Genomic DNA, 71,277 nt, shown 5'->3' with positions numbered 1-71,277 from the left:
AGTGCTGGGATTACAGGCGTGAGCCACCAAGCCCAGCCAGTTGCCTTTCTTGGTGCTTTTGTCTAATTTTTGAGAGTTTTAAAAATTTACTTTACTCCTATTATAACTCACTTGCAGGGGGAGTTTCAATATCTTGTGGATGGGAAAGTAAGAGAGAGAGGGCAGCAATGTATTTGAGAAACATGTTTGAGAAATGCATAGTTCCCTATGGTAGTCCTGAGAGATATACAAACTAGTTAAAGTTGCCCGTGGCTTCAGAGTAGAGTAGGGAAGTGAATTGGACCCCTACTACGAATCTCTGCATATTCTTTTTTTTTTTTAATTTATGGATGCTACATTTATTTTTTTCTCTTTGAAAGTTCTTTTTTTAAATTATACTTTAAGTTCTGCAGTACATGTGCAGAACGTGCAGGTTTGTTACATAGGTATACACGTGCCATGGTGGTTTGCTGCACCCATCACCCTGTCATCTACATTAGGTATTTCTCCTAATGCTATCCCTCCCTTAGCTCCCCAGCCCCCAACAGGCCCTGGTGTGTGATGTTCCCCTCCCTGTGTCCATGTGTTCTAATTGTTCAACTCCTACTTTGCGGCACTGTTCACAATAGCAAAGACTTGGAACCAACCCAAATGCCTATCAGTAATAGACTGGATAAAGAAAATGTGGCACATATACACCATGGAATGCTATGCAGCCATAAAAAAAAATGATGAGTTCATGTCCTTTGCAGGGACATCTATGAAGCTGAAAACCATCATTCTCAGCAAACTAACACAAGAACAGAAAACTAAACACTATAGAATCTCTGCATATTCCTTAGGCTTCGCCTCTTTCTCCAGCTACTGCTACAGCATCCAGTTCCATGCAGTTTCACCTTTAACCAAATTTGGGAGGTGAATGTTGATTGTACCTTACTTTGAACCTCGTGCTTCCAGTTTGGGGGCTTCTCTGAGGCAGTATCATGGTCTACCATAGGACCCCAGCTGGCACTAATGCACATGGCTCCTGGATTCACAGAGGAGTTAACACCCTGGGGGCAACCTTGATCAATAGGGGATGGGTGCTGCCAGATAATGTTGCCTCCCTCTTTTCCCCTAGGTGGATGGTGCTGTGATGCATTATGATTCCTTAGCATGTTCTGTGGGCATGAATTGCCTATAGCAGTGGCCAATGCATTTGTGGTGAGCTGAATAATGACACCTCAAAGGTGGCCATGTCCTACTCTCAGAAATCTGTACATGTGTTATCTTACATGGCAACAGGGCCTTTTCAGATGTGATTAATTTAAGGATTTTGAGATAAGTAGAGTATCTGAGATATGCAGCTGGCCCAGCGTTATCACAAGGGCCCACGTAAGAAGGAAGCAGTAGAGTTAGAGACAGTAGAAGGTGTGATGATGGAAGCAAGGTGCTGGAGGGATGTGAGAAAGATGTCACAGGCCAGGGAACACTGGCAGCCTTGAAAATCTGAAAAAAGCAAGGGAATGGATTCTACTTTCAGAGCTTCTAGAAAAAACCAGCCCTAGAAACACCTTGATTTTAGCCCATATGATACATTTTAGTTCTCTGACCTTCAGAAGCATGAGATAATAAATTTGTGTTGTTGTAAGCCACTAAATTTGTGGTAATATGATGCAGCAGTAAAAGGAAATGAATAGAGCATCCATGTTCCATTCCCAGTCCTCACTCCCCTTCCTTGGGATCACATTCACAAAGTAAGTGCTCATGCAACAGGCTTTGTCTTAGAGTTTGCTTTTGGGGGAACCCAGGCTAAAACAGGAATTGAGCTGCTACTGGCAATTTCTATGATGTAGTTTGGATATTTGTCCCCCACACCTCCAAGTCTCATGTGGAATAGTAATCTCCAGCCTGAAGTTAGGGCCTGATGGGAGGTGATTGGGTCATGGGGGTAGATTCCTCATGGCTTCCCTCATGGTGTTGTCTTCAGGATAATGAGTGGTTCTCACGAGATCTGGTCATTTAAAAGTGTGTGGTACCTCCCCCGCTTCTCTTTCTGTCTCTCTCTCCCTCCCTCCCCCTTCCCTCTCTCTTTATATCTTCCTCTCTGTCTCTCTTTCTCACTCCTGATCTGGCTATATGATGTGCTTGCTCCTACTTCACCTTCCACCATGACCGTAAGCTTCCTGAGGCCTCTCCAGAAGCTGATGTCAGAGCCTGCAGAACTGTGAGCCAATTAAACCTCTATTCTTTATAAATTACCCAGTCTCAGGTATTTCTTTATAGCAATGCAAGAATGGCCTAATATATTCTAAGTTGTGTTTTTCATGAGGAACAGATCTAGGACATGGAAGTTGATTCATCTTAGGTTCCATCCAAGATGACCATTGTCAGGAAAAGGAGATGTCAGCTGAAAGATGCTTGTGTCGCCAGTGACCCGGGATGGAGGGACAAGCCATCAGTGGCAGGCCAGAGTACTCTCCCTGTCAAAGAATTGAAGGTGAGGTCCCCAGTGATGGGGGAGGCCACGTGCATGTGTGTTGGAGGTAGATCAGTCAGGGCCGAACTACGAAAACAGAGACAACTTCAAGTGTCTACAGTACCGGAAGTTTACTGTAGAGAGTTGTTTATACTGGTGACATAGGAGCTGAGAACCAAACAAAGGATGGAGAGGTAATCCAGAGATTGGCAAGAGCAGGAAGCCACTGCATCCTTATGTTGGAGGGAGAAAGCAAGGGATGGTGTTACGGGAGCCTGTGGGCTGGGGCCACTGGAAAAAAATCTGGAATCAGAGTGGGACTTTTCAGTAGGAGGTCATCTGAAGTAGTGGGGACATTTAAGTTTTATCTCCCCATTTTGAAGAGTTTTGCAAATAAATTTTTGAAAGAAGAACACAATTAGTTGAATCCTTTTAATCCTGTAGGTACATAGAAACTTTGTGACTGGTCCCATTGGAGTGCCCTTCAATTGACTAGAGGTAATGAGAAAGAACCCACCCTCCTTTCTTTATATCTGCTAGTGGGTTGGGGCCAATGGTCACATGATTTTTTAATTAATTCCACTGTAGGGACAGAAATATGGGAATTCTTGGCATTTGGCATTTATCATTTTGGGGTTTCAGCACCAATTAAGACTGAAATGTTCACTCTGTTTTAACATTCTTTGATACTTATACTTGGGATGATTACACGAATAGAAAAAAAGGGGTGTAAGAGTATTAGGTTATGAAGATATAAGGAAAGTTCTACCTAGGCATGTTTACCTTTTGTGATTGTTGAAATTCATATTTCTTACACATGCACACATGTCTGGAATTCTGAAGAATCCTTGTGTAAGGCACATCTACTCTACAAACTAACATAATCCTAGATAAGAATTGGAGCAAGTGAGTCTGAAACCAGAGTTTTGACCCTTTGTGAAAACCGGTGTGCAGCAAAGAAGTAGATTTTCAAAAATCCCTGTTAGTTTTCGAAGCGAGACTGTCATAAGAGCATGGTTGAAAGTGTCATGGTCAGACAGAGACCCATTACAGAAAGAGATGGACATGGAAAGACTGCGACTTCAAAATATCAAGGCGCTGAAAGCATTGAATCTCTTCTTAAAGATGGAATGCCATATCATCTGGGATGAGAAGAATGGAGATCTGGGACATGATGGGAGTGCTTTTGCTTTGAAGGGGTGGATTGGACCCCATAATTAGGCAAGGAAAAGCTTAAAGCTAGGAGTCGGGACATTAAAGTGGGCTTGGGAGATCTGTGGAGATCCACATAGGGACCAGAAACTAAGAAACCTTCGACTTTTTCTGCCTAAGGCAAAAATCGCAGGTGACCACACCTTAGAGACCCAGTGACTCTGGGGAGGAAGAGAGAATGGCAGAAGTTTGGGTTGGTGTTTCACCTAAGACTTCTCTCTGCCTTTAGGTAAAGAGTTGTCCACTGCCTGAAGCCATTTCAACATTTGGGGCTGAACAATCTAGGTAGGGTAGTAGTAAGTGAGGTCAGTAATGTTGGGTAAAAGAAGAGCATCCTGAAAAAACAAATAGTGATTCTCTACTAGGAAAATATGTGTACTCCACTAGGATTTAGGTCCAAGCTACATGCTCTTGGGAGCCTAGTATTCTGAAGAAACAAATTCCAGATGTTAAGTTTGTTCCTACGTTCTGGGAAGGGAAGTTGTATGGGGTGCACTAAGATGTTAGCAAATGTCATTTATAGGGATGCAAAGCTTTATGAGGGGATAAGTAAAGCAGGGCAACACACACACACACACACACACACACACACACCAGGAAAGAAAACAGATGAAGAGCCTCAGCAGACTAGACTGGGGTGGTCAGCGTTGCAGGGTGGTGCTGGAGGAGTATGCATGGATCATGACATGCGAGGTCAGTGGGCCACGTGATGAGAAGAACAGACTTGGAGGGACCACATAGAGAAGAGCAGTGGAGCCCTGAGACTCTGTCTGGCTTCTGCCATGTGAATACGATTGAGGGTGTGATAGTCCAGTCGATGTCTGCCCATCCCCACCTACATGACCTGTGCCAGCAGCTTGTGCAGAGGAGCAATGGCAGCTGTTTTCCTAGTGGATGTCTGGTGAGGAGCTTCATCAATAGCTGATGTAATGGGCTATAGGAATTCCTGTTCAACTCTGTCTGAAATCCCCAGTATAAATCTCCCGCTTTTAAGGATCCAGACACTTACCAGTCCAACTCTTCAACCTCATCTACAGAATACAAACAAAAATGGACATTTAAGTCCTTGATACCCAGTGGGATGGGGAGCGTAGGAGAGCAAATCCCCATATCGTTACTTGGGTGACTAAAGGGAAACAACTTGAGATTCTTCCCCAGAGATGGGACATGTGAAAGCATGGACATGTGTACCACTGTTAGATGAGCAACAAAATGACATTTTCTGATGTCATTTCCCCACCCTATAACTCACATTGCCATTTTAGTGAAACCCAATTAATATTCTTTTTAACTTTGCTTTTCCCCAAATATGAGTGTCACCAAAATTTTTATCATTTGCATTTATCTTTGACACTGTAGTCCACATTACCTTCATGATCTCAGTATCAGCAAATGTTATCTAGAGTTCATAGGTGTTACTGAAACTCTACACTTTCCCCTCCTATAGCCAGGCTTGAGGTAGGATTGGTAAGTTCTCTCTAAAAGACCAGGTAGACTGCTTCTTGACAGGGCTTGTCCTGATTGGAATGATTCAGTACAGGCAGAAAGTCAAAGGTTTTGTAATTATTAGCAATTTGTAAATATTTAACATAATACCACATCAGACATAGATTTACTTTGCTGTTTTAAAAGTGCTTCCGACTCCAAGTCTAGAAATACATTCAGCCCAACTCTGGAAAATTTACACTGAAGACATTAGAGCAGATAGCTTGGCAGTTGCTGAATGTAAATCCTGTCTTGGCAGGGAAGGGAGAAAACCCAGGCTTTCCAGTATGATACAATATAGAAAGGCAAGTGGAGATCTTTTCTGAATGATTCCACAGGGGACTCACTTTCTCTGTGCATGTTCGAGTGTCCTGTGGTAACCTCTTAGGCTGCTGATGAAAACATTAGGGAAATGCTGAGCTTGGAAAATGCCAGAGGTTCTCTATATCCATTTGTTTTGCTATTTAAGTAAAATAAACAATTTGGATGCTATTAGAGGTAACTGGCTTGCCAATTTCAATTTGTCAAAATTAATCTCTTTTGAGTTATATGAACACACACAAATATAAACCTGTCAGAAATATTTTTAACTAATTTAAAAATTAATTAACCAATTTTAACTAATATTTTAAGCTTAAAGTCCCCCAAGAGTTAATGTAAACCTTCAAATTAGGTCTTAAAGAGAGTGTAAAGAAAAATATCAGTGAAGTCTCAAACCAGAAGATATAATTTTTTTAATCTCCAAACTCTCCTGGATTTATAAGCATTTGAAAAACAGGATGACCTTTTGGGAGTTACCACCTGAGACACTACTATTCTCATATTTCATCTCGCTTGTGTTTTAGACATGGTAGAGCAGATTTGGTAAAGTATAAAAGGAACTAAATGTTTTAAATTTTTGCATGAAAATTTTTTGAGGGAGTAGGGCGGTATTTGTACTTTTAAGACTGCTTTCAGATTTCTGTCAAATGTGGCTTCAAGACTATACAGAGAAATGAACAAGACTGGAAAAATGAGAAGTGAGACCCTATTAACTTAGTGATAAACTACCCTCTATCACCATGTTAGGGCACATTGGCTGCTAGCAACAGAGACCAACTCTTTCCACCTTAAGCATATGAGGACTTTGTTGGAGGCATTCTGGATAGTGAACAGATTCCAAAGAATTGCTGAATCACTGTGCTGCTGGAAGGAGAGCTCCAGGGAACTGTCAGGAATTCACTGACAATCATGTCTTCTTTGGACTCTGCCCCTGGAAACACTCAGCCCTAATGGCATCTGTCTGTTTTTCATCCTGCTATGGATAGATGCAGTCTGCCAGGAAAGAAAGTCCGATTGGTCTAGCCTGGGTCACATGCCCTCCCTTCAGACCCCCTTGAGACAGACAGGAGTAGAGGGATGGGAAGAGGTATGGTCCTCCGAAGGAAAAGCTGGGGTTGTTACCGAGAGAAGAGGGGAAGGGAGTACTGTGGCAAAGTAGAACCATCAAATGGAATTTTCTTTCCTGCTGCCCCTTGAGCCATATCACACCAAGTCAACATGAATGCAGTAGAAAGACCGTATTAAGATTAACAATCTACTTCTTCGCCATGTTTTTAGCGTTCTTTTTCTGATGTTTTTGTATGGATTCTTAGTGAAAAATTCTGGAAGAAAAGGCACTGAGCTGATAAAAAGGGATAGGTTAGGAAAGTTCAATGGTCAAAGCAGACTGCCAAACACATTCCTCATTGTTAGTAGAATTTTTTTTAAAAAGTCCAATTTACATTCAGACAGAGCTGAACAGGCATTCCTATAGCCCATTACATCAGCTATTGATGAAGCTCCTCACCAGACATCCACTAGGAAAACAGCTGCCATTTCTCCTCTATTCTATTTTCTCCCATAATTATAATAATAATGTGCTCTATAATTCATGCAGATTCTTGGTAAATCTTAATAAGAGTAACTGGAAACCAGTTTGCAATCAGTGTTCTAAATATACTCACCTTGACACTGGGAATTACCATGCATTTAAATGTAATGACATAAACTGTTCCTATCTGATTATAGTAACATAATGAGATGGTTTCCATATCAGATATGCATTTAATTAAAAGAATGTGTCAATGATGAGCATATAGGAAATGATTTATATAATTAATGATAAACATTGACTTTATAAATAACTTTATTTTTAATATTCCTATCCCTTCTCCCCTCTATCCAGAGTTCTGAGGTTCTCCTATGTGAAGAAAATCTTGCCCAACATTTGTATTTATTTTTTTTATTTGAAGTGGAGTCTCACTCTGTCACCAGGCTGTAGTACAGTGGTGCAATCTCGGCTCACTGCAACCTCCACCTCCCGGGTTCAAGCAATTCTCCTGCCTCATCCTCCCAAGTAGCTGGGACTACAGGAGCACACCACCACACCTAGCTAATTTTTGTATTTTTGGTAGAGACAAGGTTTCACCATGTTAGCCAGGATGGTCTGGATCTCTTGACCTCATGTTCTGCCCACCTTGGCTTCCCAAAATGCTGGGATTACAGGTGTGAGCCACCGTGCCCGGCCGCATTTGTATTTCTTTTAGGAAAAGTTTCCACAATTTGCCTGATATGTAGGCAGATGATCATTTACTTTGACGCCAATGAAGCTTTGATTTCAGTATCCCTCACTTCTATGGGCCTCTTCCAAGTCCCTGTAGCTAACTTTATATTTTTGTGGAATTTTTCTTAAAGATAATACCTCAAGTTGTGTTAGCTTTAGGCCCTACAAACCTGGATCTGTCCTGTTGTAGATTTTGTAGATGTAACTAACCCACATAGGCTATCCTCCCTGCCACACCCTGATTGTTCAGCCTGCATCAACCCAGATTTGGAACATTGTACATTCATTGGTTTTGTTAAGAAATCCAATAAACAGCTAGGATTTTGCAAGGTCATTTTTTCCTTTTTAAAATATTTTCTGAATATATGGTGGAGAATGGGTTAGGAATCATGTAGACATGGGAGACCTACATTATGAAACATAGAAAAATATCATATTAGACACTTATGTCCACTGGACTTCTTTCTTAGCCTCACTTCTACCAAGATTCTCACCCTTCTCCTTTTGGTCTCTTGCTCTCCTTTCTCTGGATCCTCCTTCTGACTTTTCCCTGAGGTCTCCAAGCTCCTTTGCCTTCTGTTATGCAGTGTGTATAACTCCTACCCCTGGTTTGCTTGCTTGTCTACAATAGGACCTGGGGACATTTAACTGGCCTCTGATCCTTAGAAAATGCTTTAATAAAAATTTTTTATTGAGTTTGTTCTCCAATCATTGAGGTGCCTTAAATATCACTAACATGACTCGTCAAAGTATTTTGTTTTCTAAAAACGTGCAATGCTTCAATTCACAATTGCAAGGATATGGAATCAACCTAAGTGCCTATCAACCAACAAGTGGATAAAGAAAATGTGATTATATGTGTGTGTGTGTGTGTATATATATATATATATATATATATAATGGAATACTACTCAGCCATAAAAAGGAATGAAATAATGTCTTTTGTAGCAACTTGAATGGAGCTGGAGGTCATTATTCTAAGTGAAATAACTCAGGAATAGGAAAGCAAATATCATATGTTCTTACTTATAAGTGGGAGCTAAGCTATGAGGATACAAAGGCATAAGAATGATATAATGGACTTTGGGGACTCAGGGTGGCAGGAAAGGCTGGGAGGGGGATGAGGGATAAAGGACTACATATTGGGGCCAGGTGTGGTGGCTGACACCTGTAATCCCAGCACTCTGGGAGGCCGAGGCAGGTGGATCATGAGGTCAGGAGTTCGAGACCAGCCTGACCAACACTGCGAAACCCCGTTTCTACTAAAAATATAAAATTAACTGGTCATGGTGGTGCATGCCTGTAGTCCCAGCTACTCGGGAGGCTGAGGCAGGAGAATTGTTTGAACCCAGGAGGCAGAGGTTGCAGTAAACCGAGACCATGCCACTGTGCTCCAACCTGGGAGACAGAGCAAGACTCTGTCTCAAAAAAAAAAAAAAAAAAAAAGACTATATATTGGGTATAATGTATACTGCTTGGGTGATGGGTGCCCTAAAATCTCAGAAATCACCATTAAAGAAACTAGCCATGTAACCAAATACCACCTGTACCCCCAAAACTATTGAGATAAAAATAAACATTAACAAAAAATAAAAATAAAGTATGCAATTCTTGCACCAAGGATAATTTTAGAAATTGAAATATTCTCAACCTCCACATTTTTACAAGCATGTTTTCACGTTTGACCTGTACGTAATTTAAAAACATTTGGGATTGCATAATTTTCCGCCAGTTACTGTCATGTGTCATCTTCTAGACTAGGAGTAGTAGCACATAGTAGAGGTTCAACACATGAATGTTGAATGCTTATTGATGAAATTACTATTTATATAAGAGATAGCATATTGGTATCCATGTTTAATATGACTTGATATGAGAAGCTGCAGGAAACACACACACTGACTGGGCCTTTCCCCAGAGCGTTCACAGAGTCTCTATAGATTGGAAGAACAAAGAAAGGGAAAGACAAGAAAACAAAAGTAATGTGTCTGTTTACAATTTAAATGATTCATAATGAGGACATTTTGAACTAATGTCAACTATTGACATTCGTGTGCCTCCATAATATAAACAATGCTTTACAGGCATTGGATTTTCACAAAAAGATACATTCTTTTTTTTTTTCAGGTTCATTTTCTTTATTATAAAAAAAAATCCTCAGAAATCAATAATGGAAACTTCTAGACCATGATAGATAATGTGCAAAAATCATTACCAGGAAAATCATAACAGATACATTCTTTTTGTGAAAAATAATTTCACTTTTCAGACACCATTTAAAAAAATATTACACCCAAGAAAATACAGCGATGAATATGTAAAATGACAAAGAATGGATTTTATGATATAGAAAAGAGCTAACAAGGCTTTTTGCTCCTTTCAAATTATCTGAATCCTACTGAATATTATACAGGGAAAAGCAATTTTCAAAATAGCAACTGAAGAAATAAAGTATTTTTAGGGCTCTGAAATGGCTTCTACTTCCTAGGACTCCTTGCTTGTACCAAATTGTAATTTATATTTCCCTTTGATTAGTGCCAATTCTTTTCTCAAAAGGGAGACATATTTTCTGATTCAACCCAAGTGTCCCCTTGATGCCATCTGTTATTGTTGTCTCATCCTTAGAGTTGACTTGTTCCAATTTTTTGATTCAGATAGTAAGAATGCAGTAGTCAGGGGAAAAATTTCTGGCTGAAGTGCCAGCATATCCTATCAGGTATTTCTTAGGTTTTGTCACAGTGCCACTTGACTAGGATGAAGAGGATAACAGCCATGGAGGTGTTATCATCATGCTGCTGGAAGGCTGACAGTCCCTCACTGAGTAGGTTGAAGGGATGTGTAAATGAACCAACTCGGTATTTTAGTGGAGCTCTTACTATCAACCATTTGCTCAAATAAACTTAAAAGACAATAGTTATATCAACTCTTACAGCTCAATAGCTTTATTTCTAAGAGAAAACATTCACATCAGAATTTTCCATGGTAAGTCATAACTTGGGAACACTTGGTTCAGCATATCTTATAAGGCACAAAATTTAATAGAATAAAATAGAGATTAAATTTTAACATTTTAAAACGTGTTTTTATTTTACTTGTTCCTATGACACTATGTCCTGTAACCCCATCTCCTGTTCCCTCTCAATCGGTTTAATTGTCATACATTTTCTTAGCACCAGACATAAACTGAAAAATCTAAACCTAAAATATTTTTATGGACAGATTGACAGAAACTGGATTTCATATTAGGAGACATTGTTAGTTTGGAACAACATGTTCTTTTAAAAAGTACAAATGGCCAAGGACTTCTGTCAAAATTCATTTTGAAAATTAGAAAGTAAATAAAGCAAACATAAGAAAAACTTCCCTTTAGCTTTTTTTTCTCTGTTATTACAATATATTTTTTTAAATGACAGCAGCCTCCATTTATCGCTTCACCTATTGATGTAACCATAGTGGTATCATTGATTTCCAATTTTGAGGCAATCTTTTTCTTGCTGTTGGAAGCCCAAGTCTATTCATTTATTATTGTGTGTACTCAGGGGAGGGAGATGAGCCCATTGATCTAGTGGTGCACCAGCTGGTAAATATTTAATGTTTATTCCCATCATTAAAATTATTTTAGGTTGGGATATTGACAGTTATTCACATGCACAGATTGGTATAGCCTACAGTACATAACATACTCTTCAGTCGGTTTTACTTCATTGCAGCTTTGCAGATTGACTTACTTGCTGTGTAGTAGTTTTGCAGCGTTATTTTCCAGATGGTTGTCCTATTGTTCAGATTTGAATTTCAGTTAAACTTGATGTCTTCTGGTGGAAGGATTATGTAAAAGACACTTGATCCCTGCACCTGAACATTGTTAGAACTTTAGCATCCTCGAATGTACTTAAGAATCATCAACCTTTATAACGATCATAACACCTATGTTTTCTCATGTTATTTCTTACTAGAGATCCTTTGCTGCACCAAGAGAAATTCTACTTTCAGATTTTCATAATGCAATGAGTACTTTGCTTCTTGCCATGCTAGTTATTTAAATTTAAACCTTTGCTTTTATTTTGGGATCTTTGGTGGTCTGCCCAACCTCAGTCTTGGAAGCCATTGTCATCTTCCCAGGTATCATATACCTGCTGGTCCTTACAGGGGATCATGAAGGCCCAGACATATCTGAGACAGTTCTTCTAGAAACCCATTTCCTGCTGGGTTGGCTCTGATCAGCTCGAATTTTGACATCAAGGTCACGGGGCTTTTTGATCCTTGCATTGATTCTTGCCTTTTGTTCTTGGATTTGACACTTGGCTTCTATCTTTTGGCCTTTGAGCTTCCTTTTTTCCCCAACAATTTTTGGTCTGGCTGTCCCCCTGGCTCTGAGTAGTCACAGCTTCTTCTGTTTTTCATCCAAGCCGAAAGTATCCAGTCTTGATCCTAGCCAAGTACCTGATCATCAACACAGTTGAGTCAGACCAGCTGCCCCTTCAAGAGGAAAAATTCACATATTGTTTGATCTTTTCTGTCTCCTTTACAACAAAACAGGTATAAGACTCCTGCTTTCTGATTAGGGGCTTCAGAGGTTCTGTGCTATTATAGAAGTATTTCTAGTTCCATTTAAAAATTGTAAATTAATATTAACTACAGCTTATTCATTAAAAATTACACATTCATTGGCTTCTCTACCGAATTAGTTCTATAATTTCTCTCATCTTTGGGGAAGCTCGTGAGAGTCTGAGATAAGTAGGATCTCTAAACAAACTTTTGGCTAGTCATACTTGTGAAATAAACAGGAAATTGGAAAACAATGAAATATTCTACCTATTGTATGTTTAATTCAGCAAGTGCATTTTTTTTTTTTTTTTTTGGAGATGGAGTTTTGCTCTTGTTGCCCAGGCTGGAGTGCAATGGTGTGATCTCAGCTCACCACAACCTCTGCCTCCCAGGTTCAAGCAATTCTCCCGCCTCAGCCTCCCAAGTAGCTGGGATTACAGGAATGCACTACCATGCCCGGCTAATTTTGTATTTTTTGTAGAGACGGGGTTTCTCCATGTTGGTCAGGCTGTTCTCAAACTCCTGACCTCAGGTGATCTGCCCGCCTCGGGCTCCTAAAGTGCTGGGATTATAGGTGTGAGCTACTGCACCCAGCCTCATCAAGTGCATTTTTAAAAGAGAAGTTTCTTTCTGCATAGTTCTAATAAGGGATTAATCAAATATGATAAAAGATAATGTTTTGTTAAAAAATTTATGGGTGTTGAAGGAGGCAGCCTGCCTGGGTTCCACAACTGGCTTTGTGTGATTTTGGACGAGTCATTCAATCTTTTGGGCCTTGGTTTCGTCATCTCTGAGTGATAATGTTTTGAGGATAAAATAAAATAACCTATGAAGTATTTAGCATGGGGGACTTCTTCACATTAAGAGCTAAATAAATGTTATCATGATATGTATATTAGTTGACTGCTTTCATCTAAAAGTAACAGAAATTCTGGTTCAAACTGGCTCAAACACTAAGGAAGTTTTTTTTCTCATGTAACAGGAAGATCAATGGTAGGGCATTGGTTACCTCCCTTAAGGGTAACTGTGAGTCCACAGTTCCATGATGTAATAGAGATCCAGGTTCTTTCCATCTGTGATCTCCAATTCTTAGTGTCAGCTTCATGCATAGGTAGTAACATGGTCATAGCAGTTTCTACATATGACAAAACCCAGAAGAACAAGGGATGCTATTTGTGGACTGAATGTTTGTGTCTCCCCAGAATTCATGTTGAAACCCTATTCCCCAGTGTGATAGCATTAGGAGTTGGGCCTTTGAGAGGTTAGTAGGATTAGATAAGGTCATAATGGTGGAGCCCTCATAAATGGGATTAGTGCCCTTATAAGAGTCACAAGAGAGCTTATTTCCCTTCTCTGCTCTCCACCATGTGAGGATAAAATGAGAAGTCAGCAGTCTGGAACCCGGAAGAGAAACCTCATCAGAAACTGACCATGCTGGCACCCTAAAACTGGGACTTCCAGCCTCCAGAATTGTAAGAAATATACTTCTGTTGTTTATAAGCCACCCAGTTTAGGATATTTTGTTATAGCAGCCTAAACTGACTAAGATATTATTCCATTTTGCAGCTTTCTCTTAAACACGGGGAGTGGGAACCCTCATGAAAACATCTTTGTACTTTTCTTTGACCATTACCGAATCAATCACTAACAAAGGAAGTAAAATTCCCCTTAGGCTCACCAGATACATCTTCTGAATTTGAAAACGGAGTTTTTTTTTTGCGGGGGGACAGGGGAGTGGATATTCCAAAATTATGCAAACAACTCTGATGGCGTAAGAACATCTTCAGGGCCCGGTGTTACAAGTAATTGAGTTCTCTCCTCCTTTGGAGATGTATCATATTGACATCACTGAGGAAACAGTACCAAGAAATAGGTTTTCCTTGCTAGCCATTAGGATGATTTTCAAGATCCTAATTTTTGTAGAATAAAGAAGTTAAATATAGAATTTTTGGTACTTCTCACATTTAAAATAGGATAGTAAAATACTGATTCTTCAGTATCAATTTTTAAATGAAATCATTACAATAACTTAATTTGCTTGGGCATTTCACATTCTTGTGGTTTGAGCCTTAATGTACCCGTGGAGGAAGGTAGGGCAAATATAAATGTGTTTGTTTCACAGATGTAACCAGAGATGGAAAGATAAAGTGATTGTAGTTAATGTCACTCTTCTGACTAACCCTAACCCCAGGCCTTTTCATTTTACCATGCACCATGTGCCTATTATTTCCCTTGATGTTCTGTCTCTTCAACTAGGGGATATGCTGTTTAAGGCAAGGGATTTATCTTCTATGTAGTCTGGTGTCTAGTATTTTAGGTTTAAGAAATGTTTGTTGATTATAAATGATTTGCTAAACTAAAACAAGATTAAAAATCTTGAGTTTGAATCTTTCCTTGACAATGATACACTTCTAGGCAAAACAATTAATCTCCTGCCTGCATCAGTCGTAGAGGGCATTTATTTACACACAAGGAAACTCGTTATCTTCTGAAGCTAAAAAGAAAGGCAGTTTGGGTCCTAATTTCCTCTTCTTGGCTTTTCATGGCTACTTCATAGAATTTTTCTCAGATTAGACTGTGTTTTAAGGCACAAAGCCACTAGCACACCAGAAAACCTGAGGATTATAAAGTAAGCCAAAAACAGAAGTAAACAAAGCCAAAATCAAACCCAACCAAGACAAACAAAAAAGAAAAACTGAAACCATTCCCTGGAAGCAAACAGAATTATCAGCTTCCAAATAGGGCTTTTCCAGGAGAGAGGAGCACAATCAATTAGAAATTGATCAAACTAATATACACAGTTCAGGATAAGATAACAGCACCAGCATCAACAAAATCCACCATGATTCAGTAGTCTAAGATATATGAGGTGGTTTGGCTCTGTGTCCTCAGGTGGGCCAAATCTCATCTCGAATTGTAATCTCCACGTGTCAGGGGAGGGGCCTGGTGGGAGGTGATTGAATCATGGGGCGGACTTCCCCCTTGCTGCTCTTGGGATAGTGAGTCTTCAAGAGATCTGATGGTTTAAAAGTTTGTGGCACTTTGCCCCTGTCTCTCCTGCCACTATGAGAGGACATTTCTGGCTTCCCCTTTGCGTTTTGCTATGATTGTAAGTTTCCTGAGAACCCCCAGGTCATGCTTCCTGTAAGCCTGTGGAACTGTGAGTTAAACCTCTTTTCTTCATAAATTACTCAGTCTTAGGTAGTTCTTTATAGCAGTATGAAAATAGATTAATAGAATATATGAGACCACTTTCTGGCATAAATAAATAATTTTTATTAAGTTATTATTATCTAAGAAGAACTTTCTAAATGAATTAAATTGTACTGAGTTTTCTGATAGCGTCTCTTTTTGATTGGTGCTCTGTCGATTCCATTGGAAACACCTGTATGGGTCATTTCTATCCTTGGACTTAGTTGGGAGGATTCCTCCCTGAAAGGGCCAGGGTGATCAGTGCAAGGCTAGAATCTAAACCCAGTTGGAGAAATATGTGGCATTGTGCCAGTGGTTATCTGCTTGGAGTCATTTAAAAAGCAGGCTAATTATTATTATTATTTTCTATTTTCACCTGATGAACTCCGTAACATTCCAAAATCACTTTGTATTTTATCAGTGCTTTCATAACAAAATTAATAGGATCATCTGAATGGACTGTTACTGCAAAAGCTTTTAGAGGCAATAAAGGTCTTTATTCTGTGGTGTGTGGTCTGTGCAAATCCACAGGAAGAAAAATACTTAAAAATGTATATTAGCATTCAGTCAGAATATGACGATTCCCAGTAATATGTGAATAAACAAAATAATTTTAAAAATTCTAATTATTAAAGTTGGTTATTTAAGTATAGCATATTTATTTTATGAATGCTATTTGTAAGCAAACTTTGTGATTTGTTTCACCTTTGATGAATGAGAGAGATTTGAGAGCTATGAAAAGTGTACTGTTTCTGATGTAGCACCTATGGCTCTGGTTGTGATTAAAAAAATAAGCATTTTTTAAAACCAACAAACAGGCTGGACACCGTGGCTCCCGCCTGTAATCCCAGCACTTTGGGAGGCTGAGGCAGGCGGATCATTTGAGGTCAGGATTTCGAGAACAGCTTGGCCAACATGTCGAAACCCCGTCTCTACTAAAAAGAAAAAAAAAAAAAAAAAAAGAAAAAAGAAAAATTAGCTAGGCATGGTGGCACTTGCCTGTAATCCCAGCTACTCAGGAAGCTGAGGCACCGGAATCACTTGAACCTGGGAGGCAGAGCTTGCAGTGAGCTGAGATGGCACCACTGCACTCCAGCCTAGGTCACAGAGCGACACCGTGTCCCAACAAAACAAAACAAAAAACAGCAACAAACAGGCTATTTCAGTATTATGGTAAATGTTGCACTTTTCAACAGATGCACCCTGAGTTCTTAGATTATCTAGTTCCTTTATATTCTCTCCTTTTAAAAACTGGCCTGCATTTTAGTCACTTCACCAGCGAAGTTAAAAAAAAAAAAAAAAAGAATGAACCAGGCATGGTGGCGCATGCCTGTAATTCCAGCTACTCAGGAGGCTAAGGTGAGAGGATTCCGTGAGCCCAGGTGTTCCCGGTTGCACTGAGCTATGATCATGCCACCACACTCCAGCCTGGGCGCAGAGTGAGATCCTGCCTCTTAAAAAAGTGAACTAACTGTGATGGCTAAATGGAATTCTCTTGTTTGAAATATCTTTCAGACACTCATCTTGGCCTTGTCTTCTTATTTATTAAAGCTACTTCCAAGCCTGATAGTCACTGAGTTTTAATGATGTGCTGAATTGTTTGTAAGCCTCTTTGCTGTTTTGGTTTAGTAAAGCATGGCAGCCCCGTTTTAATTGACAGCGGCTCTAGTCCAATTAACTGCCAATGACCCTGACAAGTTACTTTTCGGCCAGTATATTTCCATAAAATATTTCTTCATGTTAGGCGAAAGCAAATTTGAATTTATAGTTCAGGTAAAGAGAAAGGGCATTTGAAAGTCCTGATATAATTGCTGATTCCTTGTTGGAAACACATTTAGCTGTAGTTTCAGCAATACTTTCTATTAATCTTATTGCTAAATTATTAAAATACTACTGGGGAAAAAGGATTAATTCATTAAATCTGACAAGTTCTGTTGATTTTTAGATGGCGGGTACATCTGTAAGCACTAGAGCATCACTCAGTTATGTAGATCTTCAGTAAATATTGCCCTGAACTATGGCAGCTAAGGGAAATTGCTGAAAGAGGCAATGGGTTCTTATATAAGGCAGTGCATGAAGGAATATTGTTTGCTTGTAATAGTTTGAATATGTCCAAGTTATAATCTGGGGAATGGACTAAATGACTTCATGAATTTCTTCTAGACCAAAGAGTCAATGACATTTCACCACAATTAAATCTAATTGACCTTAAATTTCAATATTGTGTTCAGACCCCATATACTCCATTGCTTATTTTCATATGTAACCTAGATGCAAATTAAATCCTTTCATGCTCCTGATAGCTAAATATTGTTTTATAAGACCCTTGCTAAATCCATGCCTTACGATTTCTGGTAATTTTAAGAACCTTTCACTCAGAGTCTATTTTTCTGCATCTCTTTTATCCTTCATCAACCAGAGTTCAAAATTATTTTCCTGCTTATTTCAGAGTAGGTCTCAAATGCCTCTCCTCCCCTAAACTTGCATACCTAACTCATAAAAGTACTCAAGAGAACAAAGGAGGCTTCATCTCCTTATATAGCAGTTGGGGGCCATTGCTAGCAAAAAAGAAAAAATAGAGACGATAAGGGGAGAATGGAAGGTCACTGGTCTACAATGTTTTTCCCTGCATATTTTTTAATCAAAATTTATTTAAGTGATAACAGCTGGTCAAATGTTTTTCTAGTCTAATTCAAAGAGGATTACCTCCTAGGGTGCCCAGTCACTTTGGCAAGACAGCAGTTTATTAAGCATATGTCACATTTGATTCCATTAGCTCTCCTTTCCCAAACATCAGCTGCAAAAGAATCTTTCTAGTTCCTGTTCTAGCCTCTCTCCCTTCCAAGTTATCTTAAAAACTTTATTCGATGGCATAACAACCTGTCTGGAACTATTTGAAAGTAGCCTGCCCTGTCTGTTTATTAGCACTCATCTCTGGGCATAATCTCTGTAACTTCTCCACTTACATCAGGATACTGCCTAGGAAAGTGGGGCAAAAGTGAAATTCCAACACAGTTGTGTCCAGTTGATGCTGACAAGCCCTGCTATTTCAGCCTGGTCTCTGTTAGGAATATAGTTGCAGCTTTAGCTAAAAGTTAGCACATTGAGATAAGTTAGAAAGGTATCCAGAATACATTCCCATTGTAATTTTTTTCTTTGTATTTATAATCAAATCATCATTAAGCCTATAGGACCACCTGGTACTATTACAGTGAATAACGAATTCAGTACACATAATGCATCCAGCTGGGAATACTTAAGAACGCTCAATACTTTCTGATGTTTTTAATAAAAATAGGTTTTAATACTTAAAAATTGCAAGATGTAGGTTTCATTGGATGCTGGTCTAAATTAGAATAAACCATAGTTGAATATTTCCTTATCACTTGAGAAATGCTATTGAATGTCTTTTGATTGTTTTCTTAGCCACAGCTGAGTGTAGCAATTTTTTTCTGAACATATTTGAGAGTTTGCAAAACTGCTTACAATAGACACTTACACAATTATATGTTTGAATTTAGTTAGTAGGACTCTGAAGTAGTTATATATTTAAATCTGCAGAATGAGGCTCTGGTATTTGTTCAGTTGTAAGCTTTGGCAGTGTGGCAAATCTATACGTTTATCTCTTTACCTATTAAGCTTGCAGTTACCTACGTGATATACTCTTTTTCCTTGGAAGATATCTGTTTTCATTGTATTCTGAAATTTGTTTCATCTTCCTTTCATATTTTTTCATTTAATTCAAGGATTAACTTTATTATGTCTCTTCTCCCTTTCCCCAACCTACCAATAGCCACAACATTTTCATGATGTTCTAAATCTTGTAGCACGGAATAGAATATAAATGGAATTCCAAACAAGCAAATGCATAATAATCCATCACCTTTTTCTAGGGCGGACAGATATCAAAGGAAGTTTATGCTTTGCTTTCAGGGTTTTTACATTCACGTATTATTTTCACTGAGGCATTTAAAAGACTTTATTAAGTTTTAGTGTTTTCTGAGGATCTTCTTATTTTATATAAACTGATATGTTGAGTAAGCAAAATATTTCTTTCTGTAGTTCTACTGTTGGGCTATTCCAAAGAAATATGTTCTTTTTCCAGGAAGGTTATGCAAGTGTGCTTGATTTGTAGTTCAGGGCCAGCAGCAAACTACTCAACACCACAGTTTCAAATAATAAGACCAATGTCCTCATTTTACAGAAGAGCAGATACAACTAGAAGAAAAGTGAGATAGCTAAGTTAACAGCAGAGCTTGATGTACCTTCAAGTATAACCTTGTTGCTTCTCGTACAGGAGTTTTCCCACATTTATTGAGCACTGATTGCATGCCAAGACTGTGTTGATGACATTTTTATATGGTATACATTTCTCCTTAATCTTTATGACTTTGCAAATTTCATATCCCCATATTGTCTCTATATAGTACATATAACTATGAAAAGCACATTAATAGCTACTGTTTACATACATTTTAAGACATATTGGACCTAAGCAAACCAAACAAATGATAATACTAATTCACCTAAAAGAAGGACACTAACATAATAAGTAATAGGATTTGTTATCCCAGAAGTAGTGATTCCAGATAATTTGACACACTTTTCATATATATTTTCAAATAAGTTACAATGTAAAAATCAAGAGATCATAGGCTCTGATATCAGAAAGGCCCAGATTCAAATCCCATCTCTATCATCTATTGGTTATGATTCTTGGCCATGTTACTTGGACCTGGGGAAAATCAACATACAAATAGAAATATGTATGATTTAGCAAGTACTCTGATTGGGACATGGCCAGGATGCTATGAGAACATGGAGAAGGGGCCCCTAGCAAGGCTGGAGGTATTGGAGAAGCCATACCTGACCCTCTACAATTGAAAAGCTAACATTCAGATCTGTGGGATGATCTGAAAGATGTAGGAAATGTCTCTTGTTCAAAAAATATATCCTTCCATTATCAACCCTTTCAGTAATATACAGCTAGGATAGACTTGCTATTGTTATAACTTCTTTAGGATCAGACTTTCTCCATAAAATAAAAACATGTCCAGAGAGTGGGGTAGTATACTCAGAACATATATCCCTGCTCTCTCTTTCCCCTTACATGAGAGGAGGGGCAGGGATTTGGGGAAATAAACAAGGATAAAGGGTTGTATATAAATGGAACATTATCCAGCCCCAAAAAAGGGAATCCTGCGCTTTGCAACAATACAGGTGAGCTGTGAGCAACATTATGTTAGACTAATCACTGAAGGGCAAATACTGCAGGATTCAAGAGTTATCCAAAATAGCCAAACACAGAGAAAAGCAGAGAGTAGGTGGTTGCAGGAGTTGGGGGAAGGGGAAATGGGAAGTTGCTGTTCAAGGGGCTTAAAGTGTCAGTTATGCAAGACAATCTAGAGACCTGTTGTACAGCATTGTGCCTATAGTTAGCCTATAGATACTCATTATACACTGAAAATTTTGTTGAGATCTCATGTTAAGTGTTCTTATCATGATAATAACGGTTGTGAGGAAGAGACTGGAAGGGATTTGGTGAAAGTGCTGAGCCCAGATGTCTGGAAGAGCACTTCTCGGCAGCAGGAAGGGAGTGGGCAGTGGGTGTGGGTGTGGGTGAATGATAAGGAAGAATTCCACTGAATCAATTATTTTTCTCAGGCCCAGATGAGTTCGTGAATTATTTAACAGTAGAGACAAATTTTGGTACCGTGACCATGTAAAAAACTGACACTTGGAAACCTGAGCGTGTCAAAGAAGGGTTTTTCTTCATCTACAGTTTCAGCTTATACATTTTATGTAAACAACCATGAGAGGGGAGTGAGCCTACCTACGAATGTGGAAGGTGCAGTAAAATAGCTACTACAAAGGAATTACCTTTCACATGAATACAGTTTTATATATTTGTCAAAGCCTGAAGCCACGGTTGCCTGAGAGCTAGAATATGAAGAGAATCTTTGGGAAAGGTATCTAACCAATCCTAAAGCTGCGGTTTTCAATCCTGTGTGTCTTGTTACACTGGCCTGCTGACCGTGCTAGGAAATGGGATTTCCCTTCGATCTCCTAAGTGCACCACTGGGCAACGTGGGCCACAGTGTTCGGTTCACATATCCTCTGAGGCTTCCGTTTTAACCCTTGGAAAACCAAATAACTTAAGGTTTACTTCATTTCCGGCATCCCAGCTTATGTGCTTTTAATAAGGTAGATTGCTACCATATCTTGTCAACACAAAAAGTCAGTGACATGAGCAAGGCATGCTTTTGGAGTAATTTTTAGTATAGGACCTCATTTTCAAATATAGGTATGCACATTAAATATGACCTAGAGCAACATAATATTTTCATGTGCCTTATGTGTCAAAATGTTATCAAATATTTGAAGACAAATGAGTAATAATTAAAGATGAATTAAAAAGTTGTTTTATACAGAATAAGTGAGAATTCTTAAATAGCTAAATAGGGTAACAGATTGATGGTTATTAACATATGAAGAGTATTTTAACTCAATGCCTTTAGAAAGAATATGCAGTTAGACATATGTTTATAGAAATACATTACAACAATAGAGAGTAGATATAATTCTAAACTTCGTGAAATTTTTAGGGAGTTAACACTAAAAATGAAAACAAAATAACTTTTAAAAACATTAATTTTTGCTTTTATTTAAGGCTTAAGCATTTCAAAAAATCCTTTTAAGGAATTATTCATATTTGCAAGGAATAATTAAAAGCAGACTGTCAACTCAAGATTTAAAAGGAGAAAAAAATCTTTAAAAGTATGTACAACAGCCATGAAAATCATCACTGATCCAGGTATAATGAAGGCTATAACGAATGCAAACAAGAAGTTATTAGACGTTGTTAGACAGGGTAACTATGATGACAACCAAACATTCACAAGAAAATTGATAAGCTGCAAATTTAGGAATTTCAGAAGTGATGCTGAAGTTTGCATTTGACTGTTTGGCCTTCTGAAGGCCAAGGCCAAGGCTGAAGCTAATTAGCAGGTTTTGGAAAATTCTGTGGCTGAATTTAAGCTGCTGTGCATCTCCACATTTGGAGGGAATAAGAACTGCCTTAGACAGTAGCATATCATTAGAATTAATAAAGGTAAGTCATTTGATAAGTGTGTGCCTGCCATTCAGAGTAAGCGTGAACAATGCTAACACAGGAACCCATCAAAGCCACTTGTAGGAGAGAACATTACCACACCCAGGTACACAGAGGCAAAGACTTGACATACTTTGGGACAAAAGGTCTTGGTTTCCATTGGTGCCACAAAGTAATTACCCAGGTAAACCTCAGGGTCTTAGCTTCTGCAGTGTGATTTACGACATTCTTAACATAAATGTTTTCTTAACATTATTTTCCTTATATGATGGAATAGACTTAAGTCATCAAAATCTAGCCGGATCTCCAAGTCAAATTTGGCAGGAGGAAAGGAAAGAATGGAAGGTAGTATTGTCTTAGGAGGATGAAAGATCCTATGACAACCTCTTTGAGGTTGAAAGAGATAAGGTTTCCAACCCACATTTACCTTCTTTCATAAATTTCCTCCATTTGACTAAGGAGAAAATGATCTAAAATAGCAATGTATGAAAAACTAGATATGTTGCAAACACATAATATTAAACACCACGGGGATTGTCTCTGTGTTGGAGAGCCTTGTTTCTATGATCTTATTGAATCACTAGTGTAAGCTGACCAGTAAATTCTGAGGTTGGAAATTCTCTACTGTCATGGAATCCTAAGTCCAGCCAGTTGGATGAAAGAAGCGGGAAAAGTGAGCTGGGTGGTAATAATTGGGGTTTGCAAAATATTTTCTATCCTACTACTGACAAAGCAGATGGGATAGATGAACCACAATATAGATGAGTATTTTAAAAATATTTTTCATCTTTTTTGAGGTACAATCAAATAAAAATTATAGTCAAGATATGCAGAATGATATTTTGAAATACATACACATTGTGAAATGAAGGATAGCTGCATTCAATCGAATTAATTTATCACTTACATTGTTATCTTTTTTCTGATAAGAATACATAAGATCTGCTTGGCACAGTGGCTCACGCCTGTAATCTCTGCACTTTGGGAAGTTGAGGTGGGCAGATCACCTGAGGTCAGGAGTTTGAGACCAGCCTGGCCAATGTGGCAAAACCCCATCTCTACTTTAAAAAAAAATTAGCTGGGCATGGTGGCGCATGCCTGTAAACACAGCTACTTGGGAGGCTGAGGCAGGAGAATCACTTTGAACCCAGGAGGCGGAGGTTGCAGTGAGCCAAGATCATGCCACTGCACTCCAGCCTTGGTGACAGAGCGAGATTCCATTTCAAAAAAAAAAAGATCTACTTTCAGCAAACTTCAAGTGTACATTATTAAGTATAGTAATAAAGCTGTACATTAGGTGTCCGAACTTACTCATTTTATGACTACATATTTGTACCCTTTAACCAAAGTCTCCTCATTCTTTACTCCCCTCACCCCTAGGACCCTTCTATTCTGTTTCTATGAGTTTAATTTTTAAAGAGTCTACATCCAAATAAATTCACGCAGTATTTGTCTTGCAGTGTCTGGCTTGTTTTACTTAATGTCTCTGGATTCATTCATATTGTCACAAATGGCAGGGTTTCCTTCTTTTTCAAGGCTGAAATAACATTCTATCATATATGTAATTTTAGATTGAGGCTGGTGCAATAAGCTCAGCTATATGGATAAAGCCCTTCAGTTATATCTTCTTGCAGGCATGTATATCAGGACAGTGAGCATCACTTGTGTCCTTACCAAGGTAGGGCAAAGGTATTAGTGTGAGCCATATCATTCTCTAGATATAACCAACTCCAGGTCTACTGCCATGGCTTCTGTCATATCTTAGTTGAAGACACTGGGGACCATGAATTTTCAAATGCCCTGTTAGCTCTTTAAGTGCTTGACAGAACTTTCAGAGGAGCAGTAGCTTTGGTTGCTGGCCTGGGTTGGAGCTGGGAAGCCTATGACGGCAGGTCTTTTCTTCAGGCCACAATTTATGGAGCTGAGCCTGAGCCAAAAGGCTGCATCTAGGATGGAAAATAATGAATAGCAAGACTGTCCAGTAGCGTTTTCATTCAAAGTCAATATTCAGAGACAGGAATCCAAGTATGAAGCCACAAATACTTATTGCATCCCTATGTGCTAGGTATACTAGACACTGGGGATATATAAGTGGACAAAACCTGACAAAAGTCAGTCTCTCACAGAGGGTATAGTAGACCTGAAGGGGTCTCTGAGCTGGACTTATAATCTCAGCTGCTTTGCATAGTACATTTGAGGCCCTGGGCATAGCACCTTGGGATTACAAGGTCTGATCGATGACTATGCCACATTTTCTCTTGCTCCTAGAAGTGTAAACCTGTTTTTCCCTCTGTTTTGAATACTTTTACCCATTCCCTTCCTCCATCACGGATACCAATTTCCTGGATAGCTCCTACTTATTCATTCTAAGTCATATGGTACTTCTGGGAAGTTGTTCCCAATTCCCAGGCCTAGGTAATGTGTCTATTCCAAGTGCTTCCACAGCACCCAATACTTACCATTGTTAACATATGAAACACATTGAATTATAATTTCCTGCTTGCTTTCTGTGTTGCCCATAAACCTGTAGCTCATTAAGGGCAGGGATTCTGTAATACTACCAATATTTCTCCAGACCCTAGTGCAGTGACCGGAACATGGACTCTAAAATATTTGTAGAATATGGGAGTAGTTGACAATATGTGGGAGAAGCAACCATTGATCAACCAATTGGGACAGAGAAATGTGTTGTACCAAATTATTCTAAGTTAACCAGGTGAAGTCTGTTTACCTATCTGTTTGTCTATTTTTATAGCCAAACTTGGAAGCCACAAAGTTTATTTGTAAGAAACATAAAGGATTGTTTCAGATGTATCTGATAATCTGGCAAATTGTATTTTCTAAATATGGCTTCACCAATATGTATCCCATCCCATATGCTTGTTAAAGAATATGACATTGACAATGTTGTCTCCTCGTTAAAACTGAATACACATTTGGAACTGCCTTGACCAATAGGACATGGTAAAAGTGATGCTGTGTGACTTTCAAGTCCAGGTTGTAATTAAGCAGTATGGATTCCTCTTTTTTCTCTTAGCTCGCTTACTTTTAGAACATAGCCACCAGGCTGTGTGGAAGCCCAGACCACGTGGTGAGTCCATGTGTGTGTATTCTGGCCCATAGCCCCAGCTCAGACCTCAGCTGACAGCTGGACTCAAATGATTTCAAAAAGCCTTCAGTAAGCAGCCTTTGGATGATTCTAGGCACAAGATTTTAAGCCTTCCAGCTGAGGTCCAGACGTAATGAAGTAGGGACAAGCTGCTCTGTGGTCCCAGTATGAATTCCTGACTCACTGATATCATGGAGATATAATAAATGACTATTGTTTTCAGCCACTACATTTTGGGGTGAATTTTATGCAGCAATAGCTAATAATACAAGCAGGAAAGTAATTTTCCCAGCTTTCATATTCGTGATGCTGGCTTTCTCACTGCAGTTAGAACATACTTCATAAACAGGTCAGTACTTGTTATAAACAAAACAAATTTGTATAAAAGAAGGGAATACTGTAGAAATGGTAATTTAAAAAAAGAAGTGACTGAAAGTTAATAATTAAAATATTAATGTAAATTAAAATTAAAGATTAAGAATAAAAGTTTAAAAATTTTAAAAAACTAGACTATAATAGAATTTAAAATCAAAGTTAGGACTGATATAAGTAAAATGAATTAAAAGTGTTAAAATGGGAAATCCACTCCCTGTTTCAGCATGTCCTTCCTTCATTCCTTCCTTCTTTTCTTCTTTCTTTTTTCCTTTCTTTCCTTCCTTCTGATACATAACTAATTTGCAAAAAATTCTGTCCTTATAAAAAAGAATTAAATACATGAAAAGATGCTCAATTTTACTTACAATTAAATACATTCAAATTAAAATTCTAATTATGTCTAAGTACATATATGCACACACTTATAATTAGTATATTTTATACCAAAGCCCACAATTTATTCAGATCTCCTTTGCTTTTGCCTAATGTCCTATTTCTGTTCCAGGAGTCCACATTACATTTAGTTGTCATATCTCCTTATGCGTCTCATACTATGGCACATTCTCAGACTTTCCTTGTTTTTGATGACCCTGACAGTTTTGAGTACTGTTTAGGTAATTTTAGAAAGTCTCACAATTGAGATTCGGTTGATGTTTTTCTTATGATTAAATTGAGGTTATGAGTTTTGGGGAAGAATACCGAAGTGGCAAAGTGCCATTCTCATCACATCACATCAATGGTAACATGGCTTATTCCTGCTGATATTAGGCTTGATAAGGGCTAATAAGACATTATGTTGGATGTCATAGATTATTGAAAGATTTCTCCACTGTAAAGTTATTTCCCTCCCCCCTTTCCACAATATACTCTTTGCAATGAAGTCACTGTGAGCCCACACTCACGGGAAGTTATACTCTACCTCCTTGAGAGCTGTATATCTATATCAATTTGAGTCTTTTTTTAAATTAAAAAGTCTAAGGATTTATTTAGTTGTATATATTATGTACAGCATGATGCTCTCATTTACTTAATCATTTATACTTATGAGTTCTTTGTTTCTTTCCTCCTCTCTTTAATTGAGCATTTAATATGATCCCATTTTATCTTTTTTAGCGTATCAATTATACTTTAAAAAAATTAGTGGCTGTCCTTGAGTTTACAATATACATTTTTAACTAATACATGTCTATTTTCAAATAAGCCTATAGCACATCACAGGTAGTACAAGTAATTTATGATGGACTATTCCCAATTCTACCCTACGATCCCTTGTGACATTGTTGTCATTCATTTCACTCAATACATCGTGACTATATTTTTAATAGTCAACTATTTTTTGGATTAATTAAATAAGAACAGTTTAAAAAATTATTCTGACTCTGTATGAGTCAAGATTCAACCAGAAAAAACAACAGTAGAAGACACAGAACTTTTTTGTAAGCAATTGGCTTATGCAAGAAGAGCTGGCTAGACAATCCCCAAATCTGTAGGACAAGCTGTCAGAAGGGGCAGGCTGGAACTCTGGCTGTTAAACCTGAAGCTGCAACTGCTGTCCACAGGTAGAATTTCCATTTTAGGAAAAGCTTGGCTCTGCTCTTAAGAATTTTTAACTGATTGGATTAAGCCCATTTGAATTATCTAGTATAACCTCCCTTACTTAAAGTCAACTGATTATAAACTTTGATCACTTCTGCAAAACACCTTCACAGCAGTACCTTATTTATTTTTTATTTTTCCATAAGTTCTTGTGGGTACAGGGATATTTGGTTACATGAGTAAGTTCTTTAGTGGCTATTTGTGAGATCCTGGTGCACCCATCACCCGAGCAGTATACACTACACCATATATGTTATCTTTTATCCCTCGCCCCCTCTCACTTTTCCCCCCAAATCCCCAAAGTCCGTGGTATCATTCTTATGCCTTTGTGTCCTCATTGCTTAGCTCCCATATATCAGTGAAAACATGCCATGTTTGGTTTTCCATCGTGAGTTACTTCACTTAGAATAATAGTCTCCAGTCTCATCCAGGTCATTGTAAAGGCTGTTAGTTCATTCTTTTTTTATGGCTGAGCAGTATTCCATCATATATATACACATATATATGATATATAATATGTTATTATATATAATATATAATACATAAAATATACATATATAAATATATATATAATACATAAAATATACATATATAAATATATATACATATATATGTGTATATATATATAATATCAGTTTCTTTATCCACTTGTTGATTGATGGCCATTTACCCTAAGATCAGTATTTGATTAAATAACTGTAGCTAGCTAAGTGGATGCATAAAACTGACCATCATGTCTTCATTTATTCCTTCTCTGATATTCTTCCTTTCTTAATGTAGATCCAAGCTTCTGACCAATGTTATTTTCCTTCTGCCTAAAGTTTTAAAAACATTTCTTAAAGGGAACTTCTCTTGGTGATGCTTTCCATGTTTTTTTTTTTTTTTTTTTTTGGTGACACTCTTAATTCTCTTTCAATTTTAATAATAATTTTGATGTACATAAAATTCTACGTTGGTGGGGATTTGTGCTTATTTAACCTTTTTTTTCTTATATGGTTTCTGGCAAGAAGTGTACTGTAATTCCTATTTTTGTCTGTCTAAAGGTAAGGTGTCCCCACATGCCCCACACCAGTCTGGCTTCTTTAAAGATTTTCTTTGTCTTTGATTTTCTGCAGTTTAAATATGACATGCCCAGGGATAGGTTTTGTTTGTTTGTATTTATTTTACTTGGTGTTTTCTGAACTTCCTAAATCTGTGGTGTGATGTCTGTCACTAATTTTGGAAAGTTCTTGGCCATTTTTATTTCCATTAAAAGATAAACTTAGGCACATTACAATTTTAAAGAGTTTATTTGAGCATTCAGCAATTCATGAGTTGGGCAGTGCAAGGCACAAATACTTCAGGGCTCCACTGAGGGGGCTCAAGGGGAAACTTCTGTTTCCAGAAGAAAGATTAAAAAAGAATTTGATTGGTTTTAAAATGGGAAGTCCTTAGAGGTTAGTTGGTGGTTTCTGATTGGTAAAGTCTCTAGTTAAAAGTCAGCTGGACGTTTCTGATTGGTTAAGCTTCAATTTTGCTTGACAGTTTTGTTTCTATGTTAGGGAAGTTTCTATTGATCTATCTTCAATTCCACTGATTCTTTCTTTAGCTGTGTCCAGTCTACTGATGAACTTATCAGGGGCATTATTTATTTCTGTTAGTGTTTTGATTTGTTAGTATTTCCATTTGATTCCATTTTTCTGCTTATCTAATCCATCTATTCTTGCATGTGGTCAACTTTTTCTATGGAGCCCTTAATAAACTAGTCATACTTAGTTACTTAAATTTTCTGCCTAATACTTTAAAAATACTTGTTTTATCTGAGTCAACTGGCTGTTTGGCACAATGTAGCCACTCAAATCTTAGTGAAAAGAGTAAATGAATGAATACCAAAATAAATAAGGAGTACAGAAAGCTCAATTATTGAGCTTCAAAGGCATAGACATTTTAAAAACACATTAAATATGTGCTTAGTGAAACAAGTTAAAAAATGAATGGTAACATACTGTGATAGGTTGAATGACGCCTCTCAACATATTCAGATCCTAATCTCTTAAAACTGTGAATGTTATCTCATGTGAAAAAAGACTTTTCAGAAGTGATTTGGTTAAGGACTTCGAGAAGGGGGAGTTATCCTGGATTATCCTGGTGGACCTTAAATGTAATCACAAGTGTTCTTACAGAAGGGAAGCAGAGGGAGATTTGGTACAAAGAAGGCAATGTGACCACTGGAGTAGGATTCTATGCTGCTGGTTTTGAAGATAAAAGATGGGGCCAGGATGCAAGAAATGCAGCTCTAGAAGCTGGAAAAGACAAGGAAATTAATCTTCCTCTAGCGCACTGTACTGCCAATACTTGGTTTGGTCTAGTGAAAAGATTTCCGACTTGTGACGTCCAGAGCCATGATGGAATAAATATCTGTTAGGCTACCGAATTTGTGTTAATTTATGACAGAGGTCATAGGGAACTCATACACACAGTGAAGTCCTTAACAGATATGTGAGTTGGCCCTGGCTTTCTATAGACTTGAAGGCCCCTGCTGGAATGGAAGCTGTCTTGGTGGTGGAACCCCACGTAAAGGGAGAGGATGGGATAGAATCCCCGAGGTGCCACCTCTTCTCAGTCATTGCCTCACTAACAATTTTAACTCCATGCCAGAACATCTATTTTAAGTGGAGTTTACCTGCCAACTAATGAGAGATTACTAGGCAAAAAAGAATGAGTCATGTCTCTCTGGCTGTATAACTTCAAAGTCTCCAAGGTTGGGCCTCTTGGCAAGCCACAGAACTGAATACTCAGCAAACATTTAGAATAAAATGAAAATTGTCTTAGATAAATTGGCCAAAAAAAAATCCTGAATATGAGCAAAATAGAAAAGGATAGATACCTTTGAAAGTATAAAAAAGGTTAAAGAGGCAAAAAACATGCCAGCATATATAGAATGCTACTAATTTGTTCAACTTTTTTTTAGAAATAAGAAACTAAAACAGATGTGTCTCCAAGTTGACTCGACATTTTTGAAGTATTTAGTTTCTCGAAATAGAAAAAACCTAAAGGAATAGAAAAAATCTAAGAAGTTAAACTGATAGAGCATAAATAAAATAATAAATTTTGAGAAAAAAAAAATCAGGTAAATATACCATTAAAGACATTAATAAGGAGTCCATATAAGTAATTCTTATATTTCAAAGACTGTAAATGTCTATAGTACATATCATTCTAAGTGCAACCTATGAAAGACCCCTATTTTATTTCAGTAAGTGACTAAAATACCTTCATCAAAAATACACTCTGTTGGACCACTAAATTCCTTTTGTAATATATACCCTAGCAATCTCAAGTCTGCCCCAGTGATGTACAATGTACAAATCATTACACACCATCCTTTCAAGTCAGTAAATATTCATTATCTACTATGTAGTGGACACTATTTGAAGTTTCTGTCTCCAAAGAGTTCCATGAATTTGAGGATTTGTGGACAGTATCTGATCTATCATCATTACTTATTAATTTTCACATTCTTATTATTACCTTAAAGCAAATGTGTCAAATTGAAAAGATGATACTGTTTTCAAAGGATGCCCCTGAGTAGGCTACTGAAAATATTTCACCAGCACAATTTGGTATTTTTTTTTGGGTGTGTATCCACATATTTCTTAACAGTCAGTATTAGGAGCAATTTTCATTCTCAAAAGTTTCCTCTCTTGTACTGAATAAAAATTTAAGGATAACTTAATTATTATATGAACATAATGGTTCCACATACCTTCCCCTTTATATTTTAGCTTTAAAAAATATTTATTAAATTTTATTTTAAAGTATATATATTAATTTTGTTTTTAGAGACAGGGTCTTGCTCTGTCACCCAGGCTGGAGTGCAGTAGCACAATCACAGCTCACTCTAACCTCAAACTCCTGGGCTCAAGCAATCTTCTTGCCTCAGCCTCCTTAGTAGCTGGGAACGGGCTCAGGCCACCATGCCTAGCTGATTTTTTTTTTTTTTTGTAGCAATGGGGTCTCACTATGTTGTCAAGACTGTTTTCAAACTCCTGGCCTCAAGCAATCCTCCTGCTTCAGCTTCCCAAAATGCTGAGATTACAGATGTAAGCAACTATGTTGGGCCTATTTTAGCTTTTATCTGATAAACATCCCTTATGTGTCAATTCATGCTGTTTTCTTTTTCTACTTATTAACTTTTACCACACTAGTTGATTTGTGCTAAAAATCACAAAGCTGGACCAAGATAAGGAATTCGTGTCACGTAAAAATGAGAGTGTAATGGGGATGGTGTGTCCTAATTATGTGAATTAATTGCAATGGCATCTGATTTTTTTCTGACTATGTAACTAGTTCATAGCAAGAAAGATTATAATTCAGAGTGTGTCACAATTGCTCAAGTGAAATTACATGTAATAAACTTCCTTGCCCCACTGTCCCTTCAGAATTTCAGTCCTAGCAGCCAGATCATTTTTGTTCCTGTGGAACTGGTAGGGACACAGCAGAGGCCCCTGGCATTTGGCAAGCTCAGGTAGAGGCTCGTGGTCAGGCCAGCTGTGCTGCTGGTCTTCTCTAACCTTGGCCTAGTTAATTGGGCTTTCATCTTTTAGTTTCAAGAAGTGAGCCTTGGTCTTACCTGTCCATATTATTTTACATCTGCGGATCCTGCTAGGATCCCAGTTCCTTCATGAATAAAGTTTCCCCGGATTCTTGATAATCTTCTCAGGTTTGGACTCCACTTCTGTCTGCAAAGTCCAGGTATCAGGACCAGATGGACTTTAGTTCTTTGGTATCTGACTTTTCTGCTTAGTTTCTTCCATTTTTTTTTTTTTAATCCCCATCTGGTACTAGAGCCACCCAAAGTCTTCCTGGAAATATTCTCTGTCTGCTAAGAATTGACTCTTGGCTGTTTATATCACTCACTCTTTGAGCAACTCTTGACTTTTGCCTACAGACTGTGGTTAAGGACCTTTCCTCACTACCTACTCTACCTATCCCATTGCCAAGCCTCAAGGACAACATCAACTGCTTTTTCTATATCCATAAGTAAATGACAAAGGAAACCTTGAAAAATATATTTATTGTTTTCTTTAACTTGGTATATTATTTTATAAAAGAAATGTATACTTGTATCAAACACATTATGTAGTAAAAAGTGAATGGCCCACCTTCTGTATCCTCTAATATCACCCCTTAAAGAAACCAGAGTTAACTATGTACCAGGAATAGTTAGTTATCAACCCCACTGCCTTGTTAGAATCAGCAGAATTTAAAAATGTTAGCTAGGTCAGGTGCAGTGACTCATGCCTGTAATCCCAGCACTTTGGGAGGCTGAGACTGGTGGATCACTTGAGGTCAGGAGTTTGAGAGCAGCCTGACCAACATGGTGAAACCTTGTGTCTACTAAAAATACAAAAAAATAAGCTGAGTGTGGTGGCGCATACCTGTAGTCCCTGCTACTCTGGAGGCTGAGACAAGAGAATCACTGGAACCCAGGAGGTGGAGGTTGCAGTGAGCAGAGATCACGCCACTGCATGCCAGCCTGAGTGACAGAGTGAGACTCCATCTCAAAAAATAATAATAACTAGTCTCTACTTGGTGGTATTTAACAACCAGTCATGTGAGGGTAGGGGAAAGAGGAAGGGTCTAGCTTGTAGCAATTGTTGATTACTCGTAACTACTCCCATTATGAACAATTTCAAGCAACAAACATGAAATTGTGAAGTTAACTGGCTGATTGAATTTCTGAAAATCTTACAATTGGTTCTTGTGAGCCTGGATGAGCCAGCTTTTGTAGACAACTGCCTCCAGCCCCATCTCATCCCATCCCATCCCACTGTAAATGAATCAGAATCTCTGGGGATCAGTTCAAGGTAAATCTGTCTAATATAGAGCTCTTGTAAGGTCATATTAGGAACCTGGGTTTGTAACTTGTCTCTGTCACTTAATATCTATGTAACTTTGGGAAACTTACTATGCCTTAATTTTCTCCGAGGATAACACGGTGATCTTAATTGTCCCTATTTCACAGGGTAATTACAAGATTAAATGAGTTGATGTAAGGCCCTTAGCTGTAAGGCCTGGCATGTTAGCTATTACTAGTCTGTCAGAGCTCAGTTTCTTCCTCATACCTGGGCTGCTTAAAGAAGACTACTTAAACCTGAATAGTAATTTTTGTGTATTGAGTTATTCAAAGCAGCTTAAGGATCTGTGTTGGAAAGAAGTTAAGATGAGCCTAGATTAAGAATTGAGACTGAAGACAAATAAGAATTCCGATTAAAATGAGAACTAAAATTCACAGGACATTGAATTTCTTTCCTTACTCCAGGCTGGGATGAAAAGGTTAGGGAACATTTGTTTAGCTTCAAACGCTTCCTATGGACTTACCCCAATACTGTGAACCTAGTTAAAAAATGCATGCTGCTTTGGCTGTGCACATCACACAAAGGGGCACATTCCTTTAAAGAAGCTCACCTCCACAGAGTAATAACAGGCTTGGGCTTTGAATACTGAAAACATAAACCAGCGCCTTGAAATTAATTTCTAAAAAAGAGCTTAAGGGCTCGGATCCACTTCTCATATCATTAAAATACCTGCTCTCTTAAGGAAACCTTGTCCGCTTCAACTCATAGAAATTTAGAGCTAGAAGGCACCTTAGAGATCATTCCTTATTCACTTAACAGGAAACAACCTGTTGCTAGCTAGATCTGGGGTTTAATAAGAAAATTCTGAACAAGCCTCTGGCATTTCCTCAAATGTTCATAGGCTCTCAATTTTTCCCTTCTCAACTGAGCCTTCTAATGGATTTTTCAACTTTTGCTGCAAGTCCTGTTAACCACACTTTGCCAGGTCACTCTAAACAAAGGAAGACCTAATAAACAAGAAGATAAAGGAACCGTAATGGAAGTTATTTCTAAGTAATAGCATTGGATCAGTTCAGAAATAAATCCCTTTGCAGCAACAAGTATTTGCAAACATACGTGGGATTCAACTCCAAAGCAAGTTGTGGTCAGTGTTAAGTGATAATGAAAGGTCTATCTTTTACAGATAATCCACATTCCCACAGCTCTTTGCTTCTGGAAAACTGTTTACAGTGGAAGAAGTAAGATACCAGTAAGATACAATTACTGTGGAGGCTGCCCCATAGAGTAGCAATTATGTTCCCAGCTTTGGGCATTTTCCTCTGTGGTTCAGAAATCTGGAATTTCATCTTCTAAAAACACGTTTTGAAATTTGACAGATGACATGAGATATCAAGGAGGAAAGAGAAAGGAGCCCGTATTTTTTTAAAGCTTTTTTCACACAAGACACAGTAAGTACTTGTTTCCATATGTTTTCCCATACAGCTTCATGACAACTGTAAAGTTAGGTTCCATAATGTGGTTGAGTCTTAGGATGAATGTTTACTGAAACAGTTTTGTGCATCTATATCTGACTCCAAACCTCTTAGTCAATCTTAGACCCATGCTGCTTATGGAAGTCAAGGACTAATGCAGTACTGTTATAAGGGCATTGACCTGTTTAGGTTTCTTTGTGTATTCTTCTAAAGCTCCACTGAGAGTAGAAACACTGTTACTCATCTTTACATCTATGACCAAGCATTGCCCCCTGGTGCATAGAGGAAAACTCTTGCTCTGCAATAACTAGAAAGATTTCAACATTAACATGTGATTATATAATTATAGGCCCTATCAGACTTTCCATGACTAGATTTTCAAATGCCTTGTAAATAGGAAATTAAGTAGGACTTAACATACTACTTCATTTTGGCACTTAGTAGTTGCTAAGTAAGCATTAGTTTTCGTCTCCCACCGAAAATGGCCCAGTAGTCCCATAGACAGTTGTTTTTGGATAAACATAGAAATTGACCTTTCTACTGTTAAAACTTGAAACTTGTATTTGTTTTATCTGAGTTCCTTCTTCAGGAAAGAACCTTCAGGCCTCTCAAAGTATCAAAGAACTGAAACTCACCAGGTCAGGGTACCAGATGTCACCTTGTTCCTCATTAGTTCCTGCTTTCTTACATGTTGTTAACATTTCTTCCTTGCTTTATAAACCCCTAGTTTTAGTCAGTCAGAGAGATGGATTTCAGGCTGAGCACCCATCTCAGCTGTAGCATCTGAATAAAGCCTTCTTGCTCGGCAGTACTGATTGTCTAAATGATTGGCTTTCTGTGCAGCGAGCAGCAGGACTTAGACTGAACCCGGTTCTCGAGTATACATGGAGGTTTAGGTTTACTACAATGGAAATAATTCAATGAGTGTCAAATTAAATGCCAATGCCTTAGGAATCAAATGTGCTAATGAAGATTGGTATCCGTCATTTAAGCACCACATATCATTTTCTTTATGAAAAAACTTACTGAATCTCAAATAATTTACAATGAACTTTTAGACCAACACTAGTCCATATATTATCTGAATATATATGATATATACTGAGTCCTATCTGTATAGGACTCATATTTAACTTCAAGCATTTTCGTTAAATATGCTGAAATGTTTCAAGAAGTTAAAAGTTTTCTGAGAAAATCCTAATTTTATTTTTTCTTCACTATTTAATATTCATAAGGTGATGTTTTCATGGTACAAGTTTACATAAGAAATCTTACCTATCGTGTTGAACAATTAGTAAGGTTTCAGTTGGGAAGCATACTGCAAGATAACAGTCTGAATGATGTCTGAAAACATTGCATCTTGTGTGGGAAGCAGGTCTGGTGAACTTGCCCTTAGATATACCTGATCTTAAATACATGGTCAAAAAACAGGTAGAAAGTTCCTGCCCAAAGATGTTTTAGTTTTAAAAAAGGCATGAGGTAACCAGTCAAGGGCCTAAAACAAGAAAGACTCAGCTTCTTCCACAGTAAGAACCTAGGTTGTGTGTTTCACAGGTCAGGCTGAAATAGGAGGTCTATAGATGGGAGGTCCCACCTCAGAGTTTCAGCTGGGGAGATTTTAGACCCACAGAGAAGCTAGAAAATATACACAGGGAAGGTTCCCACTGACACCCCTTTGAAGCTGCAGGGATTTCTTCACAGCATGTGAAGCTGGAAAACCTCTTTCTGTTAAATGCCCACACAGAATATTGGGACTTGGTGAACTCAGATGGAACCAGAGCGCTTACCTTTTTCTCCCCACTCAGTTCTCCCAGACAGAACTCTTGGTGTTCTAAGTGTGGGTTGAAGTGGCTAAATGTAGCCTCTGGATGATGAGAAAACTATAGATTTCCTTTTGGATGACCAAGATGTGGGAAGGAGCTATTGGAGTCATTCAAAACAAGAGCAAAACAAAAACAAAACTCCAACAAAAACCCCAAATCAGGAGAAAAGGAAGAAATCAACCAGCTGACCTTGAAAAACCCTGTGAAAATCCGCCTAGTCAGACTTCGTGATTCTATTTAAAATCTTGTTTCTGCCCTGTCTTAATAGGCTCAGACTCTTTTACTATCTTTTATTTCTGTTTTTTGGCAGGTTTCATATTTCTAAGCTTATGCTGTTGTTTGTGTTAATGTCTGTTATTGTTTGGGGGTGAACAGGAGTTGCTTTGGGGCTCCCTGAACACGTGGTGATTGATCCTGGTTCTAGATTCTAAAGTGAATTCCAGCAACCACATGAATGTTTAGAGATGAGAGTGAGAAACTAGAGTCTGTAAGAATGGGAGGAACTGGCTGGTGGCAACAGCCATGGGGAAGAGGTCTTGGGACAGGCAAAGAAGTTGGAGATTAGATTAGGTATACATACCTCAAGGCATGCCTAAGTGAGACAGATTTCCTAGCCTATGGAAAAGTTAAAAGTAGCTACCATGGCCTTCAGGTTCATGGAAGAAGGAAAAAGAAATAACAAAACCCAAGCAGAGTAGAGCATGCATACCTGATCAAATTAACCCCTTGGTTTCAATGCTAACCTACTTCTACCCCCACCCCCCAATACCATGATGTTTCAGTGTCTGCAACATGTGGGCACTGAAATATTTGTTGAAATAAAATGCTGCATTGGTGTGAGCATGTTGTTGAAATTGAGCTATAACCTCTGAAAGGAAAACCAAGACCTTGGATAAAGATAAGAGGAGAATATGATGTGACTTCTCACATGTCTTCTAAACATAACATGATTTTACTTATCTTCTTTTATAAACCTGGAGACTTTTCTCAGACTGTAATTGGATATTTTATTTAAGGTATGATTGGAAATGTAAGCTCCGAAGATGGAAATGTAGTGGGGAAATGTTGACAACGGGTACAAAGGAAGTCCCCAAAGTATTTATACAGCAGTTTATCAGGCATGGATGCTAAGTGTTTAGAAACAGATGGTGCCTGCAGCTGACTAAAATGTGTAGTCAATAAATTAAAAACCAGGTGGGGGTGGTATGGAAAGAGGTTTACAGGTGTCAGAAAAGCAAAAGGCATGCCAGATTTAATGGTGCTTGATTTTATTCTAGTTGGGTAATCTCCAGATTTCCTTGTTGGTGAAAACAGTTGGGCACCCTATATATTGGAATAGTAATATTAAACATTTCTCGATAATTATCAAACAGAGTTGATAGGATCACTGCAGTTATTTCTTTAGCTGTTGTGATAAGAACATTGATTTTTTCATTATCATAATTTTAGGATATAATACAGTTACTTCCTTTTCCCAGGAAAATAAAATACTATTTAAAAATTCAAGTCTAAGAACTGTATTGATGAAAGGATATTTATGTGCATTAAAAATTAATTTGAGTTTTTTAAAATAGCACATCTCCTTTGTGTATTTAAAGTGGCATTTCTATTGTATAAATATTCAGAAAGATCTTAATTTGTCCAGAAATGCTACAAATATTTGCTTGTGGCTTTTTCAAAGGATTTATATTACAGAGGTAGAATTATAGAGAGGAATGACTGCTTAGTAGCTATGAAATCTTAAACATATTTAACTGCTCTGATCTTATTTGTAAAAGGAGGGAGCTGAGATACACATTTCTAACATGGTTTCCAGTTATCTACCCTGTAGGTCTATAACTCTGCTACATATAAAACAAAGTTTTCCTAAATAACAAAATTCTCATTGTACTATTGTGCAAGCATATTTCTATCCACTAGAAAATTATCTAGCCAAAGAGAAGCTTAATTACCTGATTGTAACCCATTCTCCCCTTCCTCTGTTTGCTGTCTCTGTAGCAGTCATACTGTTGTGCAATGAGGAGAAACTAGCAGAGCTATTACAGAATTCTTCCAGGTTTTCTCTAGCTGCAACAGCACAGTTGGCAAGTAACAGTCGTTTAAAATGCTTCCTCCCACTCTACTCTCCAATTCAAACAACTTCATTTCTCCTAAAAGGAAAACAGCCAGTCAGCTTAAGAAAAAAAAACCTACTCCCTAACAAATTATGAGAACCAACATATATAGCAAAATATTTTATAATCATTTAACCAATCTAACAAAAGAATAAAAGTTTATGCATGACCAGAGCATGCTGTGCTCTTCATTTGCCCACTTACGGTGCCCACATGAGTATGGGTGTTCATTCTTTTTACTGACTATTTTTACTAGCTATGCAATATTTTTACTTCTCTAATTTTCAGAGGAGGAAATTTTTTTAGCACAATTTTAGTCCAACACGTACTCCTCTACAGTTCATGTGGTTTGTCAAAAAAGTTAATATTGCTGGAAAAAAGAAGAATGAATGCCAACACAAAAACATGGTTTTCAGCGTCTGGAGTACTGGCCCTCCTCTGTGTTCATTTGGCAAAGCCACTTTTTCTTCAGCACTCTGCTCCAAAGGTTTAGCTCCAGGTGGCTGGTTGCTTTTTGGTGTTTTAAAATGTACTTTTGCACACCTACCTCTAGGGATTCAGTATATATTACACATATATTACATTCAAAGATTATCTCACCCTACTTTAATTTTTTGATTTCCATCTCTGTCTCCTACATTTGTCTGAATTTGTATGGGGATTCAGTACCATGAGCAGGTGAATAAGTGAATTCTTTCCCATGAATGCAAGGGAAGGAAATAACTATGAGAAGGAATTTGCAGAGATTTTTTTCTCCCCCCAAGAATGAATGAGGACATGGTGCTAACAAGAGAGACAGAGAAGGAATAGAAAGAGGACAAAAGGAAATCCAGGAAAGAAGATTGATACAGAAGTTAGAGAAAGGGTTTATATTAGAATGTATGTCAAGTTAATAGGGTCAAATACCCATTTTCAGATGAGATCAGGTGTGTTAAGGGTGGAACAGCCATAGATGAGAAGTATATTTTCAATCAAGCATTCTATAAAAAGTACTTTAGTACAATAATTAAGAAATATGTGCTCATTGTAGTTGGTAAAACAATGCAAAGAGATGTACTTAAAAGATAATTTTTCCTCATTCCTCTATTCCAAGTTGTTCCAAACTAATATGCATATTGGATGTTAAAACTTCTATGACTTTCTCAGTGCTTATGCAAGCAAACAGATATACATATAGCGGTATTGTTTGCTCTTTTACAAAAATTTTATTGTAGTATACCCATTCATGGGCAGATTAGCAATACATCTTAGACATTTTGCAGAAGACTAGATATTGATCTAAGTCCTTTTCCTTTCCTTTCCTTTCTTTTCCTTTCTTTTCCCATTATTTTTCTCGTCCCTTTCTTTTCTTTTCGTTTGTTCAAGGGTTACATCTGTAGAATGGATACTCCACAATCTATCTATTTCTGTATCAATGATAATCATTTGTTTCTAGAGGTCTTTTCTTTTTCTTTTGTCTCTGCAAAAATGTTGCAATAGTCATCCCATTACACACAGGTGCTTTTGTTTCTATAGGGTGGATTTTGTGAAGTGAAATTGCTTGGTCAAAAGGTATGTATATTCTGAATGTTAACAATTACCAGATTTCTTAATGTTAGCTTATTATAAGAAGCTTAGGCAACTTGTAGTTCCAGAAATAAAATTGGAGCACCCATTTTCCTGTATCTTCATCAGTTCCAAATGTCATAAATCTTTTTGTTTTTGCTGATATGGGTGAAAAATGCTACTTTATTTTTATGTCTCTATGTACTAATGAGGCTAAGCATCTTTTCATATTTATTGACCAACTGAATTTTATCTTCTGTAAAAAAACATTTTGTCCATTTTCTTTCATTGTTTCATTTTTTTTCCAAATTGGAGGCATTCTTTTTGCTTACTAGATGTAGTGATCTTTTGTCATATGCAAATGTTTTCATAGTTAATCATTTTTATTTTGACTTTGTTTATAGTGATTTGCCATATAGTGTTTTAATTTTATGACGTCAAAATATGTCTCTTTTTAAATTTATGGCTTGAGACAATTCTTTTTCACATAGGAAGTTTTTCTCTGCCTCAAGACTGTGAAAACATCTTAATTTTCTAATTTTTATAAACTTATAAAATATTTTTGCTTTAAAATTTTATCCATCTGGGATTCATTTCGGCATATGGTGTGAGGTAGATGATCTAGCTTGTTTTCTTCTATACAGATAGCCAACTATGCCAGGATCATTTATTAATAAACCAGTTATTTCCCACTGAATCAAAATGCCATTTTTGTGAATTTATTTCTGAATTCTATTTTGTTCCATAAATCTACTTGTCTATTTTTGTGTTGGTGCCAGAGTGTTTTGATTAAAGTGACTTTGTAGTAAATTCAAATATCTCATAAGGTATACAATTCCCTTACCACTTTTCTTTGTTCATAATTTTCTATCATAGACACTTTTCAAATTTTTATTTGTATTTTTTTAACAAGAGAAAAGAACACAAGTTTATTTAATGTAAGTTTTGCATGACATGAGAGCCTTCATAAAGCAATGAAGACCCAAAGAAATGATGTACGGTTATTTTTTTTTTAATATTACTATTTCCCTTTTTTTTTAAATGTCAATTTTTAATTTCAAAGGATACATATGCAGGATTGTTACGTGGATGTATTGTGTGACACTGAGGGTACAAATGAGCCCATCACCCAGGTACTTAGTATAGTACTCAATAGGTAGCTTTTAAGCCCTTGCCTGCCTCCCCTCTAGCCCCCCTCTAGTAGATCACAATATCTGTTGTTCCCATCTTTATGTTCATGTGTACTCAATGCTTAGCTCCCACTTATAAGTGAGAACATGCAGTATTTGGTTTTAGGTTCCTGTATTAATTTGCTTAGGATAATGGCCTCCAGCTACATCCAGGAAATGATAATTTCATTCTTTTTTATGGTTGCATAGTATTCCATAGATAATTTTTAAATTTCATCAACTTTAATATAATTTTATGCATTTTTCTCAAAAACAACAGAATCATTATTGAAATTCTATTAAATTAAGAAATTAATATTGGTTGAATTGAATTTTTGACAAAAGCTTCTACTTTTTTTTCCCCCCGAGATGGAGTCTTGCTCTGTCACCCATGCTGGAGTGCAGTGGTGCAATCTCAGCTCACTACAACCTTTGCCTCCTGAGTTTAAGCAATTATCTTGCCTCAGCCTCCGGAGTAGCTAGGATTACAGGCGCACGCCACCACGCCCACCTAATTTTTGTATTTTTAGTAGAGACGGGGTTTCACCATGTTGGCTGGGCTGGTCTCCAACTCCTGACCTCGTGATCCACCTGTCTCAGCCTCCCAAAGTGCTAGGATTACAGGTGTGAGCCACTGTGCCCGGCCGCTTCTACTTGTTATAAGCATTGTTTGGACATTTGTGCATTCATTAGAATATTTTTGTTTCCTTAAATGATTTTCTGATACTAATTCCCCTCAATTTATTTTTTAAATTTAGTTTTAATTTTTATTATGAAGGACATTATACATACAAATCATAATTTTTAATTTTTGTCATTCTGGTGGGTTAATAGTGATACTGATTTGTGATCTTAGCTTGCCTTTCCTTGCTTACTATTGGGGTTGGGCAGTTTTCATAACTTTTTTGGCCAGGTTATAATCTTTTTTTTTGGTGAAATGACTGTTCAAGTCTATTGTATTGTCTCTTCAATATTGATTTATAGTAGCTCTGTAGTCTGTGTATGAGTCTTTTGCTGGTTATAAGTGTTGCAGATACTGTCTCCAATTCTGTAACTTGCTTCTTGTTCTTTTTTGTCAATATAGGTATTTCAATAGAGAGTCTTGATTTCACTATAATCTAGCTTATGAGTCTCTTAATTTTTTTTTTTTTTTTTTTTTTTTTTTTGAGACAGAGTCTCACTCTGTCACCCAGGCTGGAGCACAGTGGCATGATCTCTGCTTGCTGCAACCTCCGCCTCCTGATTTAAGCGATTCTCCTGCCTCAGCCTCCCAAGTAGCTGGGACTACAGGCATGTGCCACCACACCCAGCTAATTTTTGTATTTTTAGTAGAGACAGGGTTTCACCATGTTGGCCAGGCTGGTCTCGAACTCCTGACCTCAAGTGATCTACCTGCCTCGGCTTCCCAATGTGCTGGGATTACAGGTGTGAGCCACCGTGCCCGGCCTCATTCTTTTTCATTATCAACAGAACTTTTTACATTTTGTTGAAACTACTTCAAGGTCCCAAAGAATTATGCAAACATTCTTGTCTAGGAACTTTGGTGTTTCTCATTGAAATCTTCAATCTACCTAAAATTTATTTTTTAAATATTATGTAGGGACCCAGTTTCATTTTTTTTTTTCTCCCAATTAGCTATCTGGTTGACCTAGAATCACTTATTGAAGGACTCTCCTTTCCCCCAGTGCTCTGGACTTGTTAATTGGTTGTATTGGCCTACTTGTCTAAACTTCAGGCAATAACACACCATTTTAGTTGCTGTACCTGTGTATCTAGCTTTAAGTATTAATAATTCCACTTTGCTCTTCTTGGTTATTCTTGGTCTTTTGCCTTTTAATATGGTGTTTAGATTTCCAATTTCTACCAGGAAAAAGAAAACCCACACAAAAAACCAAACTGTAGAAACTTCCTTCTCTTTGCTGAGGGAACATTTGGAAGAAAACTTGCTTCTACCTTTCAGTCTCTTCTCAAAATAGAGGACACAATGTCCTTTAAAAATATGACTCAGGGCCGGGTGTGGTGGCTCATGCCTGTAATCTTAGCACTTTGGGAGGCTGAGTTGGGCAGATTGCCTGAGCTCAGGAGTTTGAGACCAGCCTGGGCAACACGGTGAAACCCTGTCTCTATTAAAATACAAAAAATTGGCCTGGTGTTGCAGCGTGCGCCTGTAGTCCCAGCTAGTCGGGAGGCTGAGGCAGGAGAATTACTTGAACCTGGGAGGCGGAGGTTTTGCAGTGAGCGGAAATCTTGCCACTACATTCCAGCCTGGGTAGAGTGAGACTCTGTCTCAAAAAACAAACAAAAAAAAGACTCAGATCATGTGATATACTTGACTTTATACCTTCTTTGATATTTACCATCCACTTTCCCTCTCCATTTCCTTACTTTTGTTTTCTTGGTAAAATTTTTCTTTTGTTTTTATTTGTCAGTTTGAAGGTTCTATTATACTTTTACATTTTCAAAAAATGTATAAACCCATGTAACCACTACCACAATAAAGATAGTGAACATTTCCATCACCCCAAAAAGCTCTTCATGTTTCTTTGCATTTCAGCTCCTGATTCCTGGGCCTTAGGCAACCACTAATTTGTTATCTGTCACTATAAGTTAGTTTTGTATACTATAAAGTTTTATATAAATAAAATCCTTTAGCGTATACTCTTTTGGTTCTAGTTTATTTTGCTTAGCATAATTATTTTGAGATGAGGTTATCTTGTTACATGTATCAATAGTTCTTTCTCTTTAATTGTGGAGTGGTATCCCATCGTAAGTATACAACACAAATGGTTTATTTTTTAATCTTGATGAACATTTGAATTTCTCCATCTTTTGGCTATTATGAATAAAGATTCATGAATATTTATGTCAAACTTGTTTTTTTTTTTTTTTTTTTTTTTTTGAGACAGTCTCGCTCTGTCGCCCAGGCTGGAGTGCAGTGGCGAGATCTCGGCTCACTGCAAGCTCCACCTCCCGGGTTCACGCCATTCTCCTGCCTCAGCCTCCTGAGTAGCTGGGACTACAGGTGCCCGCCACCACACCCAGCTAATTTTTTGTATTTTTAGTAGGGATGGGGTTTCACCATGTTAGCCAGGATGGTCTCTATTTCCTGACCTCCTGATCCTCCTGCCTTGGCCTCTCAAAGTGCTGGGATTACAGGTGTGAGCCACCGTGCCTGGCCCACATACTTCTAAACAACCAGATCTTGTGAGAATTCTATCTTGAGACAGCACTTGGGGGGGATGGTACTAAACCATTGGAAACTGCCCCCAGGATCCCATCACCTCCCACCAGGCCCCGCCTCCAACCTGAGATTTGGACAGGAACACAAATCCAAGCCATATCAGTGGATGTTCCATTTGGAGTTGATTTTTGTATACAACGTGAAGTAGAGGTCAAAATTCATTTTTATCCCACACTGATACGAGTACTATTTGTTGAAAAAATAATTTTTTCCCCGATTACATTACCTTGGTCCTTTGTGAACAAACAAACAAAAAAACAACCAATGAAACAAACCCAAACTGAGCACATATATGTGGGATTCTCCATTGTGTTCCATTTATTTATATGTCTATATACAACTTCCACACTGTCTTGACAACTGTAGCTTTACATAGTAAGTCTTGAAATTAGGTTTTGTAGGTTGTTACTATGAGATTAAAGTACATACAGATAGATCATGGTAATGTTGGAATCATTTTGTTGGCCCCCTCAGGCATATATGTGGTTCACCTCATGGTCAGTTCAGTCGTGGACATTGTTACTGGCCACTAAGAGACTGACGTGTGGGTGGGCTAGTTCTGCTGGTGGCATTTCGTGCCTGGATACAGATGGTCATACATTCAATTTCTTTTATTGCAGCCGTTATCCCACTGGATTTTTGAATTTGGGAACTAAAATTCATATTTAAAAATGTTGTTTCTCAGTATCTAAAGGGATTAGATAGGATTTCTACTGCGGCAAATGCATTGACTTTGTAGCTATATTCTTCAACACCATCCAGAAAGATAGTGATACCAGGCAACATTTTGCCTACAAGCCTTATATAAATTTAAGTGTTCTCAACAATGACAGACAACCTTATTGCAAGCTGCCTTGCACACATTTTTTTCTGATTTGAAAAAAGCAGATTGTTAACATTAGATTTTGAAGACTAAATTATTTTTGTTTGTAGAACGTCTAGTTATCAAAATCATTTTTGATGTGTGGGCTCTTGCCTAAGTTTTCTCAAATAAGTGTGGTTGCCAATTTATATTTACTTCTGGTTCCCCTCTTGTGTTGTGGCATTTATGATTGGTTCCTTTCCAGATCTTCTAAGACCTAGACAAAATGAGGCACTTATATGTAGCTCTCATACAATGTAAGTAAGTGGGGGGAAAGAATTATACATTATTTGTTTACTAATTTCTGCCTATCTTCATTAGCTTGGCTTCTTAATTTTCATTAAACTCATCCTGATTTCATTAGGACTCTGACTATTTGCTTACCGAGATGCCTTATAATTTATATACAGATGGTTTTCTGTGAATCTATTATTTGTTAGAATGGTCTGTCTCTTTTAAATTAATTGCCATCTCACTGTTATGAGCGCCATCTGTGGAGTCAGGAGGTCTGGGTTTTTGACCCTGTTCTGCTTCTAACTAGCCATGGAACCTTGTCAAATCACTTCCTCTTTCTGGGATTCAGTTTCCTCGTTTGTTTGATGAGGAGATTGGTCTTGATGATCCTTGAGATCCTTCATAGCTTCAATATCTCAAGATTATAAATGAATTGAAGTTCTTCATTGGAAATTTCAGTCTCAATGGACTCCTGAAATGGATTATATGTGGCTGTTTCGTTTTTATGCCAAATTTGTTCTGATTGGGTATATCATACAGATTATGTCAAATAGGTTAAAGACTCCAAGGTCAGTACAAGTATAACAGCCAGCTTCATAGATGACAAATGATGCCTATGTTGTGTCAGTAAAGGAAGAAGAAATCCCTGCACTTGTATTAAAACACTGCCATTATATTTATTGTCTACCTAGAGTAAAACAGAAACTATTTTGTCACATTACTGTTTCCTAGACGAGAGTGTTTTGCAATGTGCTTTCTGAAACTGAGGAAATTATTTTTCTGGTTTCTGACAAGTCTTTCAATAGTCTTCTGTTGATTTAAGAAATCATTGCCTTAGAGCCAATAGCCCTCATATCCACTAGAGATCTTAATCTTACATTTTAGAACTCCTTTGGAGTAAGTTTTATGTAGGCAGAGTAACTGAGTTGTCACGCATCCTGCCAGTTTCACAAGCAAAATTGTCCATGATAGAGAAGAAAGTGTTTATAGCCTCCCAGTGTCTTCCTTTTAGATAAGAAGCTTTCAAATAAAATGTTTCCATGAGCCTCCTGGGAGGATCCTTTTTATAGAATGTCACAAATGAGAATAGTTGAAACTATACCTTCTTTGGTGAGGTGGGCACCCATTTTCAATTTGCTAACATGAACCCTTGGTTCCCTTTCTGTATGACTTTCATTTAAAACATCCTATATTTAAAAGAGAAAGAAAAGAAAAGCTCATCCTCTATAGCTACAGTCCCGTTTCTCTCCTCTCCTTGGGAACAAAATTTTTTGAAAATAGTTAATTTTTTTCACATCATTTTATATTCTCTCCACAACTCACTCTATTTGGACTTTTGTCCCCTCAACTAAACTGAGGTGATTACTCTCAAAATCATTAAATGACCTCTTGGTTGCCAATGCGGTGTTCATTTCTGTTTTTCTCTTTCTTGACTGCTTAGCATCATTCAACATTGGAGTGCTCCTGGGCCTATTCTTTTTTTGTCTATGTATTCTCTCCTGGTAATTTCATCCAGTTTTGTATTTTTGAGTACAACACACATGCCAATGACTCTGAAGTCTGTATTTTGAGTCCTGATAGTTCCCCAGAGTTCCAGACTTATATATCCAATACTTACTGGAAATGTCTACATAGATGTCTAACTGGCAATTTCAACTTAACAAAGCCAAAATAGAAATTTTATTCCTGCACACCTGAACTCCCGTGATTAGTCTTTCTCATTCTAGTAAATGACATCACTCTCCTTCTAGTTGCTCAAGTTAAAAATCTAGGAGTTATTCCTAAGCTTGTGATTTTTCTTTCTTGTTACATCTCGTTCCTTAATGAGTTCTGTTGATTATACTTCAAATACACTGACGGCCAGGTGCAGTGGCTCATGCCTGTAATCCCAGCACTTTGGGAGACCGAGGTGGGCAGATCACCTGAGGTCAGGAGTTTGAGACCAGCCTGGCCAACATGGTGAAACTCCGTCTCTACTAAAAATATAAAAATTAACCAGGTGTGGTAGTGCACACTTGTAATCCCAGCTACTTGGAAGGCTGCAGCAGGAGGATTGCTTGAGTTTGGGAGGTGGAGGTTGCAGCGAGCAGAGATTGTGCCACGGCACTCTAGCCTGGGTGACAGAGCAAGAATCTGTCTCCAAACAAATCAAAAAGCAAACAAAAAACCAAATGTACTGACTACATTGATTTGTCTTAATTTCCTTCTCTACTCCCCTAGTCCAAGTTTCCATAATTTTCATTTGACCTACTGTAATAGTCTCCTTATCTCCTTGCTTTTATTTTTGTCCTCTGAGTTGGTCTACTGTCTTTTTGTTATCTGATCTTCTGTTCAACTGAGCCAGGAACTAAATTTCCCACACTCTCTTGCCCTTCCAGATAGATTCAGCCAAAAAGGGCATTGGTGGAAGACTGCTACCTGTGATGTCTTGTATACCAGCTGCATTTTTTTTCTGTGGCTCTAGCACCTGCAAGACACTCCCACCTTCTGTAGACCTAAGTCTATTAGAAAGCCCTTGCCAAGATAATGCCAAGTGGATGACTCCAGCTTCCCGGCCCTGCTCACATATTACTTCCTTCCTCTTAGAAGTATTAGTTACTATCGTGAGTCTCAGGTTGCTTCATTATACCCTGTTTGAACTCTTAAATCTTCTATTGTATATCTGATTCCTAGTATTCTCCTTTGTTTAAAAGATGCAAAGTTATATCTTTTTTAAATTTAACTTTTATTTAAAGTTCAGGGGTACATGTACAGGTTTGTTATATAGGTAAACTCATGTCATGGAGATTTGGTATACAGATTATTTTACCACCCAGGTACTAAGCATAGTACCCCATAGGTCTTTTTTCTGATCTTCTCCCTCTTCCCACTCCCCACCCTCAAATAGGCCCCAGTGTCTGTTTTTTCCATCTTTGTGTCCATGAGTTCTCATCATTTAGCTCCCACTTATAAGTGAGAACATGTAGTATTTGTTTTTCTATTCTGCATTAGTTTGCTTACAGCAATGGCCTCTAGCTTTGTCCAAGTTGCCGCAAAAGACATGATCATATTCTTTTTATGACTGCATAGTATTCTACGGTGTATAAGTACACATTTTCTTTTTGAGACAGAGTCCCGCTCTGTTGCCCAGGCTGGAGTGCGGTGGCGTGATCTCAGCTCACTACAACCTTCACCTCCCAGGTTCATGCAATTCTCCTGCCTCAGCCTCCTGCATACCTGGAACTACCTGCGTCCCCCACCACACCTGGCTAACTTTTGTATTTTTGGTAGAGATGGGGTTTCACCATGTTGGCCAGGCTGGTCTCAAACTCCTGACCTCAGGTGATCTGCCCACCTCAGCCTCCCAAAGTGCTGGGATTACAGGCATAAGCCACTGCGCCCGGCCATGGACACATTTTCTTCATCCACGCTACCACTGAAGAGCACTTAGGTTGATTCCATGTCTTTGCTATTGTGAATAGTGCTGCAATGAACATATGTGCACATGTGTCTTTATGATAGAACAATTTATATTCCTTTGGGCATATGACCAATAATGGGATTGCTGGGCCAAATGGTAGTTATGATTTTAGTTCTTTGAGGAATTGCCACACTGCTTTCCACAATGGCTTAACTAATTTACACTCCTGCCTCCTGCCAGCAGTGTATAAGTGTTTCCTTTCCCTGACCTCACTGTCTGTTATTTTTTGACTTTTCAGTAATAGCCATTTTGACTGATGTGAGATGGTATGTCATCATGGTTTTGACTTGCATTTCTCTAATGATTAGTGATAAGCGTTTTTTCATATGCTTGTTGGCTGCATGTGTGTCTTTTTAAGATAAGTTTCTGTTCGTGTCTTTTGCCCACTTTTTAATGGGGTTGCTTGTTTTTGCTTGTGAATTTGTTTATATTCCTTATAGATTCTGGATGTTAGACCTTTCTCAGATGAATAATTTGCAAATATTTTCTCCCATTCTGTAGATTACCTGTTTACTCTGTTGATAGTTTCTTTTGCTGTGCAGATGCTCTTTAGTTTAATTAGATCCCATTTGTCAATTTTTGCTGTAGTTGCAACTGCTTTTGCCATCTTCATCATGAAATGTTTGCCAGTTCCTATGTCCAGAATGGTATTTACTAGGTTATCTTCCAGAGTTTCTATAGCTTTAGGTGTTTTACATTTAAGTCTTTAATCCATCTTGAGTGTTTTTTTTTTGTATAAAGAAGAGTGGTATAAGGAAGAGATCCAGTTTCAATCTTCTGCATATGGTTAACAATTTTTTTTTTTAATTTTAAGTTCTGGGATACATATGCAGAACGTGCAGGTTTGTTACATAGGTATACATGTTCCATGGTGATTTGCTGCACCTACTGACCCGTCCTCTAGGTTCCCTCCCCCGCCTCCCACCCTGCAACAGGCCCTGATGTGTGTTGTTCCCCTCTGTGTGTCCATATGTTCTGATTGTTTAACTCCCACTTATGAGTGAGAACATGTGTTGATTGGTTTTCTGTTCCTGTATTAGTTTGCTGAGGATGATGGCTTTCAGCTTCATCCATGTCCCTGCAAAGGACATGATCTCATTCCTTTTTATGGCTGCTAGCCATTCATCCCAGAAATCAAGCACACCATCAGACATAAAGCAATTCTCGGCAAATTAAACAAACAAAAGAGGCCAGGCGAGGTGGCTCATACCTGTAATCCCAGCACTTTGGGAAGCTAAGGCGGGCAGATCACCTCAGGTCGGGAGTTCGAGACCAGCCTGACCAACATGGAGAAACCCCGTCTCTACTAAATAAATAAATAAATAAATACAAAATTAGCTGGGTGTGGTGGCACACGCCTGTAATCCCAGCTACTCGGGAGGCTGATGCAGGAGAATTGCTTGAACCTGGGAGGCAGAGGTTGCAGTGAGCCAAGATCGTGCCATTGCACTCCAGCCTGGGCAACAAGAGCAAAATTTCATCTAAAAAATAAAGAAAAAGAAACCCCGTATTCTCAGACCACAGCACAATAAAAATAGAAATCAATACTAAGAAAATCACTCAACATCATCCAAGGACATGAAAATTAAACAACCTGCTCTTAAATGACTTTTGGGTAAATAATGAAATTAAGGAATAAATCAGGAAGTCACTTTGAAACTAATGAGAACAAAGATACAACATACCAGAGTCTCTGGGACACAGCTAAGGCAGTGTTAGGGGGGGAAATTTTTAGCACTAAAAGCCCTCATCAAAAGTTAGAAAGATCTCAAATTAACAACCTAACATCACACCTAGGAGAACTAGAGAAGCAAGTGCAATACATCCCCAAAGCTAGCAGAAGAGAAGAAATTTCTATTTCATTACTTGATCTTGATTGATATACCCATACACAATATATATTCCACATAGCAGCCAGAGAAATATATTTTAAAAAAATTACTTGGATCCTGTCACCTCCACTTCCCCTTTCCTTTCCCAAACTTAAATATTTTTACAAAGCTCTTATCTCAATGAGAGTAAAATCTAAGCTTCTTATATTGGCTTACAAAGCCCCACATGATCTAGTTCCATTTTGTCACTCTTGCCTCATTTACACCATGTTCCCTTTCGCCAATTGGTAAATCATATGGGAAGTAGATTATACTCCAGCTATGCTAGCCTTTGCTTTTTCTGGAAACAAACTAAGCTTGTTCTAGCTTCAGGACTTTTACACAAATTCTTCCCTTTACCTGGAGTACTCTTCTCTGTGATCCTCATACTGGGGCTCTTCTTATTCAGATCTGTTTTTTGAGAGAGTCTCGTTCTGTTCCCCAGACTGGAGTGCAGTGGCGTGATCTTGGCTCATTGTAACCTCCACCTCCCAGACTCAAGCGATTCTCCTGCCTCAGCCGCCCAGGTAGTTGGGATTACAGGCAAGTGCCACCATGCCTGGCTAATTTTTGTATTTTTAGTAGAGATGAGGTTTCACCATGTTGGCCAGGCTGGTCTCAAATTCCTGACATCAGGTGTTCTCCCTGCCTTGGCATCCCAGAGTGCTGGGATTTCAGACATGATCCACCGTGCCCCACCTAGATCTCAATTTTTAATATCAACTCTCCTATAAGACCTTTCATTACTCCATTACTCCCATTCTAAAATGATTACTCTTTAACCTCACACAGTAATCTATATTCTTTGCTTATCATTTGTTAATACAACATCATTTAAATTCCTTTCTCTGTCAATTTTATGATGTTTTCAAGGTGTTTTTTTTTTCTTTTGTCTCTATCCCTTGGGAAGGGATCTTGGTATTCTTATTTTAGTTCCTAGAATAATGTTTAGTACACAGAAACTATTAATATATATTTGAATGAATGCAAACCAGAGCCTAGTTAGGCAAGAGTTGGATGAATAAGCACCGAAATTTCTCTAATTCCTAAATTGAGTAGGAAATAATTACTTAGTGTTTTTAGAAGGTAAACTAAATGTTGACTGGGCGCGGTGGTTCACACCTGTAATCCCAGCACTTTGGGAGGCCAAGGGGGGTGGATAACGAGGTCAAGATTGAGACCCTCCTGGCCAAGATGGTGAAATTCCGTCTATACTAAAAATACAAAAATTAGCTGGGCATGGTGGCGCATGCCTGTAGTCCCAGCTACTTGAGAGGCTGAGGCAGGAGAATCGCTTGAACCCGGGAGGCAGAAGTTTCAGTGAGCCGAGATCGTGCCACTGCACTCCAGCCTGGTGACAGAGCGCGACTCTGTCTCAGAAAAGGTAAACTAAAAGTTAAAATGTTGAAGTACTAAGTAAAATGTATAAGAATATTTTAGTCTAATATGAAAGAAGATAAAATACTAGGGTCAAGTTTACATCTGTTTGCATGCTGAGCCATGAGCATACTCTTAGGCTCTTCATACGTGAGTGGAAAAGAGGTTAAACAGAGTGACTGCCACTTTCATCTGAGAATTCTACTTCTGATAATGGCTGACAAAATAATTCGGTGCAACCCTACCATTGAGAATAGTTAGAAAACTTGGAAAGAAAATAAAAACATCTGTTTGACAGGATTGGTGAGCTCACAAGGCAGTAAAGAATTATGGGGTCAAGATCTAGAATAAGAAGACATCCAGACGGGTAAGCTCAGCACTCAGATCACTTTCCCAGTCAAGGATATCTGTTGATTCCAAGGGAGGCAGCAGAGAGTCTGAGAAACAGCAGAACTTTTGATAGCTCCGTGGACCAAAAGGACAAAACTGTCATCAAAGTAAGGGTGAATAAGAAATAGTCTGAAAATGTATTTATATGTAGGATATATAAAGAGCTACAAATCAATAAAGACAGCGAAATAGAAAGCAAAAGACTTGAACAGTTACTTCACCAAAGAGAATGTTCAAAATGAGTAATATTACCCAACCACCAGGAAGGGTAAAATCAAGGAGAATGAGAATACCAAGTGTTGGTGAGGACATGGAGGGAAAGGAACTCCCATATGGCTGGTGGAACTGTAAATTGATACAACTTTGGGACAAAGTTTAGCATTATCTTTCAAAATTGAAGTCATGCAATTCCAAAAGGTAGATATGCATGTGCCTGTATGTGAAGAGATAGGCACAAAAATATTTATACCAATATTATGTGTTACTTCAAATATTTCTTCTGCTTCTTTCTCTCTCCTTCTTTTAGGATTCCAGTTATGTGTAAGTTACACCTTTTTATATCGCTTCATAGTCCTTGGATATTTTCCTGTGTTTTCATTATATTGATATATCTGAAAGCTAACTGATTCTTTCACTGGCCATGTCCAGTGACTGATGAGTCCATTGAAGGCATCCTTCATTTCTGTTAGTGTTTTTGACTTGTAGCATTTCCTTTTAATTCTTTATTAGAGTTTCCATCCCTCTGATTATATTACCTATTTGTTCTTTCATATTGTCTACTTTTTTCTATCAGAGCCCTTAAATAGTTACTTTAAATTCTCTATATGATAATTTTAACATCTGTGTCATATCTCTGTCTGGTTCTGACAATTGCTTTGTTTCTACAGATTTTTTTTTCTTACCATTTTTTGTGCCTTGTAATTTTATGTATTTATTTATTTTTGAGATGGAGTCTCGCTCTGTCACCAGGCTGGAGTGCAGTGGCATGATCTCAGCTCACTGCAACTCCACCTCCTGGGTTCACACCAATCTCCTGCCTCAGCCTCCCGAGTAGCTGGGACTACAGGCGCCCGCCACCATGCCTGGCTAATTTTTTGTATTTTTAGTAGAGACGGGATTTCACCGTGTTAGCCAGGATGGTCTCAATCTCCTGACCTTGTGATCCACCCTCATCGGACTCCCAAAGTGCTGGGATTACAGGCGTGGGCCACCGTGCCCGGCTGAGTCATACACATTTTTTTAAAATAGAGATCACTAGGAAGATAATCTTATCTACCATATACAGTAAAGTTTTGGTTAAACACTGAACTTTCTGATTGAATACTTGATATCTACCTGTAAAATCAAAGCCTACACCTTAGAAAATCAGTAGTCCTTCCATTAACAGGACACTATATATATTCTGAGTCCCTGGGAGAACCAGCTTGGATTCCCTGGTCATGCACCAGTATGGAGTAGTAGTGTTTGACAAGCTTCTCCTGCCTGATGACCCACAAAGGTGGCTGGTTCTCTTCCCAACTATCCCATTGAGGAGGGCTTTTTGATCAGAGGCAGATCCTTGGGCCCTGAGCCCGCAGAATTTATGATCATGAGTGAGTATTGTGGTTCTCATAGAGAATGATGCATTGTTCAATGTAGGGAAAATGTTTAGCAGAGATTCATGAGGAAGAAGGAGAGGGCATTGTTGTTGAGTGCTAGAAAACACATAGAAAGAAGAACAATCTATATTTAGAGAGAAAATGAAAAGATTGGAGATCAAAAGCGACCTCAGAAGGGCTATCTTTCTCAGAAAAAGCCCACTCTGTTTACTATAGGAGCTTACATGGCTGCAGGGAAACCTCAAATCCTTCTTAGAAAGGTAGGATAGAGTTACAGTGAGGTCTGGGGATATGCGAGACAATGCTCAGACCTCAGCATTTTGGTTCAAAATAAACAAGGTGACTCATAACAAATTGCTTTGATTAAAACATTATATTTGGCAAATGAAGCAGCTGTGCAAGTGGTAGGCCATTTAAGGAGAACTAGTTTCCTAATGTATTAGCCATAGACGTGTTACTTCTGTGTAATCCAGAGTCATCATTAGGGTTTCATTCACAAAGCTATTTTGGACACCTTGGAGCTATCTAAAGTCCTCCTGGTACTTGAACCACATAGTTCCTTCCGACTTGTCATGATGGAACCCCTGAAGAATTTGGGAGCCTTTTCCGTGTCTATACTTGGATTTGCTGGGAGTGAGTAATAGCAACATTTCAACCAAACAGAAGTCCTTTAAGGAAGTTAAGAAAAAATACCCTAAGGCAAGGAAGGACCAGTGGATCTTACTCCTGTCTCAAGAGCAAAAAGAAGTGTGGTCTGAGGAGGGAATGTCAAGGGGACTTAGAACAAAGCGTATTTGAACAAGTTCTTTAAAGACCAATAGCATCAGCATCATAGGCGGAACTTCTTGGAATGTCCTTCAAGATCTCACCTCCACAATGCCTGGAATCTGTGGATGTGATGAGATAACACTTCTTTGATGTGTTATGTTATATGGTGTACCAGTTTTCTAGGGCTGCTGTAACAAAGCACCACAAACTAGATGGCTTCAAACAACAGAAATGTATTGCTTTATAGTTCTGGAGGCAAGATATCTGAAATCAAGGTGTCGGCAGGGCCATGCTCCCTCTGAGAATCTGGGTAGAATCCTTCCTTGCCTCTTCCTAGCTTCTGATGCTGGCAGGCAGTACTTGGCATTCCCGGGCTTGCAGTCACAGCAGTCCAGTCACTTCCTCTGTCTTTACATGGGGTTCTTGCTGGGTATCTTCACATCATCTTCCCTCTCTGTGTGTCTCTGTGTCCAAATTTCCACTTTTTATAAGGACATCTGTTATATTGGATTAGAGCCCACCCTTATGACATCATTTTCAATTAGGTTCCTCCTTAAAGACCCAATTACCAAATGAAGTCACATTGAGAAGTACTGGGAGTTAGAACTTGAACAAATATTTTTTGGGGGGACACAATTCAGCCCATAGCATATGACACAGTTGACCTTAAAAAGGGAGATTATCCAGGTGGACCTAATATGATCACATGAGCCTTTAAGGACAGAAACTTCTCTGGCTGGTAGCAAAAGAGGAAGCCAGAGCGATTTGACATATGAGTGGGATTGGATGTGTGTGCTGTTTGTTGGCTTGAAGATGGAGAGGCCATGAGCCAAGGAATATGGGCAGCCTCTAGGAGATGAGGATGGACTTTGGTTGGCAGCCAGCAAGGAAAGGGACCCCAGACCCACAGCTACAAGGAAATGAGGTCTGCAAACAACATGAATGATTTTGAGAGTGAATTCTTCTTCTGAGCCTTCAGATAAGAGTCCAGCCCAAACAACTTGATTTCTACCTCTGCAGAAAACTCAGTTGAGTCCATGTGGGCTTTTGGCTTTGACATAATTAATAAATGTTGTTTTAAGTCACTAAGTTTGTGGCAATTTTAAATATAGCAGTAGGAAATGACTACGGAAAGGTATAGAGTGAGTAGCCTCTTCTCCAGAGTTGATACTAAGGATTCAAAACCCTATAAGAGCTGCTGACACAAACAGATTTGGGGACAGACTATGACTAACAGTAGAAACAGATTCTGACAGGTGCTGAGAGCTAAGAAACAATTCAAGAATTTTCTGTGCTGTTAATGGGCACCTGAAGCCACCCTTGAGCCTAGCTAAAGGCTGCTTCCCGGTGGTGCCAGAATAAACATATGGACAGGAGCTGTCATTGAAGCAATGGATATTGGCTGAAGAAATATTTTTAATTGGAAACTTCTAGCTTCTTATATTGTTATTCCTAGAAATGGGGGATTGCCACAGATTAAATATAACTCCTGACAACCAAGCTGGAGTTTAGGGCAAAATTCAGGAGTCAGTGGGGGAATTTGAGTGTCAGTTAGGAATAAGAGAAGAAGCTCTATCACAGGAACTAGGCACACACAGTAAGGCTGAAACATAAGCCTGTAATTTGGGGGAGAAGAGATCCTTAGGGGCTTACTTGGGATTAGCTGGATAACATCCAGGGTGCGGCCAGACTAAGGGTAGGGCTAAAGCTCCTATACGTGGCAGGGCTCATTCATCAGCTATGGGCTAGGGTTGAGACCAGCAGCTTGGAAATATTCAATATTCACCCTTATGCAGGAGCTTGAACATGTTGGAGCTGACCTGAGGTGGTTAGAGGCCCAGAAATCCTGAATAAAATAATATATTACTGCAGGATTTTAAAATCAAACCTGATACTCATATTCTCAGCTTTATAGGGAAAGATTTGGGCCTGGAGAAAGAATACGTATGTGCTTATTTCCTTCATCTTGTTTCTAAATCAGTATTTTCCCAGAATTTTGTGTATTTGTCAGTTACTTAGTAAAATAAAATCTAGAATGAGTAACTGCTTAAATAAAAAGTGAAGGTTATATACTCTATTGTGAAATAGAATTTGCCTTTTAATTTATACTCCGTTTAAAATTATGTACCAGTAACTCATGCAGTAAACATGATGTGAGGGAAATAACCTGCTAAGAACTGCTTCATCTCAGCTTCTATAATTCTTTCCCTTTGGCTGGAGTCATCGGTACCCTCAGTACAGGGATCCTGGGCTCAGCACCTGGGCACAGCCTGACCAAGTTGGGTTTAAGGGCTTCTGGGTCAGCATCAAGTCACTCTTGCTGCTCAGCTGGCCTTGTTCTTGGTCACCCAGAATCTGCACCTAGACTCTGCACCAGCCCATCTCACTAGGCAAGTTTAGGTCCTGTGTCTTCCCCATCCAGCTGCAATCATTCAACCCAGCCTGTGTTCTTCCTGGGAATCTGGCCAGGCTGTGGTGACTTCTCTTTACTCTGAATCTCTGTAGTCCTCAGTATCTGTAGTTATTCAACACCTAGCATAAGTTGACGTGTGTGTGTGTGTGTATATATAAAAAATAAAAAATATATATGTATATATGTGTATATATTTATGTGTATATATTTGATATATATGTGTATATATATTTAATATATATGTGTATATATAATATATATATGTATGTGTATATATTAATCTAAACCCATGACATTTTAGAGCCATAAGAGATTTAAGCAAGCATATGTAAGCTAATCTCCTCATTTTCAGAATATGAAATTGACCTAGAGAGATGAACTATTCGGCTAAAATCATATCAAGGAAAGAGCCAGGACTAGAATTGTATCAATCTCCTGGCCTGCTATTCTTGTTGCACAGTGATGCCATAGTGATTTTGTAAGTGTCAGTTCCCCAAGGTTCAAGAACTTATCTTTGTTTCCTTTCAGGATACCTGTCTCTACCGTAGATAGTACATGTTGATGTCATTGGTGAGAAAGCTCACAGATGGGCATCTTAACCATTAAAGGTCATAATGATTATGACTACCCTTCTTTACAACAGTGAAGATTGATATCAGTTACACAAATTATTGTTACCTTTACTGACTTGGTATAGATACTGTCCACACTTTAGCTTTTCTGCAAGTAAAATGGGAACCAATCCTATAGTAAAATCCCATATAAGTAGTGAGTTTGACAGAAGAATAGTACTAACCAAAATATATTTCTTTAAACATAGCAGAGATACCTAAAATATTACATATCAATCAATTTTATCTTCAATTTTATTGAGAAGGAAGGCATGCTTGAACTTGAAAGACTAAAGTAAGTACTAGAGATTTGCAGATAGGGTAGAATTTTTTATTAGACTGACTCTGAGGCATTTTGACCACACGTTTGCTGATGAACATCATACAAAACAATAATGTGCATGTCAAATGTTTCCTCAACATGTCAGTAATGTAAAACATACACTGTTATTTGCTATAGTCTGGTAATCAGACTTAATAATAAATTAAGTAAAACTATATTTTATTGTCATATTTCAAATTGCTGGTGTTCATTGATTAGATAAGTTATTTCCTGGGTGTGATTGTTCAAGATAAAAAAGTAATCGTTGACATGCATATTTACTTAAAGGCATTTGTGTTACCTGGGCATGAACTGAATAATTTTCTGGTAAGTCATTAGTGCCTGTTCTGCATGAAGGAACAGAATTTCAATCAAGTCTTTTCCTTTAACCTTTTAAAGATGACTATTGTACCACAGGTTACTATAGGAAACATATTAAGGACTTGTCCAACATACTTCACTGAATTTGGCAAACTGCATTCAGACGTTAACATACTTATTTGTGATATTTCTGCTGATTCATCCGTTGGGTCATAGAAGGAAAGACTGAAGAAAGTTGCGATAAGCAGTAATCAAAAAGTAATAGGATGGGGCCAGGTGCAGTGGCTCATGCCTGTAATCCCAGCACTTTGAGGGGCCGAGGCAGGCAGATCATGAGGTCAGGAGTTCGAGACCAGCCTGGCTAATATGATGAAACCCCATTTCTACTAAAAATATAAAAATTAGCCGGGCATGGTGGTGGATGCCTGTAATCCCAGCTACTCGGGAGGCTGAGGCAGGAGAATCACTTGAACCCGGGAGGTGGAGGTTGCAGTGAGCCCAGACTGCACCATTGCACTCCAGCCTGGGCGACATAGCAAGACTTTATCTCAAAAAAGAAAAGTAACAGCATGGATCAATTCTGGTGTTTGATAGGAGTAGAATATAATCTGTGGAATGTCCTTCAAGGTCCTTGGTGTGTCTAGTGTAGAGTTTGGAGTCACAGGCTTGAGGACCATGGAGGAGATTCTGGCACAGATTTCTCGGAATTCAGACAACGCATGAGCAGTCATCAGAAGTAGTGATGACTACTCCCCAACTCAGCTCCCAACAAGAAAACCTCATCCACTGGCGACTTTGGCAGTGATGCCGGGCAGGAGGTTTTCTCTCTACTGATGTTCAATCTATTCTAAACCAATGCAATTTAAAAATTTTTTTCTGGAATTAGCATAATCACTATATCATTTTTATGGTATGTTAATTTTTATGTAAGAAAGGGCAAAAATAAAAAGAATACACTTAAATGTGATGGTATTTGATTTGAAAATATCTGGTGGGTACATAGGAAATGAGTAAAGTTGTGGGGGACTAGAGAATAAGATATAAGGAGACGGTGGGAGTAAGCATTTCTTGATATACTTTTTATATAGCTTGGTTTTTAATGATTTAAAAAATTACATGATTGTAAATAAATTACTCAGAAAATAACTCTCATTTAAAAATAGGCATTGTTAAAAATAAGCACATGACTTTCTCGGGGTAAAACAATTGTTGAAATGTGCCAATTCTCAACAGCTGACTCTCAATACCCTCTTTTCTTCCTTTCTCGCCACTCTCAAAGCTGGGGCAGAAAATATGGACAAAGTCTCTGCGATCTGACAGAGCCCCCTCTCTTACCACCTAGGTCATTTAAAGTCAGCTTCTGAGTAGAATTAAACAACCTGCAGGGAGCATCAGCAGTCTCTTAGAAAGTATATGCCCTTTGAGTTCTGTGGCCAGTAAACATAGCCAGAGTCAGGCTGCTTCCCAGACCAGACTATGCAGGCAGAATCTTCTCTTACCCCTGGCCAGGGAGGCTGTGAAGCAGCTTTTCCTTGAAGCCATGCAGGGCTTGGTATTACGTGCAGCATAATGCCAGGAAAATAAAACCTGAAGCATAAACATTTTTTGAAAATAGACTGCAATCGTACATAATGAACAACGAAAGAACCTGGATTTCCTTTTAAGGAGGACAAACGTTTTTAAGTTTTCTTTTTTTAGGTTGCCCATATGAGAAATGTCTTGTTTAATTTATAAATTTGGTAGAGCTATAAAATGACATGACATACCAAATTGTAAATTAAACTCTACTGTTCTAGACGAAAAGAAGTTTGTGGACTGAAAGTGACCCATTTAAAGGATGTTGCTTGAACTAGTTCCTGGAAATCTTCCGAGGCTCCTGTTTGGGCCCTCTCTTGGCAAAAATATTGCCGGGATTTTCCTCTCAAGTTGTTTTCCTACCATAGAAAGCCCTTCTTCTCATCCTTAATTCCTTTCCAATAAGGTGAATGTTTACTTCTGCTCATGGTTGACCTCCCTTTTTTCCACTCTCATTGCATTTATGGACAGTTTCCCACTGCTTCATACTTTGCTGATAATCTAATCATTCCATCTTTGTTAGTTTTCCTTCCCAAGTTAAGCCTATATTCTTACAAACAGGGACTTCACTCTTACAGTTTTTATTTTCCTTACATTAGAGGTTATCAAACAGCAGATTCATCTACTGCTCAACTTATTTAAGTTATTAAAATTTGACACAAATTTTTAGAAGTCCAAACATGTACTTTAAAAAGAAAGCCATGGAGACACTAAGATTGTTTGATAGGATGGCAGGTGGAGCATGACATAGAAAAATTGGCAAACCACAACTTTGCAGTACCTAGCACACCTAACTGGGCACAAACTGGAATGCGGTGTTCAATTGGTAACTTGTTTGTGACAGTCCTGGTTGTTTTACTTTCTAAATATAATTTATTAATTGTCTTGCAAAAAAAAAAAACTTCTGTTAACTTAGTTTTTTCCTTCAAAATGAAAGGAGAAACAAAAATTTCCAACTAAACCTTGCTTGAAAGGCTTTGTGGAGGAGGCCAATATAGTCTATGATGCTAAATAGAATAATTGGTAACAGATGGCCAGCTAAGCTCTACCAGCTGTAATCGTAAAGACAAAGAGAACTTTCATGGTCAAGATTAGGGTCTTGAGCATACTTTTGATGTGAATGGAAGCTTTGTGAGGCTATGAAATAAGAATACAGTGGAATACCATACCAACAGAATGATCCTAAATGCTGAGAAAACTAAAAACTACACTCATTTTTTAATTTAAAAAAGTACCTTATATTCCTTATAATAAATCCTTCCTTTATTTTCTACTTTTTATTTATAGATGAAAGAATTTACATAATTAGGGAGAAGAACCACTTTCTTTACTAATTATAAGGTGATTGATGGCCAGAGTTAAAGCAAAATTATCTGGGGAAGCATAATTTGTTCTTAAAGTAATGACATGTGGTGTGTAGATTATTCTGTAATGTTTCCTTGGAAAGAGTAAATTACTTCATAAGTTTATTTTGATGCAATATTTACTTCTGAAAGCCATGTTATGGATGATGAAGTTAAAGATTAAAATTGATAGATACTTGATTTACCAAATTACATAATCACAGAGTTGGAAGAAATTTTTAAAAAGTACTTTAAGTACATTAAAAAAATGTACCTGATGGTATCTAATGTACCATCAGACAGATGGATGTTTACTCCATGTTTTCAGATACAGTAGAAGTATCTGTAAGGACTTTGAAGTTTTCCAGTATCTGACAAGAGCTGTGGTTTCAGTGTTACTAGTATTTATGCTGCAACTATCCCTGAATTTGATATTTCTTCCTCCCACACTTAGTATTGATGTGGGAGAAAGTCAAAAGGAAAAATGGCTGTGCTTATCTTCCTATTAAAGATAGTGCTCTATCTCTTTCCTTCAGTTTATTGAAACTCTTTTTAGAGTATAATATATATAACCACAATATATATTGTGGTTCCTTGAAATGTCATAATATTAAATAATAGCAGCAAATAGTCACATAGAGCTTGTGTCAGGTGGTGGTATCAGTACTTTAAATATGGTAACTCACAGGATCCTCATGCCAACTCTCTGAAATAGGCACTATCATAATCTCCATTTTACAGATGAGGCACTAAGGCAGAGGTAGAGTAAAGAACTGGCCCAGGTTGGCACAGCTAGCAAGGATGTGGCAGGATGCAAACCCAGGCAGTTCTGCTCCACAGTTAACTATGCTGCATCCTACTCAAGTTTTCCTCTATCTCTAAATTCTCCTGTCTAGTAATTTTTTTTCAGTTCTTCTGTTGCTTACGGTCTTGGTATTTCTTCAAACTGTTGATTCTACTTTTTGGATACCCCATTGGCTTCTGTGACTGGGAAGTCTGGTTCTCCTGTTTGTCTGTTTTCTTGAGTGGATTTTGTTATGCTGCTTACATTTTTGTGCCCTATTTTTGTATGTTAAGCCTCTGTCCTCATTCTTATTTATTTTTTTCTACTCTTATTCCTTTGGAAATCTTTTCATCAATCACAGCTTTATTTTAATGGTTCTCATGTATCAGTCACCATTTCCAACCTCTGCCTGGGCTATTTGCTGCATATATCTTTTCTGAAATATTTCATAGATACTTTAAAGACCACAGGGCCCTGAACCAATTATCCCCACCATGCTTTGCTGCCTCCCAGATCTGCCCCTCACCCTGTCTATATCTCACTTCACTTAATGGTACCACCTTCCTTCCACCCATTTGGACTAGGCATTATGGAAGCTCTCCTCAAAAGTTCTGTTCCCCATTACTTCCTGGAGACTGTCAGTCATAAGGAATTCTAGAGAGCAGTAACAGTTTTAGAAAGGGGTAGGGATGTGCATGTTCTTGGCATGTTAGTGGAATGGTGAGTAACCTGGAGAGTTAAAGGATAAAGCAAGGAAAGAAGGGATTGGAAGAGGTTGATTAGTTAAAGTTTATATTTGGTGTTATTTGGTGACCTTTGAAGGGAAGTGTTTGTTCTGAGAGGCCAACGTGTCATTGGCTTTTCATCAATAGGCTTCTTGTCTTTAAGGCCACCTAACCTTGGTAAATATATTTAAGTGAGACAGGATATTCAGTTTTCATTCCCACAGCTCCAAGACCTCAGCATTATCAGTACTTCTAGACACATCACGATCTCAGAGATGAACTGACACCAGTCACAACACCATCGGTCAGTCATGGAAACTAGAAGCAGAAATTAAAGCTCTGGGAGGAAGGCATTCCTTTCTGGTGATTCTTGGGAAGCCAGTCCAGTCACCAGAGTACCTCGTGAGTCTGAAGAGAGAGGAAGGATAGAAGAAGGTAGGCTGGAAGTGAGGAGGGTGATTCCCTGTGACTCCCTTCCCTACAAGAGCTGATGAGTTGCCACTTCCTCTGAAACAGTCTGGTGAACAGCACCCACCTCTCCTGCACCATGTCAAACACACCTGCCAGAGGCTCCTTTTGACTTCTGTTCCATACCTTCATCCTGGCCATCTCCTTTCAGGCACACACGCTTAGGTAGGTTAATATTATTGGTAAGCTAGGGACAAGGAGACAAATTTTTGGGATATGAGAAGTGCTCCATTTCCTCTTATTATAAGACCAAGCCTTTCCTCAATTTAGGGAGGTGGGATTTAGGCAAATCAATGAAGTTTTATTGAGTCAGAATAGGCAAGAACTTTATCTTGAACAGAGAATCTATACTCTTCAATGAGGTCCATGGCTTGACCTTAGCAGAGGCCTCCAGCTGAGGGTACGGCGCAGATTTTGCAGGTGTCAGATGTAACAGTGCAGTCTGGGGAGAGCCATAAGTATCTGGGGATTTGAACAAGGGAAGGGGGGAAAGAACCTGGTCAGGGGACGCTCTGGTTTCTCTTTCCTTTTTATTCATTAAATAGGAGGACAAATCATATAAGCTAGACAGGAAGGGAGAGATTTTCTTTTCCTCCTACTTGGCTGAGACAAAGGAAAAAGGAATGACCCAGGGGAACGGTCCTGTGAAATCCTCTTTAGACACTTAGATACTGGGCAAGATTTGAAAGTTTCCTGGGCTTTTCTACTTCAAGATTGTTGCTTTTTATTTTGGTTGAACTGGAGTAAGAAAATGTGTTTTCTGAAAATGCTCAACCTATCAGTTCTTTGCATGTTACTTTATTTTATTTTATTTTTTAAGGAAGCTGACTTGCTAGAAAATTGAACAAGTCTCTCCACCTCACCAAACAGACAAAAAAAAGTAGACGTCATAGGTTGGTGCCCTCTGAGTGGTTTTTGCTGCCCTTGAATGCTTTAGGGGCTTACGTCATGAAGGTGGAAGACAGATCATACCTCTGTTATGGAAAATATTTTGATGTATTATTTCTTTTTGCTTTATTTTCTCTTTGTTTTGGTTTCTTCACTATGGTTATTTTACACTTAGTCTGTTTTCTAAATTAAGACTTGGCAATTTGTCAAGGAAAAGAAACCATAAACTGCTAAAGAAAGGGAGAGGAAAGGAAATAGAACTAGTAAAACAGAAATCTGAACATATGGTGACCATATTTTCTGCATGAAAAATCAGTACACATGGTCTGGGAACTGTCTATCTGGGACAATAACACCAGATATTTCATATGAGTAGTGTCCCTGACAACTTGGCACATGCAGTTTCTAGTTCCATACAGACCTTAGAATAAGGGATCTCTGTGGACACCTCCCATTGGCAGCTGCAGATGGCATAACTGCATCCTTGGAGAGGATTCAACTTCAGTTTTGCTCTCAAGGGAATATTAGCAGAGAAGGTGCATGTGTCCCCCATTCTTGTGAAAGCATCAGCTGACTTTGAATATCAAAGTCTCTACCAATATTCAGATGTTTGAATGGACTGGAGTTTCTAATGTAAAAACTTCAGGAAAGCACCCACAAGGTCACAAAGAGCTCAAAACTGCATATCCAATTTCATACCAACCTTACTATGCACTAAAAAGTTATTTAAAATCAGGCTTGATTCTTACTGAATCACTTTTATTTGAAAGTGATTCACACAGAGCTATATACTTAAAAATAGGTGAATAGGGAGCAGAGGGGATTTTTAGGACTGTGAAACTACCCTGTTTGATGCTATAATGGTGGATACATTTGTCCAGACCCATAAATTGTACAACACCAAGAATGAACCCTAATGCAAACTGTGGACTTTAGGTGATGATGATGTGTCAATGTAGGTTCATCAGTTGTAACAAATGTAGCACCCTGGTGGGGATGTTGATAATGGGGGAAGCTACGCATATGTGGGAACAGCTGAGATATGGGAAATCTCTGTACTTTCAATTTGGCTATGAGCCTAAAACTGCTCTAAAAAATGAAAGTCTTCATTATAAACAAAAGTATGTGTTTTTCTGCAAGCAGATTTCTTCACTACTATATGTTCTTAGCTCATTTCATGCTTGTATGTGTTTGTGTGCCTTTTATATTCCAGTGGTTGGGAACATTTTTGTCACAATAAAAACTTCCGAAAAGAATTGTCTTGTAGAAGTGTTCTTCCTCTATTTTAATTTGCATGACAAAAGTTCAACTTTTACCCTGTCCATATTGGGAAAGACTAGAGTGATACCGAATGATTAAGAATTGTGTTTTAGATTGTCTGTCTCTATATGAATGTCACATGCTTGTATTTGACATGATTACAAGCTATTCAATACGTACAAACATAGAACACTATGAAGATGGGAGCTTAGGTTTTGTGAATATGAAGAAAAACATTTTTTGGTATGTCTTCTTTTAAACTGTCATCTGGAGTTTATTTCTGAAACAGTATTTTGGCTTTGATGTTTTAATAGGCCTGGAAGTCATTTTGGAAGTGCTAGTTTCCTCATTCATTTTCCTGAATCCATGCCCTCCTCCACCATCAGAACGCTAATGAAAATTAAAAGGCAACATTGGTCTCTTGGGATGCAAAGGCCCCTTTTGTTCTTTGATTCCTATCTTTCATTCTTCAGTCCTCCTCTGTAGGGAAGCTAACATTCTATCTCTGCCAGTTCAAGTTTATTAGAAGGCAAAAAGAAACATTACTGGTTATAAGACTGACAAATGGTCCCAAGCTGAAGCCAGAAATTATAAATGACATATTGGTCTCCAGGATGAGGAATTCATTTTACTTTTAACTCAAGCCCCAAAGAACTAAAATAATAGGGAGAAAAAAATGCAGTTCCCATAGCATAAGCTACCCTTGTGCTTAAATAAGAAATTCTACATGCTCCCTGCACCTCCACCTCCCTACTCATGTCTCCAGATTTCTGCATCATGGAAATTTCTGCCGAAATTTGGGCTTCCAACCTCAAATACAACCACAAGCTGTACTTCCTGCCAGAAAGTAAATTGGTAGGTTGCAGTGTTCTGTCTCCATTTATTACCAAGTAAATGGATTTGGGAGCCCTGTTTTGTTAAGTAGCAATATCTGGCCATGTCTCAAAAGAACACTGTTTACTACATTCTAACAGCTGTGCTTAAAAGTAAACAATGGTTTCTTCCTAATAAAGAGCTTCCAAAATGCTTTTCCCAGGTGTTGGCACATACTGTACTCACTTTAGACATTCTCCATAAAAGTGCTAGGACACAGAATCCCTTGCTTTTATTTCTCCTCTACTGCCCTTTGTGTTGCGGTCTCATGAAGTTCCTGATGTAAAAATGGGCCTTCTCATCGACTCAGGGTAGACTTACAATACAAAGGACTTTGAGAATCTTGGCTAAATGTCATAAAGTCCAATCTAGTAATGTGGCTAAAGAGCTAAAGGCACCTGCGCAGGACCATGCTGAAGAGGGTTCTAAAGTCAGGCTGCCTTTGTGTGCCTCTTGGCTTTGCCAGTAACATTACCTGTGCATCTTGGGGGAAGTTATTTAGTTTCTCTTTGTTTCAGATGCCTCAGCTGTAAACTGGGAGCATGAGTAGTACTTACCTAATAAGAATAGCGAAAGTACCATGTGAGACGTGTGTAAGATTTTTAGAATAGTTTTTTTGGTCAGCGTTAGTTATTTTTAAAATGCCCATCTTCCCTCTTACTGCTATCTCTTCTTCCCTTTTTCCCTTCCTTACCCTTCTTTTCTGGGTCTTCATACTCCTGACTGAAGATCTGATATATTCATGATAACAATGCAGTATTCTCTGGACCTACCCTTTCTCCTGCCCACAGTTGAAAACCTTGTCACCTGGGCCCTCCATGTAGGACACAATGAAGTAATTCATATTAAGATGTTTAATGACTGAAAATGTCTATGCATGTTCTTTTAACAGAACACAAGGTCTTAATTCAAAAGAAGTGAGCTTCAAGACAGGATATAGCCCCACTGGTGGTTGTCACCAGGATATTTTTGACATCTTTCAAGTCAGATATAGAAGAGTGTGGTCAATGTTACCTGATTAAAGGGCTACTGATTGGTTTCCTTGCCCATTTAAAACTTATCGTCATCTAAATAAGAATTTTCATTTGTGCATCTGCTTTGGCATTTTACAGAGATTATCTCAATCCTAAAAATATCTGCAAGGTAGGTGCTAGTATTGACCTTTTACAGATGAAAGAACTAAGGCTCAGAGAAACGATTTTCCCAAAGGCAAGTGAGAGTTAAGAATCTGAGATTTGAGCCTGGGTTGTGATCTAGGTCTGTCTGCCTCTGAAGGCAGTGCTGTAATCACTGTACAAGGCCATATAGAAATAGGATCAGCCACCTGGTTTATGTCATTCCTTCTTCGGGTGTCAACCAGAGGACGGCAGGCTCAATGGCGGCCTCCTCCTGTGATTACCTCAATTCCTAGCACAGTGCCTTAACATAGCAGGGTCCCACTACATGTTTGTGGAGTAATGAGTAGATGTGTGAATCCTATCTCAACTTTGTACCTTCCTCAAGGAATGCGTTGTGACCAATGACTGTTGGCTGAATTTGTTAATTGTCATAATGGCTTTAGAAGTATTAGGGAAGTAAACTACCGCCTCCACTCTACACAAATCGTCTTAGCACATTAAGTCAGAAAAAAACCAGATATCTGAATTACATCATACGCACCTTACTCAGAGCTGCCTGCAGTTGAAAACAACATCTAACATTATATGATTAATTTGATCAATAAGAACTAGATTTTTTTTAACTCTAGGATTTAAATGATCACACTTAGATGGTCCCCACTGTTCAAATTAACTGACCTCTGTGAGATCCTTATTCTTTTTTCTTTTTTTGTATTACCTACCTAACCACAGATGCTCCAGCCTACCTATTTCAGTATTACTGTCTCCTGAGTGTGGTCCTACTTGCATCAATTTCATCATCGTGGGGGAAATGTATTTCTCATTGCACAGTAAGACTGTTGCAAGTTGAATGGTGAAACCCTATAACTGCTTGCTGTGCTGAAAATGAGTCTCATAGTGTCCTATATTTTACTGCCCTATGAACCAAATTACTGAGGAATAATGAAAGTAACAATAACCAGAAGCATAGATCCAATATAACTACAAATTCCTGCTCCAAAGATTGGCTTTCTATTTTAAAATAAAGGGATGTCATGTGGTGCATAACTAAGAAATTCTTTTTGATACTTTGGACTTTCTATTTTTTTAAGTCAAAAAAATGATATTGATAATGTTAAAATACAGTACATAGTTGAGATTTTCAAAGGGGGGTGCCGCTGTGTCTCTCTTGCGTGACTGACTTCTAACTTCAAAATAACAACAAAAATAACCACGGACTAAAACTCCAGGGCACAGAATGAAGATTTTATACCATATCATAATTATAAAAAATAAAGCACATATCTGGGATTCAAATAAATTGCAAAAGCAAAACAGAAAGCTAATGTTGTCTATTAGAATTCAAAAATATTTTTGTCACTCTGAGTTAAAATGGCACAAGAAGCAGCTGATATGTGCAATTGCTTGGGGATATGCAGAAACACCCAACCAAATTTTAAAATGTTAATTACATTGTTATAAATTTGTTTGATATTTTGTTTCTTAGGTTTGTTTTCTTTCAGGAACTTGGTTGTGTTCCCAATGAAATGGTTTGAAAGCCTTTTTAGCAAGTTAGCTTGGTGCATATATATAACATATTAAAAGGTGATTAAAGTCAAAGGGACCTACAATCAGCCAGTAAAGGTTGACACACTAAAACTGTATTTTCTTTTTTCTGAGATATTCAGAGAGAAAAAATTGCCATAACTTATTTTTTACTCCAAAGAGTAAAAAAGAAAAAAATGCTTACTTTCCTTGTCTCTGCTTTTGTGCATTGCTGATTGTGCTGATACACAAATTACTTTCCATATATTGATTTTCTGTTGAAATGAGAATCTGCAAGATCCTCCAAAATGAATGGGCAGGGTCTTAATATCTATAAATAGGGCTGGTACTGATTCAGAGAAACTTCAGTTTTCAAGCTGCAAGTGTTACATGGAAGGAAGTAGGTCCACACTGCAGGCTGGGGATTGATGGTGCCTGAGGTTTCATAAGCACTCTGGACAGCGACTCTGCTAACCTAGGCATCCCTGAGGTGAGGGCACACCATCCAGGGGCAATGGATATGTCACCAGTGTGACCACTCAGGCCATCTAGATGTTGAGTTTTGTCCATTTTAATACAACATAGCCAAAAGGAAACTACAATGTAAGGAATATGATATCATCAGAATAAAACCTAGGTTGAGCCTGGGTAGTATAATCTCCAAAGAGAAGGATTCAGCATCATGTGCCCTAACTTTTCTTTGTATTATTAGAGCCCTCTCACTTTCGTTTCTATTACCATGACGCATATACTCTTGGTTTTCTCACAGTACAGCAGAGGTATGCTAAACCTTTCAAAAACAATTTCAAATGCTGAAGGTAAACAAGCATCTATAAAATACAGATGTTATGGACAGAATATTACAATCTGTATGTACAGTATTAGCATTTTCTTGTAATATTATCCTGATTTTCACTCCTAAAAGAGCATCTTAGACAGGTTTCTCATTTCCTAGCTTTCCAATTGCATCTCAGTTCTTGTTTCTAGAAAATGCCTTTATTCACAAGGTTAGGAAAGATATTTTCACTCTGCTCCTCTCCTGAGGTCATCTAATTCTTTCTAACTTTTAATCTGAGGATAAGCCTTTGCCCTGGAAGAATGCCAGAACAGGATTCATTTTTTGGTGAAAATTGACTCTATGTATAAGAAGTGGTTTGGTCCACAGAGCCACAAAATACAATATTCCCTTCAACTAGCATCATAGCCATATGTGTTAATTAGGTTGCTTTTGTACATAAGTAACAGAAACCTGATTTAACTGGATAAAACACAGAGGAAATATATAGTCTCTCTTAGTGGAGGCAGGAAAGGGACCAGGATTGGTTCATCCAGTAACTCAAAGATGTCAAAAAGGATTTAGTTTTTTTTTCCATCTCTTTGTCTGCCATTCACATTGTAAACTTCATACTAAAGCCAGACCCCTGAAAATAATAAAAATGCTGCCAGTAACAAATGAAGCTACTGGCTTTCTCAACCATTCTGGCAGAAGAGAGAGAAAGCATTTCTTTCTGTGATGCTTACTACAGAGAAGCCTCTGGAATTGTCCCCTGATGTCTTATTGACCTGATTTGAATCACATGCTTACTCCTGAACTGATGTCTGTTTCCTGGGAGATGCCATGAGCTGTTGGTCTATGCCTGGT

The 71,277-nt window shown here is 38.2% G+C and overlaps 2 long non-coding RNA genes across 2 annotated transcripts, besides 1 other annotated feature; one reads left to right on the top strand and one right to left on the bottom strand.

Moving 5' to 3' along the window:
- Nucleotides 1–10,632: 10,632 nt before the first annotated feature.
- On the bottom strand, nucleotides 10,633–38,855 carry LOC105370266 (uncharacterized). Its single transcript, XR_942099.3, has 2 exons — nucleotides 38,734–38,855; nucleotides 10,633–12,194 (listed from the first exon to the last, which is right to left on the bottom strand). It is a non-coding gene; the product is annotated as an uncharacterized LOC105370266 (long non-coding RNA).
- Nucleotides 12,881–34,898, top strand: LOC112268120 (uncharacterized). Its single transcript, XR_002957525.2, has 3 exons — nucleotides 12,881–13,524; nucleotides 13,636–13,735; nucleotides 34,863–34,898. It is a non-coding gene; the product is annotated as an uncharacterized LOC112268120 (long non-coding RNA).
- Nucleotides 67,650–67,699: an enhancer, noted in NCBI's record as "active region_7836". NCBI's record gives its function as "activates an Ori minimal core promoter by ATAC-STARR-seq in GM12878 lymphoblastoid cells {active_cell/tissue: GM12878}" and the evidence as "EXISTENCE:reporter gene assay evidence [ECO:0000049][PMID:35858748]".

This window comes from Homo sapiens, chromosome 13 (genome assembly GCF_000001405.40).
Source record: "Homo sapiens chromosome 13, GRCh38.p14 Primary Assembly".
In the NCBI taxonomy this organism is placed as follows: domain Eukaryota; kingdom Metazoa; phylum Chordata; class Mammalia; order Primates; family Hominidae; genus Homo; species Homo sapiens.
The sequence above is the reverse complement of the archived record's forward strand: the minus strand, read 5'-3'. Positions and strand labels throughout refer to the sequence as shown.